This window comes from Cetorhinus maximus, chromosome 2 (assembly GCF_964194155.1).
Source record: "Cetorhinus maximus chromosome 2, sCetMax3.hap1.1, whole genome shotgun sequence".
Lineage (NCBI taxonomy): Eukaryota > Metazoa > Chordata > Chondrichthyes > Lamniformes > Cetorhinidae > Cetorhinus > Cetorhinus maximus.
Window position 1 is genome coordinate 181,327,271 of NC_135880.1, and position 72,089 is coordinate 181,399,359.

Consider the following 72,089-nt stretch of genomic DNA (forward strand, 5'->3'; position numbering starts at 1 on the left):
TTGGGGAGAACTTCCTGCTCTCTCTTGAAATAGAGTTGTGTGATATTTTACTTCCATCTGATAGGGCAGGCGGGGCTTTGTTTTAATGTTTCATCTAAAAGGCAGCATATCTGACAGGGCAGCACTCCCACAGTACTGCCCTTCTGACAGTACAGCACTCCCTAGTCACTGCCCCTTCAGCAGTGCAGTACATCCTCAGCAATGTCTCTCGAACAGTGCACTATTACCTCTGTATTACCCTTCTGACAATGTGCCACTAAGTAAATACTTCCTCTCCAACGATGCAGTGTACCCTCTGTACTGCCCCTCAACAGTGCTGCACTCATCACTTCTCCATGGGTAGTACTGCACCCACTTTGTACTGCCCTTTTGACAATGCAGTTCTCCCTCTGTAATGCCTCTCCTATAGTACAGTGCTCCCTCAGTACTGTGCATCTGGCAGTGCAACACTCTATCAGTACTGCACCCTCTGACAGTGTAGTATTCCCTCAATATTGATCCTCCGACTGTGTAGCACTCCTTTACTACTGCCTCCTCTTATAGTGCAGAACATGCTGAGTGCTGCCCCATCAACAGCACAACACTCCCTCTGTACAGCCTTTTTGACAGTACAGCGCTCCCTTAGTACTTCCCCTCCCAGAGTGTGGCACTCCTATGGTCCTGATCCTTTGATTGTGTAGCACTCTCTCAGTACTGTCCCTCTGCCAGTTCAGTGGTCCCCATGTACTACCATTCTGAAACAACAACACTCCATCTGTACGACCCTTTTGACTGTGCAGCGCTCCCCCAGTACTGCAGCCTTTGACAGTGCAGTGCTCTTTCAGTATTGCCCCTCAAACAGGGCAGCATTCCTTCAGTACTGCTCCTCTGTTGGTGCATCCCTCCCTCTGTTCTGCCCTTCCAACAGCACAGCACTCCTAGCACTGCCCTTCCAACTGTGCAGGACTCTGCCCCCTCTGAAAGTATAGTGCTCTCTCAGTATTATTCCTCTAATGGCACAGCACTCCCTCAGTACTGACCCTCCGACAGTGCAGCACTCCCTCAATGCTGACCCTCCGACAGTGCAGCACTCCCTCAGCACTGGCCACCCAACAGCACAGCACTCCCTCAGTACCGATCCTCTGACAGTGCAACACTCCCTCAGTAATTACCCTCCAACACTGCAGCACTCACTCAGTACTGGCCCTCTGACAGTGCAGCATTCCCTCAGTACTGATGCTCCAACAGTGCAGTGCACTCTTAGTACTGACCTTCTGACGGCGCAGCATTCCCTCAGTACTGACCCTCCAACATTGCAGCACTCCCTCAGTTCTGACCCTCTGACAGAGCGACCCTCCTTCAGTACTGATCCTCTGACAGTGCAGCACTCCCAGTCATGACTTCTCTGACAGTGCAGCACTCCCTCAGTACTGACCCCCTGACAGTGCAGCACTCCCTCAGTACTGACTCTCTGACAGTGCAGTGCTCCCTCAGTTCTGAGTTCTCTGACAGTGCAGTACTCCCCCTCTCTGTACTCCACTGGGGTCATCAACCTGGATTTAAATCTCTGGAATAAGACTTGAACCCACAAACCTTCGAGCCCCGAGGTAAGATTGCTACCCACTCAGCTGTAGTTGACACATGTAATTTCTATTTCTATGTTAAAAATATTCAGAATGAAATAGCAAAAGGCAAAATCTAGTGCAGCATTTTTATTACACAGACGTACTTCAAATAGAAGTGGTCTGTTTATATTGGCTGCTGGTGTCTTGGAACGAACGCTGTTTACATTGCTGAGTGGATGTTAGCGCACCACTCCCAACACCAGTGACTTGAAAAACTAGCAACTGGATGGAGCTGGCAATAGTGTTACTGGAGGCACTGTGCAGTGCGGGGAGTCTCTCCAGGTCATACTTCATTGCCACTCAAAGCACCAGTGCCAAAGCAACGATATCACCAGGCTCCTGCCAAAGTCGATTGAAATGTGGTACTATAAATGCAATGTGAGTATCCTGGGAGTAGATCCCTCTCACCTTTGAACCATTGTTGTGCTGTCAAGGCTGACTCCAGAAACGTGAACACAAAATCCAGGCTGACATCCCTCATGCAGCACTGAGGGGGTAGTGCACTGTCATTGGGCCCTGATGAAGGGAGCACTGAATTGCCGGAGAGTTAGTACTGAGGGAGTGCCGCACTGTCGGAGGGTCAGTACTGAGGGAGTGCCGCACTGTCGGAGGGTCAGTACTGAGGAAGTGCTGCACTGTCGGAGGGTCAGTACTGAGGAAATGTTGCACTGTCGGAGGGTCAGTAGTGAGGGAGTGCTGTACTTTCAGAGGGGCAGTACTGTGGGAGCACTTCACTGTTGGAGGGAGGGCTGCATTGTTTCAGGTGCCTTTTTTTGGATGAGACATTAAACCAAGCACAGGTCTACCCTCTAATATGGATTTAGAGGTCTAATGGCACTTGTGTGAAGAAGAGAGCAGGGAATTCTTCCCGCGGTCCTGGTCAATATTAACACATAAATCAGATTACTTGATCAGATTACCTGGTCATTGTAGCATTGCTTTGTGTGGGATCTTGCTGTGCAAAAATTGGTTGCTGTGTTTACAATATTATAACAGAGACTACGCTACAGAAATATTTCATTGGGGCATCCTATAGCCGTGAAAGGAGCTATAGCGGGAGGCAGTGGTGCAGTGGTAATGTCACTGTACTAGCAATCCAGAGATCCAGGGTAATGGGTAATGGTGAAATTTGAATTCAATAAAAAATTTAGAATTAAAAGTCTAATGATGAAACAATTGTTGTAAAAAATCCACCTAGTTCACCGATTCTTTACAAATCACAGCATTGTGATTGACTCTTCACTGTCCCCTGCTAAGCCACTCAGTTGTATCAAATGGCGAGAAAGTCAATAAGGAATGAAACCGGATGAACTACTCGGCATCGACCTGGCACCAGCAATGACAATGGCAATGGCAACATCAGCCCTGTCAACCCTGCAAAGCCCTCCTTGCTAACATCTGGGAGCTTGTGCCAAAATTGAGAGAGCTGTCTCACTGACTAATCAAGCCAACAGCCTGACATAGTCATCCTCACAGAATTATATCTTACAGATAATGTCCCAGACACCACCATCACCATCCCTGGGTATGTCCTATCCCACCAGCAGGACAGACCCAGCAGAGGTGGCGACACAGTGGTATACAGTCGGGAGGGAGTTGCCCTGGGAGTCCTCAACATCGACTCCGGACCCCATGAAGTCTCAGGGTATCAGGTCAAACATGGGCAAGGAAACCTCCTGCTGATTAACATGTACTGCCCTCCCTCAGTTGATGAATCAGTGCTTCTCCATGTTGAACACCACTTGGAGGAAGCACTGAGGGTGGCAAGGGCACAAAATGTATTCTAGGTGGGGGACTTCAATGTCCACAACCAAAAGTAGCTCAGTATAGACTGAACTGGCCGAGTCCTAATGGACATAGCTGCTAGATTGGGTCTGCAGCAGGTGGTGAGGGAATCAACAAGAGGGAAAAATATACTTGACCTCATCCTCACTAATCTGCCTGCCGCAGATTCATCTGTCCATGACAGTAGCAGTAGAAGTGACCATCACACAGTCCTTGTGGAGATGAAATCCTGTCTTCACATTGAGGATATCCTCCATCGTGTAGCACCATGCTAACTGGGATAGATTTCAAACAGATCTAGCAACTTAAGAAGGGGCAATCATGAGGCGCTGTGGGCCATCAGCAGCAGCAGAATTGTACTCAAACACAATCTGTAACCTCATGGCCTGGCATATCCCCCACTCTACCATTACCACCAAGCCAGGGGATCAACCCTGGTTCAATGAAGAGTATAGGGAGGGCATGCCTAAAAATGAGGTGTCAACCTGGTGTAGTCATAACACAGAACTACTTGTGTGCCAAACAGCATAAACAGCAAGCGTTAGACAGAGGTAAGCAATTCCACAACCAACAGACCAGATCTAAGCTCTGCAGTCCTGCCACATTCTGTCGTGAATAGTGGTGGACAATTAAATAACTCACTGGAGGAGGAAGCTCCATAAATATCCCCATCCTCAATGATGGAGGAGCCCAGCACATCAGTGCAAAAGATAAGGCTGCAGCATTTGCAACAATCTTCAGACAGAACTGCCGAGTGGATGATCCATCTCGGCCTCCTCTGGAGATCCCAGCATCACAGATGTCAGTTTTCAGCCAATTCAATTCACTCCACATGATATCAAGAATCGGCTGAAGGCACTGGATACAGCAAAGGCTATGGGCCCTGACAATATTCTGCCAATAGTACTGAAGACTTGTGCTCCAGAACTTGCCACGCCCCTAGCCAAGCTGTTCCATTACAGCAACAACACTGGCATCTACCCGGCTTTGTGAAAAATTACCCAGGTATATCCTGGGCACAAAAAGCAGGGCAAATCCATCTCTGTCAATAACTGCACCATCAGTCTATTCTCGATCATCAGTGATGGAAGGGGTCATCAACAGTGCTATCAAGCGTCACTTACTCAGCAATAACCTGCTCACTGATGCCCAGTTTGGGTTCCGCCAGGGCCACTCAGCTCCTGACCTCATTACAGTCTTGGTTCAAACATGGACAAAAGAGCTGAACTCCAGAGGTGAGGTGAGAGTGACTGCCCTTGACATCAAGGCAGCATTAGACTGAGCATGGCATCAAGGAACTCTAGCAAAACTGGAGTCAATGGGAATCAGGGGGAAAACTTTCCATTGGTTGGAGTCATACCTAGCACAAATGAAGATGGTTGTGGTTGTTGGAGGTCAGTCAACTCAGTTCCAGGACATCACTGCAGGAGTTCCTCTGGGTAATGTCCAAGGCTCAACAATCTTCAGCTGCTTCATCAATGAGCTTCTTTCCATCATAAAGTCAGAAGTGGGGACGTTCGCTGATGATTGCACAATGTTCAGCACAATTAGCGGCTCCTCAGATACTGAGGCAGTCTATGTTCAAATGCAGCAAGACCTGGACAATATCCAGGCTTGGGCTGACAAGTGTCAAGTGACATTTGTGCCACACAAGTGTCAGGCAATGACCATGTCCAACAAGAGAGAATCTAACCATCACCTTTTGACATTCAATGACATTACCATTGTTGAATCCCCACTATCAACATCCTGGAAGTTACCATTAACCAGAAACTGAACTGGACTAGTCATATAAAGCCACCATCTGCAAGGAGCAAGTCAGAAGTGCGATGGGATACTCTCCACTTGCCTGGGTGAGTGCAGCTCCCACAACTCTCAAAAAGCTCAACACCATCCAGGACAAAGCAGCCCACTTGATTGGCACCCCATCCACAAACATTCACTCCCTCCACCACCGACGCACAGTGGCAGCAGCAGTGTGTACCATCTACAAGATACACTGCAAGAACTCACCAAGGCTCCTTAGGCAGCACCTTCCAAAACCATGACCTCTACCATTTAGAAGGACAAGGGCAGCAGACACATGGGAACACCACCACCTGGAAGTTCCCCTCCAAGCCACTCACCATCTTGACTTGGAAATATATTACCGTTCCTTCACTGTCGCTGGGTCAAAATCCTGGAACTCCCTCCTTAACAGCACTGTGGGTGTACCTACACCACATGAACTGCAGCGGTTCAAGGAGACAGCTCACCACCACCTTCTCAAGGGCAACTAGGGATGGGCAATAAATGCTAGTCCAGCCAGTGAAGCGCACATCCCATGAATGAATAAAAAAAATGTTCTCTCCTCACCCCTTGCTGTGCGTATAAGTAGTGTGCTCCTGATTTCATTTCAATTATAACTCCCTGCCTCATACCCTGCCTAGATCCCTCTGCAGACTCTTTGTGTCATCCTCACCACTTGCCCTCCCATTTCCCCTCCCATCTGTAAACTTGGCGACAGTACATTCACTTCCCTCATCCAAATCATTAATACATATTGTAAATAATTGTGGCCCCAGCAATGATGATGGTCTTCGATGTGCTCTGTAACCCAACCCAGTAACTGTTCCAAAATTCCATATACCATTAGGATTGGGTGAAGTAAGGAATGCGAGTGCGGAGGCTATACACTGGCATGGGCCGTTTGGGACAAATGGTCTGTTTCTGTGCTGTCAATTCCATCATTCTGTGGAATTAAATAGCAGCAAAACATGCCCTGCCCATCCCCAGTTCTTCATAAATATATCAATGGTGCTTTTTCCTTCGCTCAATTGGTTACATCAATTTACACACAGCATTAGTCCCAAAGCTATGCTTTAGTGCTGCAACAGGACGAGGAATAGTAATGTGGACAGGGTCATCCACATCAGCTAATTTAGAAATGGAATCAGGTTGGTTTTTAATCTTTCAGGAAATGAATTGATTCAGATTCTGTACTAAACTGAGTCACACTGAAACTCTAATGTAGGGAGCATGTGGTAGATAGAATTCCATTACATGGAAATTGTTTGAATGCCTAATGTATATGAGCGTGATTTTTTTTTTCTTTGGGTGGACACTGACACATCTGCTTTTGTCCTAAACCTTTATTCTCCCCACGGCAGCAGATACTGTAAAAATACAGTGTGCTGGAATTGTTTAGTGTGGTAATACTGACTGCTGATCATGGAATGTTACCACTAGTGAGCCGTATTAAACATACAGTAGCCATTACATGCATTCATTTTCCAAGTGTACAGAGCCCTGCCATACCCCAGTGTTAATGACGATAAGCAACATGTTGAGGGGTGGGGGTAAACAGAGTTTTTTGTGGTCTTGGTGTTCTTCACTATTTTACAGTCGATGAAAAAGGCAGCGAGTGTCCTCCAGAGTTGTCATCGCAGGAAACGGAATTTTGTTTGCTCTGGAGAATCTGCCATTTATTGGTCACAGAAAGCAACGAATCGACACATGCTCTGTGTTCTGGCACTACTTTAGCAGTTGATCCACAGTTCACACACGCCAGGGTCTGCTTTGTTTTTCCAGTGCTTTCTTGTGTTGTGAAGAGGCTGCAATTGATTAGAGGCTGGAGCTGCAGTTGGGATTCGCAGTGAGTGCCCAGTGCTCATCAGCAAAGTACACATCTGTCACCATGGCTTTTGTTTATTTAAGCTGGAACAGATAACACTGCTCAAACTACATCTGAACAACAGCCCCATATGAAATATCTGATTTCTCTTCCCCTTATTTATTTTAAGGATGAAACTCCCGACTTTTAAGGTATTTTAACCATTTCTTCCCTTTCCCAATATTACTTACTTCCTATTGGAAGCATTGCCTCAGACTGGACTGCAATTCCACGGATTCTGAATACCCTCTAGTATCTTCAGCATCCCTCCCCTCCCCAGGGGGCCATCACTTGTGTTTGAGGCTGACAGTAAGGCTTGATTTTCCTCTATTTTACCACCTAATGTCAGTCTCTCCTGGGACAATGAATTTGAGGAATTGGTAGCGATGTTCTCTCACTGTCCCCCTGCCCATCCCAGCCACTTCTGCCTCCCTTCAGATTGGGACATTGACATCCAAATGGGGTGAGGTTTCAAAGTAACATGAACATACGAGCGTACGAATTAGGAGCAGGAGTAGGCCACTTGGCCCCTCGAGCTGTTCTACCGTTCAATAAGATTGTGGCTGATATGATTGCCTACCCGCGATAATTATTCACCCCCTTGTTTATCAAGAATCTATCTACTTCTGCCTTAAAAATATTCAAAGACCCCGTTTCCACTGCCTTTTGAGGAGGAGAGTTCCAAAGACTCACTACCTTCAGAGAAAAAAATTCTCCTCATCTCTGACTTAAACAGGCAACCCCTCATTTTTAAACAGTGACTCCTAGTTCTAGGTTCTCCCACAAGAGGAAACATTCTCTCTACCCTGTCAATGACCCCTCAGGATCTTAAAGGTTTCAATCAAGTTGCCTCTTACTCTTCTAAACTCCAGTGGATACAAGCCTAGTCTGTCCAACCTTTCCTCATAAGACAACCCACCCATTCCTGTTATCAATCTAGTAAACCTTCTCTGAACTGCTTCCGATGCATTACATCCCTCCTTAAATAAAGAGACCAATACTGTACTCAATTCTCCAGATGTGATCTCACCAGTGCCCTGTACAACTCAAGCATAGCCTCCCTACTTTTACATTCAATTGCCCTCGCAATAATTGATAACATTCTATTAGCTTTCCTAATTACTTGCTGTACCTCCACATTAGCCTTTTGTGATTCATGCACTAGAACACCCAGATCACTCTAAATCTCAGAGCTCTGCAATCACTCACCATTTAGATAATATGCCTTTTTATTCTTCCTGCCAAAATGGAAAATTTCATATTTGCCCACATTATACTCCATTTGCCAGATATTTGCCCACTCATTTGCCTATCTATATTACTTTGTAACCTCCTTATTTCCTCTTCACAATTTACTTTCCTACCTATCTTTGTGTCATTCAGCAAATTTAGCAACCATTCCTTCAGTCCCTTCGTCCAAGTCATTTATATAAATTGCAAAAAATTTGAGGCCCCAGCACTGATCCCTGTGGCACACCATTCGTTATATCTTTCCAACCTGGAAAAGACCCATATATGCCTACTCTCTGCTCCCTGTTAGCCAACTAATCTTCTATCCATGCCAATATGTTACCCCCAACACCATGAGCTTTAATTTTCTGCAATAACCTTTGATGTGGCACCTTATCAAATGACTTCTGGACATCTAAGTACAGTACATCCCCTTTACATGTCACTGCGCATGTCATTGTCAAAGAACTCCAATAAATTGGTTAAACCTGATTTCCCTTTCACAAAACCATGTTGACTCTGCCTGATTGCCTTGAATATTTCTAAGTGCCCTACTACAACATCTTTAATAACAGCTTCTAACATTTTCCCTATGACAGATGTTAAGTTATCTGTCCTGTAGTTTCCTGCTTTCTGTCTCCCTCCCTTTTTGAATAAAGGAATTACATTTGTATTTTCCAATGTAATGGAACCTTCCCTGATTCTAGTGAATTTTAGAAAATTAAAACCAACGCATCAACTATCCCACTAGCCACTTCTTTTAAGACCCTAGGATGAAGTCCGTCTGAGTATTCTGAAATATCCCTTAAATGTCTGCCAGTCATCTCCATTGACCTATCCCTTAACCTCATTTGCCAGTTAACTTTAGCTAGTTCTGCTTTCATGCCCTCATAAGTGCCCTTATTTAAGTTTAAAACACTAGTCTTGGATCCACTCTTCCCTCCCTGAAACTGAATGTAAAATTCAATCATATTATGATTACTGCTAGCTCGGGGCACCTTCACTATGAGATCATTAATTAGTTCTGCCTCATTGTACAATACCATGTTTAGTATAGCCCATCCTCTGGTAGGCTCCAGAATGTGCTGTTCGAAGAAACTATCCTTAAAACATTCTATGGGCAGGATTTTACTGTCGGTGAGTGGGGGCAGAGCCCACTCGCCAATGCATAAAATGACACACGGTGATGTCAGGAGGAACTCCCGACATCATCCCGCCTCATTTAAATTTTCAGGAAGGTGGGGGCGCAGCAAAATCAGCTACGCGCCTGCCGACCAGTCAATGGCCAATTGAGGCCATTGACAGATCAATTAAAGTAATTAGTGGACCTGCCCGTCCAGCCTTAAGGTTGGTGGGCAGGCCAGGAGCCCCTGCGGGAAGTAGAAAAAACATGAAACCTCATCCACAGGCGGGATGAGGTTTCATGTAGGGTTTTAAACAATTTAATAAAGTTTTTTTAGAAATTATGAACATGTCCCCTCATTGTCACATGAGGGGACATGTAAGGGAATTTTTTTTCTCTATTTTTAATATTGTTGAAAGTAGAGCCGATCTCCCTGAGGCTGCACTTAGCCTCAGGGAGATGAGTGCGCTCTTTCGTGCACATGCGCAAAAGAGCGCACTCTCGATTTTGGGATTCCCCTCCGCCCACACAGGGAGCCCTGCGGACATCACGCTGGGCGGGCCTTGATTGGCCTGCCCACGTTAAATGGTGATGCACCTCCGACCGGGGGCGCAGATCGGAAGCATGCCCGCACACGCCCGCCCATCAACATCCACCTCAATGGGGGGAAAATTCTGCCCTATGAATTCTTCATCTAGGCTACATTTTCCCATCTGATTTATCCAGCCTATATGTGGATTAAAATCCCCCATGATTATCGCCATTCCTTTCTGACAAGCTCCTATTATTTCTTCCTTTATACTCTGCCCTACCACATGGTTCCAATTAGGAGGCCTGTACGCCACTCCCACAAGTGACTTCTTGCCTTTATCATTTCTCATCTCTACCCAAACCGCTTCTACATCCTGGTTTCCTGAGCTTATCCCTCTCTATTTTGCTAATACCATCATCGATTAACAGAGCCACCCCTCTGCCTTTTCCTAGTTTCCTGTCCTTCCTAAATATCGTATACCTTTCAATATTCAGGTCTCAATTTATGTCTTCCTGCAACCATATATCTGTCATGGCAATCAGATCGTACTTATTTATTTCTATTTGTGCTCTCAGTTCATCTGTTTTGTTATGAATGTTAACTGCATTGAGGGCATTTAGTTTTGTCTTTTCATTATTTTTGTAACCTCTAGCCTTACCTGTTGATGTACTCTCCATCCCTTCCTGTCACAGCCTGTTTATCATTTCCCATATTAATACCTTCTCTCTTGCCTTGCTTCTATGATGTGCCAAATCTTCCCAAATTTGATCCCTTACACACGCTGTTTAGTTTAAAACCCACCCTACTTCCCTAGAACACCGGTCTCAGTACAGATCAGGTATAGACCATCCCAATGGCACAGTCCCCACTTTCCCCAATACTGGTGCCAGTGGCCCATGAACTGGAACCAACTTCTCCCTTGCCAGTCTTTCAGCCACACATTAATTTCTCTAATCTTACTTGCCCTATGCCAATTTGCAGGTGGCTCAGGTAATAATCCAGAGATTATTACCTTGGAGTTTCTGCTTCTTAATTTGATGCCGAGCTCCTCATAATGACTATGCAGTGCCTCTTTCCTAGTTCTACCTATGTCATTGGCACCTACGTGGACCATGATGACTGGATCCTCCCCCTCCCACTGCAAGTTCCTCTCCAACCCTGAGTAGATGTCATGAACCCTGGCACTGGGCAGACAACACAGCCTTCTGCACTCTCGCTCTTTGCTGCAGAGATCTGTGTCAATCCTCCTCATTATACTGTCCCCTACTACCACTACATTCCTTTTTGCTCCCCCATTTGAATGGTTCCTCTACCAAGGCGCATTGGCCAGTCAGCTCATCCATCCTCCAGCCCCCACTCCCATCTAAACTTGCTGAAAGAACATCAAACCCGTTGGACAAAAGCTCCTGCAATCCTGCCCTCTAGGTCCCCTTATCAGCCTAACTTGCAGTCACACTCTCCTGTCCCTGACCATTGACCAAATCAGAAGACTCTGTCCTAAGACATGCGAATGCCTCCTGATACAACGTATCCAGGCAACATTCCTCCTCCTCCCCAATGACTCTGAGCTGAAATTTCTCGAGCCACAAACACTTGCTGTAGATGCGTTTGCCCTGGATTGGCTAAATGCCCCATGCTCTGTGAGAGAGCTTCCCTTTAATCAGTCGGCGGGAGCCCTATCAGAATAACCTGGAGAGGATTTTATCCTCTGATGTCACCTCCTGCTGAGCTCCACCTGTCATTTTCCTAAAGCATAGAGGAAATTGAAGTTACGAAAACACATGCTACCATCGTACTGCCACCGCTATCTGCTTTTTGGAATGCAATACAGTAGTTACTAAGGTGGCTAAGAACTGATGGAGCTACAAGACTATGGTCCCTGTTCTGGGAACGATGATCTCGCACTCAACTCATGAGGTTACAAGTGTGATCATCTATTGTACTTGGCAAGCCTAAAGACTGATTATTATCTGACACCATAAGCTTATCCTGTCCCTTTGTATAAATAAATAACAGAGTCTACCAACTCACATAATTGCTGCTTCCCCATAATTCAACCAGAGTGCTACAATATATTTACAGCCGTCACTTCCTTCCAATTTCATGACCATGAGTCTATCCTTCCAGCTTTCTTTATCATCTGCTTTCATTTCTAGTATTTACCATATTGACACCATTATGCACAGGAAATGCATCTCAAACTTATGTCTTACTCTGGGACAAAACAATAGGAATTCAGGTATAGGTTACGCCCTCACTTTAGGTCAGGTTGTGGCTTATGCACAAGTTTATTTTTCCTTAGAAAGGATGCAGCCTAGATGCTAGTCAGCACAGCATTGCCTTTTTGTCCTCACCTGTTTTAATATGGGCTTCATGCTTTACCAGAACCAACACCCTATACCTCTGATTCTCACTTCTTACGATCCAGTTAGCGACCAGTAGCACTTTGCTTAACATTGATAAAGTTTGAAATCCCAGTTACTCACTAGGAGAATAAAGCCATAAGATTCCACAGTTTAAACAAACAAAATAAACTTTACTATACAAAGTCAGAAAAGTATAACAATTTACAATATCTATCTAATAGTCTAACATTCAAAATTAGCATGAGGTAAATATGAATTAACAGGCAAATTGTGGTTAAGTACACCACACTACATTTGAAATGGCAGATGCGACCAAGACAGACTCCATGGATTTCTCAGCAACCCACCCAGATGTCAGTAGCCACTGTGAGTCACAAAATCTCATTTAACTCCGTCTCTCCCATGAGGGAGTTACTCGTCATTTTCTAAGGTATAGGCTGGAATTTCCTGGCCCCTTTAGAATCTGGCGTCATGGTGGGTGCGTGGTGTTGGTGGGTGGTGGGGGGTGGGGGGGGGGGGGGGGGGGGCACAATATGGCAAGAAGACCATAAATCAATTTCATGCATCATGAAACCAGTTTGCAATCGTCCGCTCCACCCATCAATGGCGGGCTGCATTTCCCACCGCCATACATCAGGAATCTAATTTCAATACTTTGGCATCTCATTACTAGCCCTTCTTGCTGGAATCATCTCCCCATGCTGGATCATCTGGGCACGTTGTGTGATTGCACGCCAATGTGCTTCAGAATTGTATATAAGCGATGTGCACCAGGTGAACTGCACTTCACTCGGGACTTCGAGGTTTGTTTGCCTACCTTGCTTCGGGCAGCACTCGCAGTCATCAGCGCCAGGCTTCACAGACAGCAACACATCACTTTTAGCGGGGCTCACGGGCAGGTCTCTACCTACCAGACCAGCCATAACGCGGGGATGGCTTTTCAAAGGCTGCAGGGCTAGGGCTTGCTTGGGGAAGGGGGAGAAGTGGCCTCAGGTAAGGGAAGAGGCTGCAGGGCGAGGGCTGTACTGGGGAAGGAGGGTATCCCAGGGTGTGTGTGGGGACACATGCTGATCTGTGCAAGTGGCCTCAAGAGGGTGAGGGCTGAGGAGGCAGCATCCAGAGGAGATGAGGTCAGATGGAGATGTGAGGGTGTGTGTGAGCGAGTGAGTGGTGATGTCCCTTGAGCTGCCAGTGAGTGAGATGCCAGTGAATGTGTGATGGGCTTGTGAGTGTGTGAGTTTAGAGTGATGAGATGGTTGACTTACCCTAGTGGCACAGGTGAGATCATACATCCCTTTTCTGCACTGGATGCCTGACCTCTTGTGTGCAGCATTGGCACTGACCAACTCTGCCACCGCCTCCCAAGCCGGAGTGGTGAGACTGATGGGATGGGCCTCCTGTGGCCAGAGCAGGGGTAGAGGACATCACAGAGGCCTCCATGGCATCCAGAATGCATCCTAAGGATGTGTCACTGAATCAGGGGGCTGTACTCTTCTTGGCTTTTGGGGCCATCTCTTCACCTGAGCAGTCCTGGGCTGTAGGCATTGAGAAGTGTGCGTGGGGCTGCAGTTTAAATATGGCGCTCAGTGTGAGGAAGCTGTGAGGTACGGCGTGGCAGACAAATCGGAGGCCGCCCACCAGTGAGACAGCATGTTTCCTGTGGCTGCATAATTAATGAGGTGGGGATGAGACAATATGGCGCGAAAAGCCGCCATTGTGGCCAGTGGGTAAAACATCCTCTTTCCTGCTTGCTAATGCACTTGGTGCAAATCTTGGATGATTCAGCCCATCGTCTATGGATTCCCTCAAAATCCACTCCAACTCAGATTGCCTCAATGACTGCTCACCTCCCTGTGGTTCAATTTCTTCTCCTGAGAATGCATTCCATGGGATTCACAAAGCTGCATTTCTGCCTCTAATTACTCTCACACTTGCAACTCTTTCACAGGTTGCTAGCTTTGCTCAGCTGTCACTGCCCCTGGGTTGCTCTGAAATCCAGCACCAAGCTATAAATGGCTCCCAGGGTTTCTCAGAGCCCTAACTGCCTGGAGCCTGCTAACAGCTCCCAGGGCTTCTTGTGAGCTGTAAACCACATGAGGTCCAAACTGCTACCAACGCCCTCTCTCAGAAAACACACAGATAAACTGAAACCAGAGAACCTTCTTAAGCTCCACCCATCTCTATGACAACGTACCTTCTCAGGATTCATTGAATGCTTTTAAACTCATTTAGCTCTAACTCCCAAAACAAAACATCTATCTGGACTGCACTTCTTTGTAAGCAGTATTGATATCATACCTCCAGTTCTCCAGCTAAGTAAGCCCACCTGCTGTTTTAGGAGCTTACCTTTCTAGCTGTTACCCACTTAAGTCAACATGGCTCCAACCGTTTTAAGTGTAATGAACTCCAAGCTGATTTAATTACATTTATCCCATTTTCTACAGTTAATTTTTAATCTTCCCAGAACTAAAAATTACCTCTAAAATATTAATGTCAACCATAAACTAGATATTTGTAACGAGTCATCTATTGAGAATCTAATAAAGGCTTACTAGACTTGGTACTGCTGGAGACCCCAGGAACATCTGTTTATTAAAGAAGATATCTTCACAGTGAAGATGGTAAGCATACTTTGAGGCTGCTGCAGACTGCACTGGACACACACACACATCTGGAGTCACTGGCCCACATGTCACAAAAAAATACATGAAAAGACCTTCTCTAACCCTCTGAGATCTCTGCACTCCTTCAATTCTGACCTCTGACCATGCTCAATTTTAATTGTCTCACCATTGGCAGCCATTCCTTCAGCTGCCCAGACCCTAAGCTCTGTAATTCCCTCCCTAAACCTCTCCGCCTTCTTTACCTCCTTTAAGGTGCTCCTTAAATCCTACCTCTTTGATCAAGCTTTAGGTCACCTGCCCTATTTCTTCTTCGGTGGCTTGGTGTCAAATTTTGTTTCATAACACTCAGAATAAGTGCTTTGGCATGTTGTACTTTGGTAAAGGTGCTATATGAATGCAAGTTTTTGTTATTGTTCTTTTCTTCTGCAGGCAGCAATGTTAGAGAGGGTTCAAGCTGATACAACCATCCTTTCAAAAATTGACTGGTGTGTGCATACTTTCAACGTCTTTTGTGGTTTATAAAACTTAAAACTTATGAAAATATATTTCCTGTCTTCTAATATTATGCAGGAATTCAACTCTTATAGTAACAGGAAAAACATACAGGGCAAAAGAAGGGGAAATTGAAATATCCAACACAAAGATTTTGTTACGATTCAATAAAATGCCACAATGTATATCAGTGTTATACGTGCTCTCTGCTTTGTGTGTAGGTGTGTTAAGTGGAACACGGGATCCTTTTCATTAAAGCAGATCATGAGATGGAATATGAGCTATCATAACATACTGTGAGGCAGAGCAAGAGTCTGCAGGGGGATAGACAGTGCATATCAGTCAGTGGTAAGTGGGGGAGGCAGTGAGACAATTCCAATGGATTGTCTTGTCTTTGACCAGCTGCTGTTTTCCAATAATTGTGATTCGCTAGCTGCAGAATTTGTCCTTAGGTTCACACAGGAGTTTTCTGGGAACATGTCCCAGCAACCGTTAGACTTCTTCATAACAGTTGCTTTATCCCTTGGGCATGAGAGCTATAGCTATTCTCTCATTGAACATGACTTTATCCTAACATTACAACAACATAAAATCAGCAAATTGCATTTGTGTAGCGACTTTAACATTAAATGGCAAATGCCCCAATGCCACATGGATGTAATGGGGGTATGGGGGAATGGTTACTGACCTAAAGAATGAGATATGGGGAAGGGTGATCAGATGGTTTTAAGGAGGGGGTTAAGGGTGAAGAGGACAAGTGATTTTAGGGAGCAAATTGCAGAATGTGGGGTCTAGGTGGCTGGGAGCATGGATCCAATGGTGAGGCAAAGAGAGGGGAAGATTTTTTAAATTTATTCGTTCATGGGGTGTGAGCATTGCTGGCAATGCCAACATTTATTGCCCAAAACTAATTGTCCTTGGAAAAGTGGTGATGACCTGCCTTCTTGAACCGCTGCTGTCCACGTGGTGTAAGTACACCCACAGTACTGTTAGGGAAGGTGTTCTGACCCAGCAACAGTGAAGGAGCGGTGATAGGTTTCCAAGTCAGGATGGTGTGTGGCCTGGAGGGGTAGTTGCAGTTGGTGGTGTTCCCATGCATCTGTTACCCTTGTGCTTCTGGGCCATAGAAGTCACAGGATTGGAAGGTGTTGTTGAAGGGGCTTTGGTGAGATGCTGCAGTTCATCTTGTAGATGGTACACACTGCTGCCACTGTGCATTGGTGGACAGAGTGAATGTTTAAGGTAGTGGATGGGCTGCCAATCAAGTGGGCTACTTTGTCCTGGATGGTGTTGAGCTTTTTGAATGTTGTTGGAGCTGCACTCATTGAGGTAAGTGGAGAGTATTCCATCACACTCCTGACTTGTGCTTTGTAGATGGTGGACAGATGTTGGTGCACAAGAAAAAGAAAAGGAAAGCTTGGGAGTGTCAGTTGTAGGGTTGTAGAAGGTTCGAGAGATAGAGAGTGGCAAGGTCATAAAAGGATTTACGTTGAGGATGAGAATTTTATGTTTGAGATGTTGGTGTTTGGGGCCAATGTAGTTCAGCCACAATCGGGAAATACAATATAGACAACAAAGGTTTGAGTAGAGGACTACAGAGTGGCTGCAGGTTGGGAGGACAGCCAGAAGAACATTGGAATAGTTGAGTTTGGAGGGAACAAAGGCATGGATGAAGGTTTCAGCAGGAGATTGGAGGTAGCAGTAGAGGTGAACAATATTATGGAGGTGAGACTGGGCAGTCTTTCTGATAGAGAGAGATGTAGGTTCAGACACTCAGCTCCTGGATAAACAAGAAGCCAAGATTGTTAAGAGTCTGGTTCACCCTGAGAGGGTCTGGGGAGGGGGGAGGAGTCAATGGTAATGATTTGTGGCTGGGACCACAGTGACTTTGGCCTTACTGATACTTAGCTGGAGAAAATTGTGCCACATATGAAGCTGGATGTTAGACCAGGAATCTGACAGCATGGAGGCAGTGGAAGGGTCGAGAGAGATGTGAGAGATGTAGATCTGGGTGTTGTCATTATGCATAAGGAAGCTGACTGAATATCTGTGGATAATGCTGCCAAGAATCAGTGTATGTGAAGAAGGCAAAAGAAATTCGAGGATAGATCGTTGAGGGAGCTTCTGACATGATGGTACAGAGGTGGGATGAGAAGCCAATGATAGAAATACTGTGGCTATGATCAGACAGGTAAGAATGAACAGTGAAAGAGTAATCTCACTGAGCTGGACAATGAAGAAGAATCACTGGAGGATGGTGATGTGGGAAACATGTCAAAGACTGCGGGAACATTGTGGAAGATGAGAAAGGAATAATTCTCCAAGGTCATAGTTACAGAATGTCATTCATGAAATGGGTTATAAATATTATCAAGCTGTGGGAGAGCCAGAAACCTGATGGGGGAGGCTTCAAACCCAGAGTGGTGTGGTGATGGATACAGATCTGAGAAGCACCAACATGTTTGAGAATTTTGGAAATGAAGGAGAGTTTGCAAGAACAGAGGGATAAAGGGTTGGATGATGATGGCATCTTAAAAGGGACAAAACCAGTGCCTGAGGAGAGGAAACTGTTGCAATGTCAGCTAGCAGAGGAACATAAGAAATAGGAGCAGAAGTAGGCCATTCAGCCTGTTATAGAGTTGATCTTCAGACACTTTTTCTTAGTGGAAACATTTAACTTTATTTACAAAGCAACAGCAGCAACTACACGTGTGCATCAAACTCCATAACTGAAGAAGGAACTCTCCTGTAGAGGTTCCCCGCACTGTTAACACATTAGTTTATGCAAATCATGTGATCTTACAACACAGGATTATTCTTAAAGCTATAGTTCAACATTTCCCAAAACTATAATTACGACATTCCTCCCCCTTTAACTTTTCTGTACATTTTGTATTTACAAGGATATTTATCTCATGACATTACAATATTTACAAAGGTCATGAAATTACAAGTTCAGTCTTTCAGATGGTTTCCTGCTCCGTGTGGAACGTCGCAGCTCCACAACTTCAGCTTCATTTGTAGGAAACACATTCTCTGGAACCGCATTAACATCAGGTACCTTATTAGGCACATGCAGTTCAGTATCTTCCACTCCGACTGAGATATTGGGCAAGTCTGTCCTTGGTTGAGCAACTTCAGTGGTTTGACCACTTCAGTGGTCTTCAACCATTGGTTCAGCAATGGTTACAGGTGGAACATCATTTTGTTGGGGTAGTTCCCTTTTTCTTAAACGATCCACATGCTTATGGGTGATCTGGCCCTCCGCTTCCACGTGGTATGGCAATGGTCCCGTCATAGAACTCACTTTACCAGGTAACCACTTCGGTCCTTCACTAAAATCCTTTACATATACTGCTTCTCCAAGAGCAAATTGTCTGTCACAACTATGCAAATCATGAGTCGCTTTTTGGTTCCTTTGACTTTTCTCCACCTTCTCTCCTAAATTGGGAAGTATTAGGCTTAGTCTTGTGCGGAGATGGTACCTTGGTAAAAAGATAGTGGCATTTTCAGAACTCTTGGGTAAGCAAATGCTGCGAATTGGTACATGTATTACTGGATAGACTTGTGTTTGACCAGCGTCTGTGTATGGTAATTCCGGTAGTTGCAAGTGAACAAATGGCACAGTCATAGGTTGCCTCTGATCCAGAGCTCTAGAATGATTCACAAAATCAGGATGTTGAGCAATGCTGAATTCCATACAGTATGATTTTTCTTTTAAAAAGTCAGTGCCTTATCAGTAATTCTGCATCTTCTTTCTGAGTGTCTTCTTTCTACCACAGCATTTAGTCTCATCCTTCTTTTTGACTTCACTGTCAGCCAGACTTCTCTCAGGCGACATCTCTACTTGTCTTAGTTCGGTAGTTTAGCTACCCATGACTTCATTATCTACTCACATCTTGGAAAGTTCTTCGACTTTTGCTTTCAAAGCCTCTTTACCTTCATTCAGCTGATTCTTCAGCCCTTCTGTCTCCTTCTTGTATCTGTTGGCTTCCACCTGGAGACTTGAACATTGCTCCATCTTCTCTGCCAACTAGTTCTTCAGTTCGTTCAGAGTGACGTTAAATTCTTCCCATTTCTCTTCGTAATTTCCCAGAGGTACAAACTTTGACCTGAGGGATCCTTGTCGTGTGTGAAGGTCTTTCAACAGGTTTTCCTTTTCTTTTTGAAGTTTGCTCACTGCATCTTGAATTCTGTCATTCAGCAGAGTCTCCTTGAGTTTCTTCTGCTGTTCTTCCATGTCGTTGTTTAAGACACTCTTCATTTCTTCAGGTTGCTGAATGTTTACACACTCCTTTTTCATCCTGTTGCAGTCCTTGGACTCTCCAGGCTCTTGCCTTGACCTTGTCTTATTCCTTTCCCAAGACAGGATCTCTTCCAGCTTCTTATTGAAATCTCAATGGCCAATCAAGGTTAATTTCTCTCAACCAATTTCGACCTAGAAGGCTTGGTCTTCTACCTTCTAATACCATCACTGGTAGTTGTCCTGATTGGTTTTGATAATGAACAGTTAATCTGGTGATACCTTTTACTTGGATTTCTTTGCCTGTGTATGTTTTCAACTTGGCAGATGTTTGCTCCAAATGTAATTGTTGATCACCTTTATTTAAATATCTGAAAGTATGTTCCCCTACTCCAGTGGTAGAAGCACCCGTGCCTACTTCCATTTTTAATGCTTTACTATTCATTTGCATTGTAACAAATATTGGCTCTGTTTTCCCAACTTTCATGTTGAATAATGAATAAATGTTAAAATTGGTTGTTTCTGGCTCTTCTACACTATAGACTTCATTGGATTTTGTTTGTTGTTTGGAGGCCTGTTTAAATCTCGCTTTGCAATGTTTCATTGTGTCCACTTCTGTGACAAAAATAGCCATAACATTCTACTTTTTAAAATTGCCAATCGCTAGAAGACTGATTGTTTTCACGCCGATGAAAGTTATTTTTCGATTTAGTTGCTAAGCTGTTTCCTCTCATTTTTCGGTTAGTGAGGGCTGTTTCCCGCTTCGTGGCGGAGTCCCGACTTTGCGTGCCACTTTCAGCTGACTGTTCCTGCCTGACTAGGAGAATGGTGCCATTTTGCACTCCTTGAAGTGCTTGTGAATCCCTTACAGCACTTTCCATTGCCAGCACTATTTCTAACACTTCCTTAAAATCAAGATTCACTTCAGCCAGCAATCTTCGCTGAATAGTGTCTTCCTGCATGCCACATACTAAGCGATCTCTGAGCATGTCATTCAGGGTTTTACCGAAATCACAATATTCTGTTAGTTGTTTTAATTTTGCCACAATTGTCTCCCCCGGGGTTCTATTACATGAATTGAACCTCAACCTTTGCATTGTGACTGTGGGCTTGGGTTTAAAATGTCCCTTAAGGAGGTCTACAAATTCACTGAAAGTCTTTGAACCTGGGGCACTGGGGGCTGTTAAGCTTTGAATTAAACTGTAGGTCTTGCTCCCACAAATACTCAGGAGAATCGCTCCCCTCTTTTCCTCCCCTGAGATTTTGTTTGCCTGAAAGAAGAACGCAAGATGTTCTATATATTGGGACCAATTGTCTGTGGCTGGCTCAAAGGAATCAATTCTGCAAAACTGTGGCATTCTGGATGAGTATATCTTCTTTTATTTTTAACGAACTTAGATACTCACAATCGCTGGGCAAGTTACAGCACTGAATCTGATTTATCCTCATCGCCGGTTTGTTATAGAGTTGCTCTTCAGACAACTTTTCTTAGTGGAAACATTTAACTTTATTTACAAGCAGCAGGAATTACACGCATGCATCAAACTCCATAACTAAAGAAAGAAGTCTCCTGTAGAGGTTCCTTGCGCTGTTAACACATTGGTTTACACAAGTGATTTGATCTTACAACACAAAATTATTCTTAAAGCTACTGTTCAACATTTCCCAAAACTATATTTACTACACAGCCCCTTGAGCCTGCTCTACCATTCAGTAATGCCATGGTTGATCTTCCAACTCAACTCCACTTTTCTCCATTATCTCCATATCTACTGATGGTGTTAGTGTCCCAAAAATCTATCGATCGCAGTCTTGAAAATACTCAACAACGGAGCATCAACAGCTCTCTGGGGTAGGGAATTGCAAAGATGCATGACCCTCTGACTGACGAAATGCCTCATTCTCTGAGTTCTAAATGGCCAACTTCTTATTCTGAGACTTTGATCCTCTAGACTCTCCAGTCAGGAGAAACCAAGAGTGGTCGGTCAGCAGTTGAGATTTGGGGGGTTATCAGGCAGGTGACATTGTCAAGGTGAGCTAGGAGAGGGCACAAACAGAGATGGGAGAGAAACTAAAGAAAGAAACAAGGAGCTTTAAGTCGAGGGTTGAAAGATCTGAGGTAATATTCGGGGGAGGGGGGGGAGGGAAAGGAGGAATAGAAGCTGAAAGGGTGATTTCCAAGCTCCTCACACTCATGCTTGTATTGCTCCCCCTCCTTCTCCCCAAACCTGGCATTTTGACAGAAAAATCACAAACACCAAAATAAAAGACACTCCAAACATCCACGCTTCATCTTTGAGCAGACTAACTCCATCAGCTCCTCTTAATGTTTGTTTTGTCTTATCGCTGATGAAAATAATAAATTAGGACCCAAGATAACAGTCATGCTGGTCTATAATAACAGTGAATTGCCTTGTGAAAGCATCAAATCACTGTTTGGCGTCCCTTTTTGAATATGAATTTACATTAACCTCATAAGCATGCACATAGGGGAGATGAAAGCCTGGTTCCCCTCCCACTTGCCAGTCTGTGATCCCTGCGATACTTTCAGTTTGAGATTCAGAAAGAAAAACTGACATCTAATTGCTTTTGTGTGGGAGTACGGGACTGTGGTGTGGAGCAGCGGTGGAGGATAATGTACAATAAAAAGATAAGTGTCATGAAGTAGTGCAGCTATTACTAGGACATGTTCCCAGAAAATTCCTGTGTGTACAAATTCTGCAGCTATCGAATCACAATTATTGGAAAACAGCAGCTGGTCAAGTTCCAGTATCTTGACTGGAATTGTCTCACTGCCTCTCCCACTTACCACTGACTGACATGCACTGTCTATATCCCCCTGCTGGCTCTTGCTCTGCCTCACTGCATGTTATGTTTGTTCATGTCCTATCTCATAATCTACTCTAATAACTAAGAGCCTGTGTTTCACTATTACGCATGAAGCAGGGATGTGTAACATTGATATGCATTGTGGCATTTTAGTGAATTCTAACTAAATTTTTGTTTTGGAGATTTCAACTTTCTCTTCTTCTAAGCTCTATTTTTTGTGTTCTGCATGAGTTGAATTCGTGTAAAGCATTAAAAGACAAGCGATCTATTTTCATAAGTTCCAATGGGTTCCTGCACAGGCCCATCTGGAATGAGCCGTGCATCTGATTCTTTTTATCAGGCACTGAAAGAGGAATTCTTACTTTTATACAGTACCTATCACAATCTCAGGAGGTCTCAAAGTGCCTGACAGTCAATGAAGCGATTTTGAAATATTGTCACTGTGAGACGACATGTACACAGCAAGACCCCACAAACGGAAATGAAATAAATGATTAGATCATCTGCTTTAGGTGATATCTAAATAATGGCCAGGGCACTAGGGAGAACTCCCCCACTCTCAATCGAAACAGTGAGTGTGTGATCTTTCAGATCCACTTACGAGGGCAGACGGGCCCTCAACTTACCATCTCACCTGAGAGACAGTGCCTCCAGAGGTGAAGCTCTCCCTCAGTGCTGCAGTGGGACTGTCAGCCTCAATCATACCTGAAATTCGCTGGAGTGGGAACTTGAACTCACGACCGTGGTGAGCCACAGGAAAGAGTGCTAAGCACTGAGCCACAGTTAACGCAAGATCCACAGCAGCAAATATCAAAACTAATATCTCAGAGTTCGCAGCAGTTGGGCAATTAAGGGCTAAGGTTTAGTTCCGAGCTCGATTGAATTTTAAAACTGCGTGAGGCGACCTGCGTGGGATATGACGCATGCTCACATTTCTGTCCTTGGCCTGCTGCAGTGTTCCAGTGACGCCCAACGCAAGCTTGAGGAACAGCACCTCATCTTCTGATTAGACATTTTACAGCCTTCTGGACTCAACATTGAGTTTAATAATTTCAGACCATGAACTCTGTCCCCCATCTTGATTATCTTTTTTCTGTCATGTGCTGGTTTGAACCTTGATTTTTATGTTTTTGCTTTCTGATTGACAGAGCTGTTCATTATTTTGGCATTTACAGTCACTCTGGACAAATGCTTGGCCTCTTTACTACTACCACATCCTTTATCTTTTGTTTCATGATATCCTTGTCATTTAATGTCTCCTGCTCTCCACCCGAACTTCCCTTTTGTTCTTCCCCAACCTCCCTCCTTTCAATAGCATAAAACCCATCACATTGCTACCACTCTTCAGTCCTGAAGAAGAGTCATATTGGACTGGAAACATAACTCTGATTCTCTCTCCACAGATGCTGACAGACCTGCTGAGTTCTTCTAGCATTTTCTGTTTTTATTTCAGATTTCCAGCATCCGCAGTATTTTACTTTTATCACACGATGCAGGGTCTTGGAGTTGGAGACTTGGAAGAAGAAGCGAACGATGAAAGATGATAAGACACATTTTGAACAGTTGTGCCTATGACGGCCTTGGCAGAGTAGAAATGCCTGTGGGTTGCCTGGGAGATGAAATGGAGACACACGATGAGACATTGAGGTGCAGTTAATTTTTAATTTTTATTTTTGTGTAATTTGGTGTACTCTTTACAGTTAAGATTATATTTATCTTTTGAGGAAGCCCTTTAATTTACTGCATGCACTAAACTTTGGTTGGATTTTCTGTGCTAAAACGAGTTTGCTGCTATTTCCAAAGCAAACAAACACATATATATGTGAAGCTGTCTGCAATAAAAATCCTGCTCAAATAAGCATGTAATTCTCTACTCTTCCCATAAACACTTTGTTTTCATACTTCTTAAGTTCAAAGCCAAAATCTTGCAGAGGACAGACAATAAACCAGATCACAACTAGTGCAAACCTGCCAATATGTTAATTTAGAGGTAGTGGGTTATTAATCTAGTCCATGAAAGACTACATCAATCATTAAAACATTTCTCAGATGCTGAGTACATATTCAGTGCTGAACTAGAGCACCTTTCTTTACTATCATGGAGCCATAGGATAGACAGATATAGTACAGAAGGCAGCCGTTCGCTGTCTGCCCAATGGCACAGCAATCCAATGAATCTAATTCTTTGACAATAAAAGCAAAATACTGCAGATGCTGGAAATCTGAAATAAAAACTGAAAATGCTGGAAAACCCAGTAGGACTGGCAGCATCTGTGGAGAGAGAAAAAGAATTAAAGGGCAGGATTTTACCGTCGGCGAGCGGGGGCGGGGCCCGCTCGCCAACGCGTAAAATAACATGTGGTGACATCGAGCGGAACTCCCGACATCACCGCGCCCCATTTAAATTTTCAGGAAGGCGGGGGCGCAGCAAAATCAGTAATTAGTGGACCTGCCTGTCCAACCTTAAGGTTGGCGGGCAGACCGGGAGCCCCGGCGGCAAATAGAGAAAACATGAAACCTCATCCACCGGCGGGATGAGGTTTCATGTAGGGTTTAAAAAATTTTAATAAAATTTTCTTGGAAATTATGAACATGTCCCAACTCATGTGACAATGTCACATGAGGGGACGTGTAAGCGAATTTTTTTTTTTCTATTTTTAATATTTTTAAAAGTAGATGCGATCTCCCTGAGGCTGCACTTAGCCTCAGGGAGATGAGTGCGCTCTTTCATGCGCATGCGCGAAAGAGCGCACTCTTGATTTTGGGATTCTCCGCCCCCCTGCCTGCACAGGGAGAGCATAGCGCTTCCCGCCGGACGTCACACTGGGTGGGCCTTAATTGGCCCGCCCACATAAAATGGCGCTGTGCCTTCGATTGGGGGTGCTGATCGGAAGTGCGCCCGCATGCGCCCACCCATCAACTTCCCCACCAACGGGGGGAAAATTCTGCCTAAAGTTTCAAGTCCGTACGACTCGTCTTCAGCTCTTTTCAGGTCTTTAAAGTTATGAAGGAATTCAAAGGAGTAATCAGGGAAGATGCTTTTACTTGTGAGAGGACTTACAAAACTAGGGGCCATAAATATAAGATAGCCACTAATAAATCCGATCAAGAATTCAAGGGAAATTTCTTTACCCAGGGAGTGGTGAGAATGTGGAACTCGCTCCCATGTGGGGTAGCTGAGGTGAACAGAATAGATGCATTTAAGGGGAAGTTAGATAAACACATGACGGTGAAAGGAATTTAAGGACAATCCTGTTGGGTTGGATGAATAGGGAAGGAGAAGGTGCATGCAGAGCCTAAACATCGGCATGGACCAGTTAGATTGGTGGTCTATTTCTATGCTGTAAATTCCATGCAATTCTAGGGCTGCTCCCTCAGGGCAAAGTACTGGAATTGTCCCACATGAGATCCAAAATTATACATTTTATTTAAGTATATTGTGATGTGTGTGATTCACATTGTTCAGCACCTGTGCACTTGTTCAAGCATTGACTGCAGGACCAACTGAGTTAGTTGGTGAGTTTAGATTTGTTGTCTTTATTCATTGGTGGCAGTGCGGTTGCTAAGGGAATGTTTAATGTTTGGTGTTCAATTCTCTGTAGCCTCTGGTAAAAGTAAAACAGCTGCACTCAGTTTAAGAGTTCAGTGCTTTTTGGGATGTGACTATAAAAGTCATGCTGTGAAAATTGTTCATGATAGATGATTATGTCAGTGAATCTCTGGATACAAATAGATAATTTACTCCAATTCTGTTACTTTTTTTCTCATTCCTTTAACATATAATTGGATATTCAAAGAAAGAATACAGACTTATTTATTTAGAAATGTGCCACATCCCTCCGTTTCTTTGGTAAATATGTCAATAGTTAAAGCATCATGTTGGTTCTCTCCATACTGTTTAACCTGTGTTGAAAGTGCAGCAATTTGTTTTGATGCCTGGGTCAGGAGCACTTCCTATACAACTGGCAAGTCAACTGATTGAGAGCCTCATGTGCAGTTCTTAACGTCTCAATGTCCTGATTAAAAAAAAGGATACTTTAGTTAGTTCTTAGTGTTCAGTCAGGATAAAAATAAAAAAGAGACTTGCTTTTCTATAATGCCTTTCCCCACCCCAGGACATTACAGCCAAATAAGTACTTTCAAAGTGTAGCCATTGTTGCAATGTCAGAAACGTGACAACCAATTTACAAAAGACAGGATCCCACAAAGAGCAATGTGATAAAGTCCAGCTAATCTGTTTAATGATATTGGTTCCAGGACCTTGCCGTATGCAAATTGGCTCTTGTGTTTCCTGCATTGTAACAGGACATGAGGGAGAACTCCCTTGCTTACTCAAAGAGAGGCGTGGGATCTTTAGCGTCTACAAGGACCTCACATTGCATCTGAATAACAGCACCTCTGGCAGTGCAGCACTCCCCTCAGCACCGGAGTGTCAGCATGGGTTTTAATACCGTCTAGAAGAGGGGGTTGAACCCCCAGCCTTCTGATGTCGCGTTACTGAGGCACAGCTGGGAGTTTGATTTTCTTTATTTTTTTCATGGGATGTCGGCATCACTGACAAGGTCAAAATTTGTTGCCCATCCCTAATTGTCCTTGAACTGAGTGGCTTGCTAGGCCATTTCAGAGGGCATTTAAGAGTCAACCACATTGCTGTGGGTCTGGAGTCACATGTAGGCCAGACCAGGTAAGGATGGCAGATTTCCTTCCCTAAAGGGCATTGGTGAACCAGATGGGTTTTTACAACAATCAATGATAGTTTTTACTGTCACCAGAAAGCAGATAGGCACTGGGTGTCTGAATGCATTGTTCTTCTAGCAGGTCCCTCCCATTTTATCTGCTACTGAATGAGGGACAGACTCTTTCTCAATGTTTGCCCTGCCCAATGGTCCTACCCTAATTCCAGCAACTTTGTGTTCATGTGCTCCAGGGAAAACAGTCCCAGAACATCAAAAGTGACCACGCCAATGATATGACCAGTCCAATTGTTCTTCCATCAAATTAAATTCTTAATTTCTGGTAAGGTACTGGTGTACAGAGTTGTAAATGATATCCAAACACCCTAATTGCGCTGTGCTTGTGAGGCAAGTTTACCATGATATCAGCTCCCTTAGAGAGGACCAGCTTGTTCCTGTCAGCTCAATCAGGCCAGGGAGCAAGAGTTTTGGAAATCTGTAATGTAGTGCGTGCCACTGAAAGGAATAAACTCCAGTTAAAAGTGGAATGTACTGAATGTTTTAGATTTATTACTGGAACTTTGGCTTCTAACTCCTTCTTGGTTGCAGCTAAACGAGTCACGTTTCAGATTTTAACAAAGCCCACCACCACCCCCTCTCCCCCAACAACCCCCGTTAAAGACGCAGAACTTATTTTCTGTCACTGTTACTTATTTTGTTTGAACAGAGAAAGAGTGGAGTTCCAGGGATTGTTTTTTCCAGTAAGTATGGCTGAGCCTGCATATTTCGACTGAATGCCAGCATTGCTCACTGTACTGCCACGTGGCATTGAGGGGCAATGTGTGGCATCTGCCACTTCTAAAAATGGACTCTGGACATTTCAATTTCTCAACCTTCTCCCCCCACCCCCTCTTCTTTAATTCACTGCCTTCATTTCCACACCCACTCTCTCTAAGTGAACAAAAGGAAAATCGGTCAATGTGAATATCTGTTATTGTCTGTTTTACACCGAAGTAAAGCTTAAACTTTGAAAACTCAACATTCCCTTTCATATAACATCATCAGCGTTACACCACAGTGTCAGCTAGGATTGTGGGTTATCTGCCAGGGTGCAGTTTGAAAACATGACTTTGTGAATCCAAAGTGAAAGTGTCACCAACTTGCTGAACTGAGGGCCTGCTGAAAGTTTGGTACTTCCCCAGAAGGAAGGTAAGGAAGTCAGAGGGTGAGTCAACTTTTGGGACACTCTGGTGTTCAGCTATTAGAGGTTTAGGAGTGTGATGTTCGGAGACAGTGAGGAATGGTTTCTGCGTGTTGGGGAAAGGGCAACAAAGGAAAATGTTTTTTTTAAGGTATGAAAGAAAAATATGAAAGGGCAGGTGAAGAAGAAATCAATGTCAGGCATAGTTCAGTGGTTAGCACTCTTGCTTCTGCGCTAGCAGGTGGTGGGTTCAAGTTCAACTGTGGAGACTTGAGAGTGTAATCAAGGCTGACACCTCCAGTGCAGTACAGAGTGCTGCACTGTCAGATGTGCCATTTTACAGATGAGACTTTAAGCCAAGTTGAATGCAAGGGATCCCATGGTATTATTTAAATAAGAGCAGGGGAGCTGTCCCTGGTGCCTTGGCCAAAATTTATCCTTCAACCAACATCACTAAAAGAGATTATCTGGTCATTATTGCATTACTGTGCACAAATTGCCTGGATCAGTGCAGCTCCCACAACACTCAAAAGCTTGACACCATCCAAGACAAAGCAGCTGCTTGATTGGCACCCAATCCACAAACATTCAGTCCCTCCACCACCGACGCACAGTGGCGGCAGTGTGCAATGCACTGCAGAAACTCACCAAGACTCCTTAATCAGCACTTTCCAAGCCCACGACCACGACCACCTAGAAGGACAAGGGCAGCAGACACATGGGAATACCACCACCTGCAAGTTCCCCTCCAAGCCATTCACCACCCTGACTTGGAAATATATCGCCATTCCTTCACTGTCACTGGGTCAAAATCCTAGAACTCCCTCCCTAACAGCATGGTGAGTGTACCTACACCACGGGGACTGCAGCAGTTCAAGAAGGCAGCTTAGCATCATCTTACCTAGGGTCATTAGGATGAGCAACAACTGCTGGCCTAGCCAGCGACACCCACATCCCATGAATGAATATTTAAAAAATTGATTTTTAAAATTCTTTCACAGAATGTGGGCTTCGCTGGCTGGGCCAGCAGTTGTTGCTCATTCTAATTGCCCTTGAGAAGGTGGTGGTGAGCAGCCTCCTTGAACTGCTGAAGTCCCTGTGGTGTAGGTACACCCACCATGCTGTTAGGGAGGGAGTTCCAGGATTTTGACCCAGTGACAGTGAAGGAACGGCGATATATTTCCAAGTCAGGGTGGTTTGTGTGGGGCTTGGAGGGGAAATTGTGGGCGGCGGCTGTGTTTCCATAGATGCGCTGCCCTTATCTTTACAGGTAGTTAAGTGTTTGGAAGGTGCTGCTGAAGGACGTTTGGTGAGTTATTGGAGTGCATTTTGTGTATCCGGTGCACACTGCAGCCAACTGTGTATCAGGGGTGGAGGGAGTGAATGTTTACAGATGCATTTCCTGCATTACAACATTTCAAGAGTACTTTATTGTGAAGCACTTTGGGATGTCCTGAGTTTGAGAAAAGTGCTAGGGAAACGCAAGTCTTCCTTTTTTCCTTCTGGCTAATCTTTGTGCTATAATGTGGGTTCAGAACAAGTTCAAAATTGGGAAACCAATAGGCAACTAAAGTTAGGAATTTGCTAATCATGAAGGCTGTGTGCTCCCAGTGTGCGGAGATCCTGTGTGACTGCATTATGCAGTAAATCACTGCCTTTGGAAAGATGCAATAGAAAAGAAAGAAAAGCATTCAAAAAGCTGTTAACTTAAGAAATAACCTTCCAGCAGTACGCATTGCAGGCAGCCATGTTAGACTGTCTTAAAAAGCAGAGCTAGATCAACTTCTGAGCCAAGAAGGAGCGAAGGGGCTTAGAACAAGAGCAGCAATGAAAGAGTGTGACGGCTAAACAGAGGTTGAAAGGGTTTTGTATGACAGGAGTTCAAATGCTACAGGAAGTGGAAAAACAAGTTAGAAATGTTACCTAACATCAATCAAATGGATTAGATTATAACAGACTGAGCCAGAAAAGGCAATCAGGATTTGACTTTTCTCCCCTCTCTTAAAACCTGACAATCATTAGACCATTGACTGTATGCACAGTTTAACAGATGCTTTGTTTCACCAAGTTGCTATGATTTACCTTCCGATAAGAAGATATTATCCACTATTTTCTGCAGACTTAGGCAGTTTTTCACAAATCTGCCTCACATTGCTGCAGCGCCCATTTCATCCTTAACAGCAGAAAATGTATTTAGGAGCTGATGAATATTAAATCATAAATCAGTGGTAATAATGGTTTTCAAAATCCAATACATACTTAAAATGACTCCCCCAGCGAAATGACTAACAGACGCTCTTAAAAGCCTGACAAATTATGGTCCTTTATTAAAAATACAATACGCATGGCATCTGCACTATATATCTCCAATTTTATTGTAAAATTGCTCTCTGTGGGCTGTTCTACTGATGGGTTTAAGCAATACTTTTCTCATTCTCTGTCCAATTCATGACAAACATCCAGTGCAATGACTTAATTGATATAAAAGGGGAGAAGAGAATTTTGGTATTAAAATGTGCGGCACCGATTCAGTCACTGGGTTACAAAAGGTTTGCAAAATTTAATTGGTAAATTGTTCTTAAAGCTAGTTGTTCTTTAAGTAAAGTAATCGTGCAAACATCCTAATAGCAAAAGCACAGAAGATATGTAACATTTCAAAATGCTGAATGGACAGAATAGATAAATATTCCCTGTGGGTGAAATCCCAACGCTTATTCCAGGATTGAGTCCACCCTTCACCCCAGCCTAAGTTCATGGAAACAGCAGGAGGGGCCTCAAGGAGTGGGCCTTTTGGAGTCAGGGGGGCCACATTAGTGCACCCCACCTCTGGGGTTGTCGTGATCTGGAAGGCACTGTCTGAAGGACGCTGGAAGCAGTTTCAATAGTAACTTTCAAAAGGGAATTGGATAAATCCTTGAAAAGGAAAAATTTGCTGGGCTATGAGGAAAAATCAGGAGTGTGGGACTAATTGGATAGCTCTTTTCAAAGAGATGGCATTGGCACAATGGGCTGAATGGCCTCCTTCTGTGTGCTGTAAGATTTTACGATACATTATTCAAATGTAACTATAACTATTCAGGGCCATTTTTATTATAAGGGTGTTCGGTTGTGTTTATTTATTGTAAAGTTTTGGGAAATTCAGCTATTTGACAGTCAAGATTCATCCACTCGTGTAATGGGGAGTCTGCTCCTTTTCTAACTCGCGGCAGTACTGGGGGTCTGTGTCAGGCAAACAATGGCAGGAGTGTTCGAGGTGGGAGGTCATACGGTCAAACCTCCTGGAATACGTCCAACCAGAATTGGCAACCACCTGTTCCCGCCTTTCCCTGCCCCTGAAAATCTAATAACAGAGAGAACTGTGCCTCTGATCCAACAGAACAACAGTGCAGTGCACCAGTGAGATCTCAGTTCATCGCATCAGCTACAGTTTAATTAGGTTCACCTACAAACATGGCTAAAGTTTCAAAGAATATCTTCTCAACTTTGCAAACTTATAAACAGCAGTAGTGCGCTGTTGCATGTGGAATAATGAATGGGTAGGTTGCATTATCAGTGAGGCTGCCCCTCATCCCTTCATTTCTTGTGAAAAGGCACCTGCCTCTCCAGTAAAACTCTTACATGGCATAAGTTTGCCAGCCAAAGTGTCTGCGATGAGAGAGAGGTTGAGAGCAGTAACGGAGGATATTAACACAAATGGCAAGCTCTACAGTCTATTTTACAGGCATAATAGGTAGGTTAACTTGGTAAAAATACTAAAATTGCTGGGAACATGTTACGAGCTGTAACACACCCGCAGAGACAGCTTTACTCTCAAAATGTAAATATCGACATGTCTTACACCAAGGTTCTCATTTATACACAAAAACTGTTCTATGATAAAGTTGTAATATATCATTTAAAATGTTGAATGTTTTCAAAAGAGCATGGCTTATGTAGACGGCACAGAAAAGGACAACACTCATTTCAAATTACCCCATGGTAATTCTGGACTACCTCCAGGACTATGAATTTTATCTTACCTGTCTTTATCTATCCAGCTTCTCTCCCTACACGCACATCTTCACCTCTGGGGAACCCCCAGAGATCTATCCTTGACCCCTATCTCATTTACATGCTCCGCCTCAGCAACCCCACTGGGCCGTAAGCTCCGAGCTCCCCAGCGTCAGGTTTGGGCGGCGGGAGTTACCCCAAAGCTGTGCTGGGAAATCCCTCTCTTTCCAGGTAAGGGTTTGTATGGCAATTGCCCCGGAGTGCAAACTTCCTCTGGGCAATTGCCCTGTGCTGTGAGCCATCATCTAAAAATGCGATTTAAATCACAAACTTCAAATGGTTCCAACAGGGTTACACTAAGGACAGCAATTTCCGGTTGGCGAGCGGGGGCAGGGCCCGCTCGCTGATGTGTAAAGTGACTCGGGGATATGTCGGGCGTGCGTCCCGACATCACCCCGCGTTATTTAGATTCTCAGTTCAGCGGGCGCGCAGCCAACTCAGCTGCGCGTGCGCCGATCTGCCAGTGGCCATTTAAGGCCTTTAAAAAAGTAATTTACCTAATGAATGGGCCTGCCTGTCCAACCATACGGTTGGGGGGGGGTGGGGGGGGGCAGGCGAAGAGCTCAGGCGGTCTTCCGAAAAAGCGTGAAACCTCATCCACGGGCGGGAGGTGGTGGCTTCATGAGGGATTTCAAATGTTCGGAAAATGTTTAAATAAAAGTAATGGGCATATCCCAGCTCATGTGACAGGGGACATGTCAGGGAAATTTTTTTTTGCCTTTAATAATGTTTTCACACTTGAGCTGAGCTCCCTGAGGCACAGTGCTGCCTCAGGGGGATCTGTGTGCTTTTTCGCACACATGCGTGAGAGAGCGCAATCCTGGCTCAGGGAATCCCACCCCCTCCCCCGCCCACGCAGCGCTTACCGCCAGACGTCACGCTGGACAGGCCTTAACTGGCCTGCCCACATAAAATGGCGGCGCGCACCTGATTGGGGGCACTGATTGGGAACCCGCCCGCCAATCCCCCAGCTCCTGGCCTCCGACCCCCCTCCTCCCCCCACCGAGGTCCGCCCCCCCCCCATGCTCTACCCCCTTGAGGTCTGACACCCCCACTCCCCCCAAGGTCCAAGCCCCCTTCGCCCCCACCCACACCAAGGTTTGACACCCCCTACCCCCCCCAACCCCCTGACCTCCAACCCCTCACCCACTCCCCAAATCCCATCCAGTTATCTTAGACACTTACCTTCCCCCTGTTCTGTCAATTTCAACAAGACCTCTAACTTACCTGGTTTACGGCAGCTATTGCCGTATAAAAGGGGGCTTGTCCTCCTTCAGCTTGACAACGGCCCACCAGTTTTCACAGGTACACTGACGACACCCAGATTTACCTCACCACCACTTCTGGTAACTCCTCCACTGTTGCTAAATTATCAGGCTGCTTATCCAACGCCCAGTACTGGATGAGCAGAATGTTTTTGCAACTAAAAAGCAGGAAGACTGAAGCCATTGTCTTTGGATGCACAATAGAAACTCCATTCCCTCGCCAGCGACTCCATCCCTCTCTCTCCATGGAAACTGTTTGGGACTAAACCAGACTGTTCGGAAGTTCAGAAGTAAAATGGGACTGGATGACAATTTTGCACATATAAGAGTTCATATGGATGGTCTTTGCTGCATTTTACATCAATGCCAGAACAACTGAGTTTATTTAAAGAGCCATTCAGTTGGTCAGAAAGTAGATCTTTTTCTTGGCCAGCAGGCAGCATGTGAGGCACAGCCCAGGATTAATGTGAAATTGCTTTAAGTATTCAGAGAAACATTGTGCATCTTTGGGGGAATCTGTTGAGTAAAATGGTTAACATTCAACTTCTCTGCCATCCTTACACAAAACAGAGGAGCCTTGATAAATTTGCAGGAACAGACAGCAGACGGTCCAGAATCTGCTTTTCATTAAAAAAATCAGTTTAAAATTGGGAAAAAATCCATATTTTTATAAAGAACAGTCTTGTTTGCTTGCATTGACTGTTATTGAAATTTCTTCAGTCTCTTCTCCCCCTGCACATCCCTTTGATAATTGTGTCATCTTTCTACCCCTTGTTAATACTGTCAGATCAGCACAAAAGATACGGTTAAAATGCTGCTTATCATTTTTTCAACAAGAGCTCACTGTTATATTGTTATATTATTTGTAAAGAGTTAGGAACTAATTGTAATGAGAATGTATATCCAGGGTGCCACTTTTGCTGCTGCACTGCAGCCCAGTGCCAATGTATCAGCCACATGGAGAGCTGAAGGAGACACATTCGATGAAGCTCCAGCATTTTGAGTCTAAAAGTGCAATTATTTTGAATTTCTGGAAACCGGAAGACATAACAGTCACACTGGGCTTTCTTCACCTTTTAATCTAATTTTCACAGCACAAACCTATATTTAGGTCCACTGAAGCAATGCCTCGATTCATTCATATTGGCGTGTATGCTCCTTTATCTCAGCAAGCTGTAACTGTACAGGCCTCTGAGATGCCTGTGGACACATCCATTTCAATGATGAGAACGCATTGAGGTGCAGCCAGTCCAGCACAACTTGGGTTAACAAAGGAATCCATTACACACCCAGAATTCTAGGTCAAACTAAGTACTCTAGCACAAAAGGAGTTGGCTAGAGAACTGATTTGGATCAGATTTAGACAGAATGTTCAGGGAATTGTCCAAACTGTATTATTACATGAAATGAATCATGATTGAAGCTTACATGAATGTAACATGTTCAAGGATTTCAGATGACATCTTAAATTGTAAGAGGACTTTTGTTTTGCAAGATCTACAGTTTAGTCCATGGCCCATTCCTTGCAGCATTCAATGCAGTAAATCGTTCCATTTTCCTCCAGTTCCTGTCTGCCATGATCAACCTCCATAGGATTAACCTCACGTTTTCAACATTCACTCCCTCTCCTGCCACAGCATCATAATCCCCAGAATACCCCAAATGTTGCATCTGCTTCCTCCTTTTCCCCTTTGATATGCTGACACTTGGTGCCCTTACCTACATACACTGGGATGGTTCCTTACCTCCTCCAACTCCCCAACTACCCCAGTCTGTCACACTATGTCTATTGCTATCAGGTCAGCTTTGAGAAATAATTGTCTTCAATTGAATACTGGATATGACCATCTCATTCAGCTTCTGCCAAGAAAAACCTTTGTCTCCGATTTTTAGCATCTTTCCTGGCTATTCACTGAGGTGGGATGGGATGGTGAGAAACTTTATGGCCTTGGTTGACCCAGGGCCGAGCTTCAAACTCCAAACTTCACCAATCAGCAAGACAGCTTCCTCCAGCCCCACGACATCACCCATCTCCGTCTTCCCCTTATTGCTACTACCACTGAAACCCTTAATCCACCCTTAGTTGCCTAGATCAGTGGTTTCTCAAAGTCTGGTCTGCGAGTGTCGTCCAAATGGACCACAGGCTGGTCCAATATACAAGTCACTGATGCGCAACCCCACGGCCGAGTCCAAACTAGAGAACAGGCCAGAGCTCTTATCCCCACCACTCACTTGACATCACACAACCCAACCAACTCCTATGTGTGTGATATGTCATCAGAAGTGTGAACCACAAAAATGTAGTTTTCTAAGCAGGAGCTGAGTTTGTTTGATTATTAAAGATGTGAGATAAACATTAGTTTCTCAGAAGACTATTGTGATGACTTTATAACATATATTGGAATGTTTCAAATAAACGTGTTCTCTTTTTATGTTTATGTATTCTGGCTTCCCCAGCCAGGGGAAACAACCTCTCAGTGACTATCCTGTCAAACACATTTCCGATCTTGAAAGTTTCAATGAGTTTTCTTATTCTTTCATGGGAAGTGGGCGTCATGGGCAAGGCACAAAAATAAGGACATTTGTTTACCAGCTCTAATTGCCCTTGAACTGAGTGCCTTTTAGGCCATTTCAGAGGGCATTTAAGAGTCAGCCACATTGCTATGGGCCTGGAGTCACAGATAGGCCAGACCGACTAAGGATGGCAGATTTCCTGCCCTAAAGTACTTTAGTGAACCAGATGGGTTTTTAACAACAATCAGCGACAGTTTCATGGCTTTCAATTCTATATTTTAAAAAATTTATTAATTGAATTTAAATTCCACCAGCTGCCATACAGGACAACCCTCTCACTCCAGCAACCAATAAAGTGAACCTTTGCTTTACCGAGGCAGGTATATGCTTCCATAGATATAGAAACCAAAATTGCACATGGGTGTGTTCTCACTAAAGCCTGATACAATTGTATACCATTGTAGCTAGACTTACTTGTTGGGCTCTAATCCCCTTGTGATAAAGGCCAACATACCATTTACCTTCTTGATTGTTTGCTGTATCTACATGCTAACTTTCTGTTTTCTTTGTTCAAGTACACCCAAGTGTCTCTGGACATCGACATTTAGAAACTCCACACCTTTTAAAAAACATCCTACTTTTCTATGCCCCATTTATCCCTACCCTCTGCTTCCTGTGTCTGTTATCCAACTCTCCATCCATGTTAATATATTAGCCCCAACACAATCAACCCTGACCTTTTTTTTGGAAAAATATACTCTATACATAAAATACCTGAAAGAACATTACGAAACATTTCAAAATGGCCATCACAAAAAGTGCAATCATATTCAACTTTTCCACATAAATCATGAAGTGCTTCAATACAATCAATGAACATTCCAGACATTTCAACATAGTCATTACAGACAGTCAGACATTGCAATGGTATTTAAGTTATTGACATAGATTATATTGCACTCTGAAGTGCTTCAATACAATTATGATACATGTAATATTCACTGCATACATCCAATGTGAGTTATACAGCCCGAGGGGTCAATACAATCCCCAGTCCCTTGGTGCACTATGGCAGAAAGGTCTTAGACAGTGACCTTTCCCCATTGGGTCTTTGCGGCGGCTGCCCCAAGCTTTAGTCCATCCCTCAGCACATAGTCCTGAGGGCCTTGGAATGTGCCAGTCTGCAACACTCGGTCCGGGACAACTCTTTGCGCTGGAAGACCAACAAGTTTCGGGCAGACCAAAGAGCGTCTTTCACCGAGTTGATGATCCTCCAGCTGCAGTTGATGTTTGTCTCGGTGTGTCCCCCTGGGAACAGCCCGTAGAGCACAGAGTCCTGTGTCACGGAACTGCTCGGGATGAACCGCGACAAAAACCACTGCATCTCTCTCCAGACCTTCTTTGCAAAGGCACAATCTACAAGGAGGTGAACAACGGTCTCATCCCCACCACAGCCATCTCAAGGGCAACGTACAGAGGGGTTGAGACTCTTGGCATGTAGGAAGCAACTGATGGGGAGGACCTTTCTCACCACCAGCCAAGCTACATCTTGGTGTTTGTTGGAAAGTTCTGGTGATGAGGCATTGTGCCAAATGACTTTGACAGTCTGCTCGGGGAACCATCCCACAGGGTCCACCCTCTCCTTTTCCCGCAGGGCCTCTAGGGTGTTATGTGCTGACCACTGCCTGATGGACTTGTGGTCAAAGGTGTTTTTCTGCATAAATTTTTCCACCAGGGACAGGTGGTACGGCACGGTCCAACTACTTGGAGCGTTCCACGGCAGCGTGGCCAGACCCATCCTTCGCAACACCGGGGACAGGTAGAACCTCAGCACGTAGTGACACTTGGTGTTTGTGTACTGAGGGTCTACGCACAGCTTGATGCAGCCACACACAGAGGTGGCCATCAGGATGAGGGCAATGTTGGGCACGTTTTTTCCCCCTTTATCTAGAGGTTTGTACATCGCATCCCTATGAACGTGATCTATTTTCGACCTCCAGATAAAGTGAAAGATGGCTCGGGTGATCGCCATCGCGCAGGAGTCTGGAATGGGCCAGACCTGCACCACGTACAGCAACACCGAGAGTGCCTCACACCTGATGACCAGGTTCTTACCCGCAATGGAGAGGGAGCGTCGCCCCCACATGCCCAGTTTCCTTTTCACCATAGACACTCGCTCCTTCCAGTTTCTAATGCATGTCCTGGTCTCTCCGAACCATATCCCCAGCACCTTCAGGCAGTCTGACCTGACGGTGAAGGGGTCAAAGGATCGTTCAGCCCAGTTCTCAAAGAACATGGCCTCGCTCTTCCCACGATTTACTTTGGCTCCTGAGGACAGTTCGAACTGGTTGCAGATGTTGATCAGTCTGCGCACCGACAGTGGATCGGAGCAGAAGACGGTGACATCGTCCATGTACAGGGAGGCTTTGACCTGAGTGCCTCCACTGCCTGGGATCATCACTCCTCTTAGGCCCGGATCCTTCCTGATGGACTCAGCGAAGTGTTCTATGCAACACACAAACAGGACAGGGGAGAGAGGGCCTGACTCTGCCTGACTCTAGATTCAATTGGAAAGCTTTCTGATTCCCACTGATTGATTGACATTGCGCTACTGACGTTTGCTTAGAGCAGTTGGATCCAGTTGCGGATTCCTTCTCCAACCCCATTTTGGAGAGCACATCCCCCATGTAGGTGTGCAATATTCTGTCAAAGGCCTTCTCCTGATCCAGGCTAATGAGGCAGGTGTCCACACCCCTGTCCTGCACATAGGCAATCGTATCCCTGAGCAGCGCGAGGCTGTCAGAGATCTTCTTGCCGGGCACAGCGCAGGTCTGGTCAGGGTGGATCACCAATTCCAGAGCGGACCTGACCCGCTTGGTGATGACCTTGGACAGAATCTTATAGTCCACGTTCAACAGTGAAATGGGTCACCAATTTCTAATTTCCTCCCTTTCCCCCTTCCACTTGTAGATGAGGGTGATGATGCTTTTCCTCATAGATTCTGACATGCTGCCGGCCAGGAGCATACTCTCGTACACTATTAGCAGGTCTGGACCGATCCAGTCCCACGGAGCCAAATACAACTCAGCCGGCAAACCGTCGCTTCCGAGAGTTTTACTCTTCTCGAAGGAATCAAGGGCCTTAGTCAGTTCATCAGGAGTTAGCGGTTTGTCCAGGCTCTCCCATGTACTGTCGTCTAAGACCTCCGTGATAGAGGACAGGAAGGACTGGGAGGCCGTGCTGTCTGTGGGCTTCACGTCATACAATCCGGCATAAACGGATTTGCTGATCCTCAAAATGTCGGACTGCGATGACTTTACTGAGCCGTCTTCTTCCTTCAGGCTGTTGATCACAGAGCTCTCTCTGTGTACCTTTTGGAAGAAGAAACGTGAGCACGTCTCATCCTGCTCCACGGAGCGGACTCTGGAATGGAAGATGATCTTGGAGGTCTCCGAGGCAAAGGGCGAGGTTTGCTGGCTCTCCACCTCTTGGAGATTTCCTCCTTGAAATCGACCCCCATTGACTGCAGCAGGAGCAGATTCTGCATGTTTTTCTGGAGTCGGGACATTTCCCTCTGTTCCTTTCTAGCTTTCTGGGTGAAAAACCTCTTGATGTTTTCCTTGATCGCTTCCCACCAGTGTGTCAGGGTCTCAAAGAGGGGTTTCATAGTTCTCCAACCTTTGTAATCCCTCTTAAGTGCCTCAATGTTCTCTGGGGTCAGCAGTTGCACGTTCAACTTCCATGACACCTGTCAACCCTCTGGTCTTCCTGCAAGTGACAGTCAGCCAGTAGGAGGCAGTGGTCAGAGAAGAACACCGGCTTGACTGTGAACGCACGGGACACAAACAGGAAGTCTATCCTGGAACGGATGGACCCTTCTGGCCGCGACCAGGTGTATCTACGCTGCGCTCCGTCTGCAGGGTTGTTGAAGACGTCGTGCAGCTTGGCATCCTTAACTGTTTCCATCAGGAGTCTGGATGTAGCGTCCAATCTGCTGTCGGCCCTGCCGGATCGTCAAGCCACATCGATGATGCAGTTGCAGTCACTGCCCAGAATGACCGGCCTGGAAGTCACCAGCAGCAGTGGGAGCTGCTGAAGGACTGCCAGCCACTCGCTATTTTGAGCCGGGGTACACACGTTAATTAACCGGAGTGGAGCATTCTTGTAAAATACGTCTGCTACGAGGAGGTGCCTGCCCACCACCTCCTTAACCTCGGAGATGGTGAGGTTGCCTCCCCGCAGCAGAATACCCAGGCCGGAGGAACGTGTGTCATTTCCTCCTGACCAGATCGATGGCCCATGGGACCACCATCACGCCCAATGCCTGTAGGAGCTGAGGTGCGGTATCGCACACTTGAAGAAACAGCAGGTCCGCTTTGATCTTGGCAAGGTAATCCAAGGTCGCAACACATCACGTAGTAGATTTAACGCTACGCACGTTAATGGATGCAATCTTTATCCCCATTTTTAAAGCATTTTGTCACTTACCAAACCTGTTGTCTTTGAGAGTTCAATACCTTTGGTCTGCTCCTGCATACCCATAGGGTTTGCCTTATGTATTAACATTTTGTGTGGCACCTTATCAAATTGATATCAGGCAGAATGAGATCTGGGCACGCTCTGACCTGCACACATTAGGCATGGAATGGGGAGGAATACCAAGGTCAGTATTCCACACCTATTGGGACATAGGGCAGGATTTTCCCCTCGTCAGGCGGGCCCGAGAGCAGCTGTGCAATGGTCCGCTGCGCGCAATCAGGTTCTGACCGCGATTTCACGCTGGCTGACCAGCGAATGACCAACCAGCGTGAAATGTGCATCGATAACCTCAGTGCTACCGGGGTGGGGGCGGGAGGAACGCGAGCACTGAAGTGTGCGCATGCGCAGGGGCCTGTGCTCAGCGAGAGCTCCCTGAAGGCACAGAGCTGCCTCAGAGAGCTGAAGGCTCTTAACCTGAAAAATAAAGATTTGAAAAATAAGGAAAACACATGTTCCCACATGTAAGTCTGTCACATGAACAGGGGCATGTGAAAAATGAGTTATGAAAATTTTAATTGGTGCTTTAGGCGCTGTTCAAAATCTCATTCCGCCAGTGGATGAGGTTCCGTTAAAAATGCTAAGGCTGCCTGGCCTTTTCGCCTGCCAACCAGACCAGGCAGTGAAAAATTCAATTTAATTCATTGATTAAGGGCCTTAATAGGCCTCTCGGTTGTCGGCGGGCGCACTGCGTGTGCTCGATGACCGAAAGATTTCGAAAATGCGCGATGACGTCGGGACACTCACCCGACCTCATCGTGCACTATTTCACTCCTGTTCGGGTCGGGCACGCGCCCGCCCACAGGGCGAAAAGTTCTGCCCAGGCAAGAATAAATGTGTTCACAGAAATTGTAACTGTGAGGATTGTTCGCATATGGGATCCTGGGCTTCATAAATAGAGACATTGGACGGAATTTTTCAGCTCCCCACGCCAGAGGGATTGGAGATTTCAATGGCTCTCATCAGCCCTGCCACAGGGGAGCTGGTAAATCCTGGCCATTGAGTACAAAAGCAGCACAGTCATACTGAACCTTTATAAAGCTCCAGTTAGGCCCCAACTAGAGAATTGTGTCAGATTCCGGTGAAGGTCCTTGAGACTGTGCAGAGGAGATTTACAAAATGGTTCCAGTGGTGAGGAATTTTAGTTACAAGGTTAGGTTGGAAAGGCTGGGGTTGTTCTCCTTGGAGCTAAGGAGATTGAGGGAAGATTTGATAGAGGTGTACAAGATTATAACAGGTTTAGATAAGATAGACGAGGAAAAGCTGTTCCCATTAGCTGATAGGTACAAGGAGTAGGGGGGGACACAGGTTTAAAGTTTTGGGCAAGAGATACAGGAGGAATGTGAGGAGGAATGTTTTTGCGCAGCAAGTGGAAATGACCTGGACTCACTGCCCACAAGGATGGTGGGTCAATGAGCTCAAAAGGAAATTGGATGGGCACTTTAAGGAAATAAACTTGCTGGGTTACAGGGGTAGAGTGGGGGAGTGGGACTGACCAGAATACTCTGTGTGGAGCCAGCATGGACTTGATGGGCTGAATGGCCTCCCTCTCAACAGTAAATGACTCTGCCTCTATGTAGCTGCTCTAGAGGGACAGGTAGCTGCAAATCTGCCATTATCCCAGTACACATTACCATTCCATTTCAATGCCTATTAACATTAGTACAGTAACATTACGTATGCTACGCACATGGTTCCCCTTCTCTCAAACAGTAATGGTCTAATCTCTTCAGGCTCATGTTGCCAAAAACAGAATATTTCCAACTTACTTTAGGGTGAATCTGTCTGGATTTCCATAACACGACTAAACACTCATGCCAACATCTTCCTGACATTTTTATGCAACGTAAGTGATATTTGAAATGGAATTTAATACCTATTAGAATAATATTTAGTTAAAAATTTATCCCACAAATATTTTGTTACATATAGAAAGTGTGATTTATGCAACTGCATGTACACATTATGATAAATTTAGATTTAGTCACAGGAAGTTTGGGAATTTTGAAGGATTTTGATGGAATAAATAAAAAGAAACTGTTTCCAGTGGCAGGAGGGTTGGTAACCTGAGGGACACAGATTTAAGACAATTGGCCAAAGAGCCAGAGGAGAGATGAAGAAACATTTTTTCACGCAGCGAGTTATTGTGATCTAGGATCCGCAGTCTGAAAGGACAATGGAAGCAGATTCAATGACTTTCAAAAGCGAATTGGAGAAATACTTGAAAAGGAAAAATTTGCAGAGGTTACAGGGAAGAGCAGGGGGAGTGGGGCTAATTTGATAGTTCTTTCAAAGAGATCGCTCAGGCTTGATGGGCCAAATAGCCCCCTTCTGTGCTGTATCATTCACTGGTAAGGACATAGGGCAGGAAGGTAAAGTTGAGGTAGTAGATCAGCCATTACCTCATTGAGTGATGGAGCAGGCTCGAGGGGCCAAATGGCCTACTCCTACTCCAATGTCTTATAGAACCATAGAAATGTTATGGTGCAGAAAGAGGCCATTCAGCCCATCGTGTCTGTGCCAGCCAAAAAAAAAGAGGAGAAAAGAAGCTAGCCGCTCATCTTAATCCTACTTTCCAGCACCTGGTCTGTAGCCTTGCAGGTTACAGCACTTCAGATACAGATCCAGGTAACTTTTAAAGAGTTGAGCATTTCAGCCTCAACCACCAACTTAGGCAGTGAATTCCAGACTCCCACCACCCTCTGGGTGAAAAGGTTTTTCCTCATGTCCCCTCTAATCTTTCTTAAATCTATGCCCCCGGGTAATTGACCCCTCAGCTAGGGGAAGCAGGCCTTTCCTGTCTACCCTATCTAGGCCCCTCATAATTTTGTACACCTCAAATAGGTCACCCCTCAGCCTCCTCTGCTCTAAGGAAAACAACCCCAGCCCATCCAATCTCTCCTCATAGCTGCAATTTTCAAGCCCTGGCAATATTCTTGAAAATTCTGTAATGCCCTTAGAACTCTATATTGGAATTGGGATGCTCACTGCCTCTGCTTTCCCAGTCACTTCAAAGGGTGCTTTGAACATGTAAACAATGTGCACCTGATCTTCTGACGTGCATTCTCAGCAGGTGAGATGCCCTGTTCGATCTGTAAAGTCAGAAAATAACTCCTGATATTGTAGAGGTGATTTAAGTCTTTAAGTGCTATGGGCCAGTTTGCTTGTGTCTGTCACGAGTTCCCGAAACTGCCAGTGAATTCACCTCTCATCCGCAGCCCTGCCTGATTAGCGGCACCTAAAATATGGACCAGAGATGAACCTAGTAACATCTATGATCTTGTCACCTCAATGTCCCCAGTCTGGTCTCTCCATCAGTTGAAAACTAGCCTTTAGGCTCGATTTATTATTATTATTATTACCAAGTATCACCGGAGTATAATTTTAATTTTTAATAATTGGATTAAGAACACACTGTCTGAAGGTCAAGTGTTGAATGAACAGCACATGAGCCAAAATGGCATTGGTGACTGGGTATTAAAGTACTCCAAGAAACTTCAACAAGAAATGGAGGAGTAATGAATTCTTGGAAACAGAAAAAGACCAGGCAGCCCACACAAATCTATCCTTTTACCCTTTCTGGCATGAGTGAAAGAAGGTAGCTGCTAATTTTTAAAAAAAATATTCTTTCATGGGATGTAGGCATCACTGGCAAGGACAGCATTTATTGCCCATCCCTAATTGCCCTTGAACTAAGTGGCTTGCTAGGCCATTTCAGAGGGCAGTTAAGAGTCAACCACATTGCTGTGAGTCTGGAGTCACATGTAGGCCAGATTTCCCCTTCCCTAAAGGACATTAGCGAACAGGATGAGTTTTTATGACAATTGATGATAGTTGTCACAGTCAACATTACTGAGACTGGCCTCAGATTCCAGATCTTTGTTTTATTAATTGAATTTAAATTCCACCAGCTGCCATGGTGGGATTTGAACCCCTGTCCCCTGTCTCTGGATTACTAGCTCAGTGACATTGCCATTACACCACCATCTCACCTGCTAATAAATTAGTGCAGCTGACAATTAAGCCCAGTGTACTCTAGACATTGACTGTACATTGGGCAGGGCAGATAGGTTTCTGGGGATAGACCATTATTTGTCGGTCCTATCTCCAACTACGATGAATGGTGAAGGGCTCCTCACAAGCCCCATCCTTCCCTTTGAATAACACAGTGGTCAGAACAGAGTGGAAACCCAGTAGAATTGGATTCTGTCCCAAATTCCTCTACCCCCATCCCAGATTGCTTCACGTCCATATTCAAAACCGATTGGAAATGCTGGGCTACAGATGTGGTTTGGCAGAACTGGACAGCACAATACCTGATCCTCCATCCATTCACTTCATAGGTGCTGGGTTCAAACCCAGCCTGTGTTAGTGCAATGATGGTCTCCCCTCATGTTGAATCTCCATTGAGTTGTTTCTGGTAGAAATGCCAGCATCACAAAGCTGGCTACTGTTTAAATTGATGAACTTTAGTTGAGTAAATCCCAAGAGGCTGATGTCAAAGTGGAAAAATTCACTGATGATCAGAATTTGAAGGTGAGATATGTTTGCTGCAGTAACGTCCAGGAAGGATATATTTTTTCCACTCTGGTTTGATGAGATCTGAGATGTCTGACAAGTTCAATGCGCAATCTGCAGACTCTATCACATGCAGGACTGGTGGTAGTTGAAGGTGAAGGGTTGGATAGATGGGTTGTTTGGATGTTTGTGCACCCCTTCCTGTTAATGGTATGTTAATTATATCATTAAGGACAAGGATACACAGACGAAGGGCATTGATTGATTAATACATTGAGCACATATAAATGGAGACTTTTCCCTTTAAGGGGTTTTTTATTTGTTTTATTTGTTGATTTGATTTACCAAAAGAGCATAGAGACTGCTGGGACACTAGGGGTGTTAGTAATTAGGAGGCAGATATGTGTTATGCTACATTCTGTAAATAAACCTATTAACAAGGAAAGGATTGATGTCTAGTTTCATACTTCACCACCAGGTTTAGGATTGAGTTAGCACCTCTGTCGCCTTGACTTTGCCTCTGCAAGTTCCTGACAAAGTCTCTCGATGTGTTTGGTTCCTTCCCAAATGAACCTTCTCCATTTTGGTCAGTCACAAGGCAGGGGCTCCCATGGGCCAGTGGGGATTTTTTGGCCTCTTTAGATATATTTATCTGTGTGTGAATGGTCTGTTTATACTGTAGGATTAAATAATTTTGCATTGGAATTCATTAAAAAATTGCAGTGATTTTAAAGGATCATTTTGGTTTTAAAACTAAGTATTAAGTAATTTGTGAACCACATAAAGGACTCTCATAGGAATCACTGAGTTTCCTAATTGTAGGAAAGATGTATTCTCTTACCCCAAGTGTCCCACTGTGATGTCATGAACTACAAGAGGCCACAACTATGAAATAGTCTATTGTCTTAAAACAAGCAACTATTGAGCTCCCAGAAATCTGTACACATTGAGCAATGATGGTTCTTCATCATGACACCCTTGGCAGACCAAGACTAGCTTTGTCACTACAAGAAATTGTGGTCAATGGCTTTGAGATGAATTTCCATGCAAGTTTTTTTCACATGATGCTGAGCCTTAGCAACAGGAATGAATGGCAAATGGGTGGGGCAGGGGAGGGGAGATCTATGTACAGAAACGAATACAACTGCACACTCCCTTCTATAGTTGTCTGCTGAAAAAGCTAAGATTTTACCGTCAGGTTGCTTCCATTGTAAAGATCTTCATCGAATCAGAGGATCTACATATATTAGTCAAATCACTTAATTCAGCCCATTTTGTAATGTGTGGCCATCTAGACTGCATTACTTTGAAAACCAAATCACCACATAAAGGTTTTGCATTTCCCATTGGTTAATAGCAGAGATAATTTCAGCAAAGTCACTGTCTCTTTGTTTAGAGATTCTTTTGAGAAGGACAGGAAACTGAAGCAAAAAATGTTAAGCTGTTTCTTGATTCATCTTCTAGAGAGTTCGAATCATTGAGCTGTCTGGTTCAGATTGAGACAGTGGCCAGGGAAGGGGATGGAGGTTGTGGTGGAGGCTGGAGGTCTTCCGAAGAAATTATGGCTAAACCGGGAATGGATGTCGGGCAAACAGTCTGATGGCGCAGAGTGTTCCTTTTGTGCCTCAATGGCCAGAATTGAACACAATATTCAAGGTGCAGTTGACATCCACAGAATACCAGCCTCAGCCTCAGTGGGGTTGATTTAGCTGTAAAGTTCAGCATTCTGTGTTAACTGCTGCTATACAATGACTGGACATTGCAGTCAAACAACTGAACATTGCCAGAATAGTGACCTCACTTCAAGCCTAACTCCCAGTGAACCATCTGACTTTTCTGTCTTACTGTTTCCATTACAGCCATCACATCATAGTTCTGGGATGTCTGCAGCAGTCCCTCTGGGATTCTGGGGTATGACCCTCCCTAGCACCTGCTGATGAATATAGTTGGGATCAGTATTGGCCATGAAGAAAGTATTACTCTTTCACACAAATTGAAAATGAACAATAAATAGACAGAAGCAAATCAGGTTAACACAAGAAGCAGAGGGACAGACATTTTTTTAAACGTTTGCGTTCCAAATGAAAAGCACTAGGTCTTATTTTTGTTGCGAAGAGCGGCTGGGACATGCTGTTTGATACGATCCATCAGTCTTTGGGACATACGGCCTACATATCTAGCATCATACTGACACTGAAATTCATATACCACATTACTTATTTGTGTGATAGGCAAAACATCTTTTTGGCTTGACTGCAGCATCCTGTTAGTGGTGAATACCACTCATGTTGCTACTGTATAGTAGCAGCGTGACACAGCTAGCCTCACCCGTCGCTCAAATTTTTGAGATATTCTTGCCCTTCCAGGGTAGTCTAAGGTAGACTGAGCACTTTTCAGGGCCAAAAGTGACGGCTTTAGGCCCGTTCATGAGTTTGCGTGATATACAGCACGAAATGATCTGATCAGGGTAGCCATTATCCTGTGGGATGGCTTTGATGTGTCCTATTTCAGCAACAAAATTTGAGCAGCAGGTGAAGCTAGCTGTTTCACGCTGCTACTATACAGTAACAACACGAGTGGTATTCGTCACTAACAAGATGCTGCTATCAAGCCAAAAAGACGTTCTGCCTGTCACACAAATGAGTCATGTGATATAAGAATTTCAGTGCCAGTGTGATGCTAGGTGTATAGGCCGTAAGTCCCAAAGACTGGACGATCGTATCAAACAGCATGTCCCAGCCACTGTTCACAACGGGCAGAGTACAGACCATAACCAACTAGCCCGTGCTTGCAAAACTCAAAACATAGCGTCCGACATTAGATGTGATTCTGTGATTGGACAGCATTTGCTAAGAATTACGCTGAGAACCAATTTAAGATTGTCAGTTGGGTTTGCAGTATGGCACATTTGTGTGTATTGGAAGCTACAAATATTAATACACAGGTCCCTGTGCTTTACGGACAGAAAGAACATGTACACACATTGTGCTTGTTTCAGCTAAACAAAATAAGTGACAGCCATTGGCTGGTTCATTCCTCAGGGTAATGCCTTGACCATCAGAGTCAAGCTGCCTGGCTGGTTTAAATTTTAAACAATGCTTGGCAGTTTACTGTCAGTTGCCATCAACTGGTGCATTCTCCATGGCAACACCTCTACCAATCAGAGTCAACTTGCCAACCAATCAGCACTCTCTTCTCATACAGTATAAATTTGTTGTTTTCCCTTACATTGGTATTCTTGCAAATTGTCCTGATGAGTGCAAAACAAAAAGCTTCAACACATTGGTTATAAGCTGCTGTGTCCCACTTTACTTCATCTTCCAAAAGTTCTGGACTTGTTCTACTCTGGTTGAGAGGTTGACACAGCTGCTCTGATGGCACAGCTGTATGGAGGAGGGAATCAGGTTGACCTGTGCCCAAGGACTCCTCAGTGAGAGGCTCACATTCCATCACCTTCGTTTTCTCCCCTGTGTAAAACAATCTAATTTTGTCAGCTGTGGCTCAGTGAACTGCACTCTTAGCTCAGAGTCAGTGGGTTGGAGGTCCAAGTCCCACTCCAGAGGCAGAATTTTCTGCCTGCTGGGCGGGTGGGCCCGACCCAATCTCCAGCAGGCGGGGAGCCGATCCACGCCGGAGAAACGGGCCCCACCGCCATTTTCCATGGGCGGGCCAACTAAGGCCCGCCCAATGTGATGTCCGGCGGGAATCGCTTTGCGCTCCCTGTGCGGGCGGAGGAGATTTCCCAAAAGCGAGACTGCGCTCTTTCGAGCATGCGACCGGCAGAGCGCGCATCTCCCTGAGGCTAAGTGCTGCCTCAGGGAGATCGCTTCCACATTGAAAAAGATTAAAAATAGAGAAAAAAAAATTCCCTAACATGTCCCCCTCATGTGACAATATCACATGAGATGGGGCATGTTCACAGTTTACACTATAACTTTATGAAACTTTTTAAAGCCCTACATGAAACTTCATCCTGCCGCTGGATGAGGTTTCATGTTTTATCTATTTGCCGCCGGGGCTCCTGGCCGACCCACCAACCTTAAGGTTGGACGGGTAGGTCCTTTAATTGTTTAAATGATCCTATCAATGGCCTCAATTGGCCATTGACAGGTCGGTGGGCCCGCAGCTGATTTTGCTGCGCTCCCACCTTCCCGAAAATTTAAATGGGGCGGGATGACATCGGGGTTCCGCCTGACATCATCCCGTGTCATTTTACACGTCAGTGAGCGGGCCCCGCCCCCTGCTCGCCGACGGCAAAATTCTGTCTCAGAACTTGTGCAAAATATATCCAGGCTGATACTCCCAATGCTGAACTGAGAGAGCGCTGCAGTGTTAGACCATCAGCACTGAGGGAGCATTGCACTGTCAAAGGCTCAGTACTGAGGGAGCATTGAACCATCAGAGGGTCAGTACTGAGGGAATGCTGTGCTGTCAGAGGGTCAGGATTGAGGAACGCTGCACTGTCGGAGAGTCAGTACTGAGAGAGTGCTGCACTGTCAGAGGGTCAGGACTGAGGGAGTGCTGCACTGTCAGAGGATCTGTAATGAGGGTGTGCTGCGCTGTCTGAGGTATTGTCTTTCAGATGAGACATTAAACCGTGACAAGCTCTGCCCTTTAAGGTGAACATAAAAGATTCTATTGCTATTTTACAGAGCAGCGGGTTCTCCCAGGTTTACTGGGTAATATTTATCCCTCAATTAACATAACAAAAAGTAGATTATCTGGTCATTATGACATTGCTGATTGTGGGATCTCACTGTGTGCAAATTAGTTGCTGCTTTACAACAGTGACCACACTTCAAAAGTACTTCAATGATTGTAAAGGACTTTGGGACCTCCTCTGGCTGTGAAAGGTGCAATATAAATACAAGTGTTTCTTTTTCTCTTTTGAGACTAGGGCTCCCCCTTCCAAATAAAGCTAAATTCCCTCAATCAAATACTTGTTCTAGAACATCGGTTAGTGCCTTCATTACAAGAGTGAAGAGTGAAGGCTGAGTTGCAAAACTGTTATGCTTAGAAGGGAATGGGTGCATTGGTGTCAGGGTGCCCAAGGAAGATAGGGAGAGTGACCAGTGTGTTGCCTTACCTGTCCTGGTGAGGTTATTGAACTTTTTCTGGCGCTGACCAACAATCCTGAGGCCAGGGTCTGGGCTCAGTGCCAGTGCCACCTCTGCCCATTTGCCATGAATTACCTATAGCAGGTTACCAGCCAGAGGTACCTAGCATTCAGGCTGTCTTGTGTCCCATTTCATTGAAGAGAGTCCTGAGGGCAGATTTAATGACCTTGTGACATTCCCTCCTCTGCCTTGGCGTCATGCCCTTTTCCCATTTTTGGCTGCCTCTTCCAGGATGTCCTGAGTTAAATATTCTTGCAAAATGGCACAAAACTAAGACATCGGGCTAAATTTTCACTCTGCTGCCTGATACGAAATCCACACAATTCTAACTTCCTTTGAGACCAGTGGAAATTAAAATTGCACAGTTCCTAAAGGGAAATTAGTCTCTAGGTTTCACCCCTGGTCAGCAAGTTGAAAATCTACCTCTTCCTAGTTAAGCTAACCGACAGTCGGCTCACTGCGCTAAACTCTGTTCCTTACATGCCGGCTGCTGTGATTCTAAGCCAGAACTAGCTTATTAAGGGGTGCCCTCTAACCCCTATGTATCCTTTTTTCAATGCTCCTGCTTTATCTGGGTTTCACACTGATCTCTATTCCAATAGGCATGTGACTGAGCAGCCCTCGCCCGTTCTGCCATCAATATTTCCCCTGATCATCACATTTTCCACTGCTGTAACTCACTATGTGGAGTTCCTAGGTGAGTGTCAATAGGCCAGTGAGATATACAACGCAGAGGTACCTCTGATGAAAGGATTAACGTACACTATTGTATGTCACCACACCTTTACTGGGAGGCTTCACTGACAACGGTTTGCCCTTCCCTAATGTTAAACTATATACTGTTTCCTATGTATCTGTAATCTGTGTCAATACTGGAGATGGAAAAATAGGCGGGCAGTTGGAGGCGGGATGCTGTGTGATAAAATCTCCAGGAATATGTCCAACCAGAGTTGGCAACCCTACAAACCCGAACATGTTTATAACATTTAACCCTCGGTGTCTGAAAATGTCAAAACTTACACTGCTTACAACAACTCTTGAGTATCAGCCTACATTTAAGAAACTTACTTGATCAGGCCTGACTCCAGTAGCCTCAATGAGTCCACTTGACGTAGGTGAGGTACATCATCGTCAATATTGAGCTTATTTCGGTCAGACTGAGGCCAATCATAACAGATGATGCAACTTTGTCTAATTTCTGATCCTGTTCTTGCCCAATAACCACAAGTGTAAATATTGTAGCAGGAGTCATTCACTCTTACTGGCTGATTTGCCCAACTCCAATTTACTCCTCCCCCACTTTTTGCATCTCTAACCATTTTTACAGTTCGCAGTGCACAATTGCAGCAAAGATAATCTGTTATGCGTCATTGATCTGAAATTTAATAATAATGCCTGCAGTGGACATAATTTCCCATTAAAAGTATCGATAGCACAGAAAGATTTACTGAGCCACAGAAGCTACAACCCTAGATCTTTCTTTGCAACTGAGTTAATGGCAGCTGGGGTAGAGGCAGGGTTGTTGTAAGTAGCCCTGAGCTAGGAGCAGCTTCTTGCTCCTGAAAACCCTGCATAGTTCCTGTCAGGTAGGATGCACATAGAGATATCAGGATATCAAGCTCAGCTGTGACACTCATGGCTGCACTCTGCCTCCCCACACCATAAGAGCAATTGTCCAGAAACACAAATGGGTACAACAGCAACCTGCATTTATATAGCGCCTTTAACACAATATCCCAAGGTGCTTCACAGGAATGATTATCAAACCAAATTTGATGTCAAGCTGCAGGAGATATTCGGACAGGTGAAGCTTGGTCAGGGGGCTAGGTGTTAAGGAGCATCTCAAAGGAGGAGAATGAGGTAGAGATGCAGAGAGGGTTAGGGAGGGAATTCCAAAGCTGAGGGTCCAGCCAGCTAAAGGCACTGCCAACAGTGATGGAGTGATTAAAATTGGCAATCCGCAAGAGGCCAGAACTGGAGGGATGAAGATATTTCAGATCGTTGTGGGGCTGGAGGAGATTACAGAGATAGGGAGGATGAGTCCTTGGAGCGATTTGAAAGCAAGGATGAGAATTTTAAAGTCAAGGCATTGCTGGACTGGCAGCCAGTGTAGTTCAGCGAGCACCAGGGTGATGGGTGAACAGGACTTAGGGTGAGTTAAGACACAGGGAGCTGAGTTTTGGGAGGAGACCATTGGAATAGTTGGGTCTGGAGTTATCAACAACATGAATGAGGGATCCAGGAGCAGATGGATTGTTGGGGGAGCACTGAGATGGGTGATACCACTGAGGTAGGAGTAGGCAATTTAATAGAGACGATATTATTCTGTATGATTTGGAAAAGGAGAAATTAAAGCACAGCAATTTAACTGTTAGCAACTCAAATTCACTCCTATAGCCGGTTTTATCCTCCTTCAGTACTGTACTGAACAATTAGGAGAATCAACTAGTGTGTAACAATAACTCAGGTGAAAGGGTTCTTGGCTTTACACTAATGCTTTTGCAGGTCAGCCCCACCTTGAAACTCTGGTTAGTGTCTAATATCAACACACCGACCCCTGTGATCAGGCACAATCCTTCAGATTAACCATTGAATTTTATTTTGCTCACTCTGGTGTATGAATGATATGATGGTCATTCTGGGTCAATCAGCAATTTAGGTTATGATGGAAGTTTAATAAAGTTGGACTTATTCCTGTGGAAAAGAGAAAACATTGAGGTAACAAAGAGGAGGGTTTAAAGATTAGGAAGGTAATTGGAATAAAATGGATCAAAGCAAATTGTTGACTTCACTGGAGGATATAAGAAGACACAAATGAAAAATAAGAAAGTTGTGGGATAATAAAGGGAGGCAAGTTAAATGTTTTCCCCCCTAAAGGATAATACATGAATACATTGTTATGATCTGTGCTCTCTGCTTCAAGCCTCAGCACATAAAGGAACATGTGGCCCATCTTATTCCATCGGTTGGTTTTAACACAGCGCAAACATGCTCCTCCACTCCGTCCCCACGAATATTGGGGCCTCTATCTTTGTGGTTAATCGAAATGGTTCACAAGGGAGTTATCCAGAGAGAGATGGGATTGAGTGAATTGGTGCATTCATAACAGCAAATAACAGAAATTCTCCCAATAATCTGCTTCTTCTGGGAATCAGGTTAAATAAATTCAAACAAAACAAATATCTTGAAATCTAACTATCAATTAACTACATTATTCATGATAAGGTCATGCTCCCTAAACTGTCATGGACAGTGGTTTTATTGGGGATGCATAGAATGCCAAGTTCTCACTCCATTAACATGAATAAACACTGACAAAGGAATTTAGGAAACCGAAAGTTGTGTTTATCTCATCCTTTCACTTTTACAGGCTTCATGTTGTTCCTCCCCACGCTTTGCAGCTTTTGGCACTGCTCAAATATGCAGCTTTCACTTGGCACACAGTTTGTAATGCTGCCAATATACCAATTTGTACATACATGTGATGACTGTCTGGGGTGCAGAAAGGAAAGTGGATTAGACAACTAGATCAGTCATGATCTTATTGGTTGGTGGAGCAAGTTAGAAGGGCTGAATGGCCTACTCCTGCTCCTATCGCTGTTGTTGTCCTCAGCTTCTCAAATTTTCAATGACAGACCTAATCACAAATATAAAACCATGATGAGTTACTCACACAAATACTTCACTACACAACCAAGCACGTCTTGTTAAAAGCTTACGCTTCAAGTGCCAAACAAAATTTTCTGCTCTCTGGATACGGAAAATGTATTTTCCTGAGAAAAGAGGCATGCCGTTGAAGCTTTTCACCTTGCACTCATCAGGACAGCTCACAAGAATAGCAACAGAAAAGGGAACAACAATTTATACTCCATGAGAAGAGAGCGGTGATTGGTTGGCAGTGGACTCTGATTGGTAGAGGTGCTGCCATGGCGACTGCAGCAGGGAATAGTTAACTGCCAAGCTTTTGTTCAAATTCAAACCAAGCAGGTCAACTCTGATTTGGCATGGCATTTTCATGGGGAATGAACCAGGGAATGGCTGTCCCCCAAGCTTTTGTTTAATTGACAAAGGTGCAATGTGTGGACATGCTCTTTCTGTCTGCAAAGAACAGGGCCCTGTGTGTGAATATATGTGGCTTCAAGCATGTGTAAGTGAGCAATACTGTGAGCCAGACTGATAATCTTAAACTAGTTTTCAGTGTAATTCTTAGCACAATCAGGATTGTTTAGCAAGTGTTGTCCAATTGCAGAATCACATCTAATATTGGACACCATGTTTTGAGTTTTGCAAGCATGGGCTGGCTGGGTACAGTCAGTGCTTTGTTGCAAACAGCCGAAGTCACATGCTGATTGATCCTCCTGTATTGCGATGTATGGCCTACATACCTGGCATAACATGCATGTATGATGCATGAGCATGTCTGCCCGTTGTGCTTTTTTCAATTAAACAAAAGCTTGGGGGACAGCCATTCCCTGATTCATTCCCCAAGGCAATGCCTTGGCCAATCAGAGTTGACCTGCCTGGCTTGAATTTGAACTAAAGCTTGGCAGTTAACCGTTCCCTGCTGCATTCTCCATGGCAGTACCAATCAGAGTCCACTTGCCAACCAATCAGCGTGCTCTTTTCATGGAATATAAATTGTTGTTCCCTTTACAGTTAGTATTCTTGCAAACTATCCTGATGAGTGCAGGATGAAAAGCTTCAATGGCATGTCTTATTTTTCAGCAATACTCAAGTTCTGAACTACCAAAATGCATTTTCTTCCACATAACCCCTTAACTTAAGACTGTGGGAACATTTTCACCAGATGGACTGCTGTGGTTCAAGAAGGCGGCTCATTACCACCTTCTTAAGTGAAATTAAGGATGGGTAATAAATGCTGGCCTAGCCAGCAGTGCCCTCATCACAAGGATGATTGAAAAAAAGACACCCACAAAAATCATTTCAGCGATAAATGCTATGAAGTGAGGTCAGAGAAATGCATATAATCACAAGGACTTCCCTAAATTCACAGCATTCCCGAAATAACTGTTGTCTAATTTTTTTACTTAGAAATGCTATGATTGCAGGGTTCTGCATTAGCCATACCTTTATTAAAAGGCCCTTTGTTAACCTCTCTTTACAAAGCTGCTAGATTTTGACTCCCATCTTTTTCAGTTGGTACTGCCTGCGATAATGATGGGAATTTATTTTTTCACCAAGTTGAGTCAAAAGTTACATCCCCAATTTTAACTCGCTGCTGGGAGTCACGTGAGGAGGAGGCTGTGGGGTTGGGGGTGGGGTTGTGGTATAATAGGCCCAATACAGAGTGAGGTGTGGGTAATATGAACCCCAGAGCATCATCTGCATGGCTCCCGACGGAGTCCCGGTTGGAAGGATTAGCTGATCAGTGAGCGGGAACATGACTGCGAGCAGACAGGGGGCCCGAAGGAGGTGGCGGAGAACAAACACTCAATAGGGTTGTGATAATAAAAACAGAAGGTGGTGGAAATACCCAATGGGCCAGGCAGCATCTGTGGAGAGAGAAACAGAGTTAGCGTTTCAGGCTGATGACCTTTAATGAGAACTGGGAAAAGTTAGCCATGTAATAAGTTTTAAATAAGTGAAAGGGAGGAGGGTGGGAAAAAGATCAAAAGAGAAGGAATATGCTAGCTTGGAAAGCAAGAGAAGTGAAATGATGAAGGGATAATGGCGCAGGACAGAAGGGAGTGTTAATGGGAAAGGTAAAGAAACAAAAAATATGCCTAGAGGATGTGTGAATGGCAGAATGATGAACAGTTGCCATCCAAAAGCAAAAGTAACAGAAAAACAAGAGTAAAACCAAAATCAAAACTGAAACCTGCAAGAACATGTAAACATATGAACAAAGAGCGGAAGTAGGCCATTCGGCCCATTGAGGGCACTCCGCCATTCAATAAGATCATGGCTGATCTGTTTGTGTTTCGATTTCCACATTCCCATCTACCCCCAATAACCTTTGATTCCTTTGCCTAACAAGAATCTATCTACCTCTACCTTAAATATATTCAATGACCCCACCCCCACCACCTTCTGAGGCAGAGAATTCCAAAGTTGCACAACCCCCTGAGAGAAAAAATTCTCCTCATCTCTGTCCTAAAAGGGCGATCCCTAATTTTAAAACAGTGCCCACTAGTTCTGGACTCACCCACAAGAGGAAACATCATTTCTGCGTCCACCCTGTCAAGACCGTTCAGGATCTCATATACTTCAACCAAGAAGCAGCCCCTGCAAGTCTCAGGTTTGTTGGAAAGGAAGGGCGTGAATCACATCACAGTTGGGTGAGAGAAGGCTCAAGGCGTTCTTCTAAGGCCAGCAGGGGCTATTCTTGACCCACAGGGAAACACCTAAAAAATAAATACGATTGACTTATGTGTCAGGATCTGTTCCAGCACATTCCCTCTTGCCTCACCCTCACCTCAGGTTACAACTGATGTCATTAGAGTTCAATTTGCTTACTTAAAGAAGCCATGCCCTCTGCTCTTTTCCAACAGGTACCCCTCCCGCCTGTGCTTAAGAGTGGCTTAAAATTGCATCCCATGGGAAGCTATAAAATGCTGTGGCCATTTTAATTGCCTGTCCAGTTAATGACCATAGGATAGGGTTAAAATCAGCCCTCAAAATTCCGATCACTTGTTTAATTTCTCTTCAACACATTTCTGGAGTGAAGAACACAATCTATCATTTTGAAGAATCTATATGAGAAAACGAATGATTCACAAGTACGTCATTGGGATTTTTATTGGAATATTTGTATAATACTTAGTGACACTGTTGTTCTACATGTTGGATTGTATGCTACCCAATGTTTCTTCATGTAGTTTGAGGTTCAATCAAACAAAGAGAGAACACAGAGATAACATCTGAAGAATATTTTCTAAAATTCCAACTGGTAATATAAAGATACAAGCTGAGAATTAACTGGCAGTAGACAAGCCAGCCTCATAGAACGGATTGTTAGCGGCATCTCTCTGCTGCTATAGCTTCCTCACAAATACCATCTTGGCGGCAGTGGCCATCTACAAATGTTTATTTGTGCAGGGGCCAGGGGTCACTGTAGGTAAACAATAACAAAACAGTTGTTATGGTGCGGATATAGAGCTTTGCCTTTTGACATTAGTCTAAAGCTCCCCTTAAATGCCTGTCCAACTTTCCATTTCCATCAAATTCAAGGGGAGTCCTTATCACATGTTGTACATCATCGGTAAGAGTCAAAGTTATTCTCATAGTCTGATGGGTGAGAGTTGGTGCTGAGCCTTTCCCCCCCCCACCTTGCACACTCTTCAAGCTGTTAAGTAACATTACTGGACACTTAGGCCAGGATTTTACTGTCCTTCCCGCCTGGCGGGATGTTACGGTCCGGCTGAACTGAATGGAGATTTAAAAGGTTGGCCGCATCCGCCGGGAGGGAGACGCGGAAAATCCTGGCCCTGGGCAAAATTTTTAGTTTGATGGGCGGGCGCCCACCTGACCCGCTCGAGCGTAAAATGACTTTGCGTTGATGTTGGGCGAGCAGCCTGATGTCAACGTGCAGTCGCGCGATATTTCTTTCAGCAGCGCACCCGCCATCAATTAAAAGGCCTGTTCAGGCCATTAAAAAGATAATTGAACAAAATTTTTTTGCTGCCCATCCGACCTTACGGTGGGCGGGGCCGGCGAAAAGGCCAAGTGGCCTTTGCACTTTTTAGGAAACCTCTTCCACGGGCGGGATGAGGTTTCCGAAAGCCAACGAAAGACAGGGTCACTTGAGGGGACGTGTTTTACTACATTTTTCATTTCCTTATTAATTTTTTTTAACACTCTTCATCTCTCCGAGGCAGCTCTGTGCCTCAGGGAGATTACCGAGTGTGCACTCGCACGCATGCGTGAAGTTCACGCTCGCCCCACTCACACTCTCCCCCGCCCCCCCACCCCCCCACCCCAGCCACTGCCACTCGCATTTTACACTGGGCGGGCCTTCATTGACCCGCCAGCATGAAAGCAACTTCCGGCCTCAATCGCAGACGGCAGCCGGCTTCCCGCCTGCCCCCACTGAGCCCGGCCGGCAAGGACAAAATTCTCCCCTATGTGTGTGTGTGAGTGTGAGTGCATGTGTGAGTGTGTGAGTGTGCGTGTGTGTGTGTGTGTGTCTGTGTGTGTGAGTGTGTGTGTGTGTGTGCGTGTGTGTGTGAGCGTGTGTGTGTGTGCGTGTGTGTGTATGTGTGTGTGTCTGTGTGTGTGTGCGCGTATGTGTGTGTGTGTGTGTGTGTGTCTGTGTGTGTGTGTGTGAGTGGGTGTGTGGGTGTGTGTGTGTGTGCGTGTGTGTGTGTGTGTGCGTGTGTGTGTGTGTGTCTGTGTGTGTGAGTGTGTGTGTGTGTGTGTGTGTGAGTGTGTGTGTGTGTGCGTGTGTGTGTGTGTGTCTGTGTGTGAGTGTGTGTGTGTATGCGTGTGTGTGTGTGTGTGTGTGCGTGTGTGTGTGTGCATGTGTGTGTGAGTGTGTGTGTGTGAGTGTGTGTGTGTGCGTGTGTGTGTGTATGTGTGTGTGTTTGTGTGTGAGCATGAGTGTGTGAGTATTTGTGTGTGCGAGAGTGCATCTATGTGTGTGAGTGCAAGCGTGTGAGTGTTTGTGAGTGTCTGCATGATTGTGTGTGTGTGAGTATATATGAATATCAATGTGAATGTGTGTGAATGCAGGTGGTTGAGTATGAGTGTTTGTATGAGTGTTTGTATGAGTGTGTGTATACGTGTGTGAAAGTGTGTATGTGTATGTGTGTGACTGCATCTGCGAGTGTGTGACTGACAGTGTGAGCATCTGTGTGTGAGAGAGTATGCATATGAGTGTGTGCGTGAGTGCATTTGTGAGTGTGTCTGTGAGAGAGTGTATGTATCTGTACATGTGTGAACGTGTGAATGTGTGAGTATGTGTCTGTAAGTGTGTGTATGCATTTGTGTATGACACAATGTGTCTGCAAGTGTGTGAATGTGAGTGTTTGTGTGTGCCTGTGTGTGTTTGTTTGTGAGGGAGTGTGTCTGTGAGTGTGTGAATGTGTTTGAGGGTGTCTGTAAGTGTGTGTGTGTTTGTTTGTGAGAGAGCGTGTCTGTAAGTGTGTGAATGTGTGTGTGTGTCTGTAAGTTTGTGCACGTGTGTGTTTGTTTGTGAGAGTGTGTGTCTGTAAGTATGTGAATGTGTGAGTGTGTGTGTTTGTGTGAGTGCATGCGTGTGTGTATGTGTGTGTGTGTGTGTGAGTGTGTGTGTGAGCATGAGTGTGTGTGTGAGATTGCATCTATGTATGTGTGAGTGCAAGCGTGTGAGTGTTTGTGAGTGTCTGCATGATTGTGTGTGTGTGAGTATATATGAATATCTGTGTGAATGTGTGTGAATGCAGGTGGTTGAGTGTGACTGTTTGTATGAGTGTTTGTATGAGTGTGTGTATAAGTGTGTGAAAGTGTGTATGTGGGTGTGTGTGACTGCATCTGTGAGTGTGTGACTGTCACAATGTGAGCTTCTGTGTGTGAGAAAGTATGCATATGAGTGTGTGCATGAGTGCATTTGTGAGTGTGTCTGTGAGAGAGTGTATGTATCTGTACATGTGTGAACGTGTGAATGTGTGAGTATGTGTCTGTAAGTGTGTGTATGCATTTGTGTGTGACACAATGTGTCTGCAAGTGTGTGAATGTGAGTGTTTGTGTGTGCCTGTAAGTGTGTGTGTGCGTTTGTTTGTGAGGGAGTGTGTCTGTGAGTGTGTGAATGTGTTTGAGTGTCTGTAAGTGTGTGTGTGTTTGTTTGTGAGAGAGCGTGTCTGTAAGTGTGTGAATGTGAGTGTGTGTCTGTAAGTTTGTGCACGTGTGTGTGTCTGTGTGTGAGGGAGTGTTTGTAAGTGTGTGAATGTGTGTCTGTAAGTGTATGTGTGTGGTGAGTGTGTGTGGTGAGTGTGTGTGTTTGTTTGTGAGAGAGTGTGTCTGTAACTATGTGAATGTGTGAGTGTGTGTGTTTGTGTGTGAGCATGAGTGTGTGAGTATTTGTGTGTGTGAGAGTGCATCTATGTGTGTGTGAGTGCAAGCATGTGAGTGTTTGTGAGTATCTGCATGATTGTGTATGTGTGAGCGTGAGTATATATGAATATCAATGTGAATGTATGTGAATGCAGGTGGTTGAGTATGAGTGTTTGTATGAGTGTGCGTATGTGTGTGTGTGGTGAGTGTGTGTGTTTGTTTGTGAGAGAATATGTCTGTAAGTGTGTGAATGTGTGAGTGTGTGTTTATGTATGAGAGAGTGTGTAAGTGTTTGAATGTGTGTGCATGTTTGTGAGTGTGCGTATGTGTGTGTGTGGTGAGTGTGTGTTTGTTTGTGTGAGAGTGTGTCTGTAAGTGTGTGAATGTGTGAGTGTGTGTTTATGTATGAGAGAGTGTGTCTGTAAGTGTTTGAATGTGTGTGCATGTTTGTGAGTGTGTGTATGTGTTTGTGTGCAAGAGAGTGTGTCTGTAAGTGTGTGTGTGTGTGTGTGTAGGTATGTGAGTGTGACCCAATGTGTTTCAACATTCTTGCTATATTGGTGAAATATTGATTTTTTTTCCCCTTAAAAATCTTATGAAATGTTGATGCTGTAAATGGTTTAATTTTTTACTTTAGTAATGTTGCTGTTGACAGCTGCTTGATGTGCGCATTATGACATTGTGAATGTAATTACTGTATAAACATGATAGAGGAAAAAATAAGACATGAAAGAAGCTGGGGCTGCCTGTTGCCAAGCAACAGGAATGTAATATGAAATGGGTAATACATAAATATAGATTTCCTCATAAACTCCACATCTGTCCAATATTTAGTCTACACATGGTTTCATTTTCAGTATATTTTACATTTTGTGACCACACTGTGGAGCTGATTATTAGATGTAAAATAATTATGTTTTGCACAAAAGTCGCTTGTTATTAAAGTGCAGAGAGTTTGGTTGCTGCAATATTTCTGATATAGAATGAAGACAGAAGGTGTGCATCGGGGAAAAGCAGCACCGTTGTATGGCATTGCTGTACATGATTTGCACCAGAGACAGGGACAGTTTCTGCAACAGGGCTGCACTTTTTATATGACTGGGATATCTATCTTGTTATCTCCATTGCTAACCTATTACACCCTCTATCAAATATTGACCACATACCTTGACAATGAGCATGTCAAGCCAGATTTTAATTGATCTATCTGCCATGGATGGGTCAGGAGGGTAGTTAAAATGGTGGTCAGGGTGCATCTATCACGCTCCTGACTGATTCTTGCTGACTGCCATTTTAACCAGGGTTGGGGGTGGAGGTTGCACTTTAGGCAGGCAGGATTCTACTGAATTTTCTGAGGTCACGGGCTAGCGATGTCATTGAAATCCAGAGGGTGCTGAACCCAGCAACTAACCTTGATGGGAGGTAACAGACCAACAAGAAGAGGCCACAGCAACTATTTGCTTTCACATTTTCTGTGAGGATCTCCTTTGGGCCCACGAGGAGCGAGGCCTTCCTCCCCACACAGCACCAGTCTATCCTCCCCTTTGTTGAACTACTCCTGGCACTGCCAAAGACCATTCCCTTCGGCCCCCAGTACCTAATTCCCAATTCTTTCCCACCAACTCCAATCTCTATCTACTGGCTTTGGGTGAGAGACACATTTAAACAAGGGCCTTGGGCTAAACTCTCCATGAAGGTGATTCCTCATCAAATTCCATCCCAGGGTGAGAGATCGTCATTTATTCCTGCCATGATTGTATCAGGCCTACAGCCTATTGACATCATTTCCCTCATCTTAAATAAAAAAACAATTGGCTACAAATGCAATATGTTTCCCATATGAATGTGTTGTCTTTCATGGCTATGGTAAACTTGGATGACAATCAGCAGAATTTGATAAAAGGATTCTGATTCATTATCTTTAATTTGTCTCTGACTGTTACATAGCTGTGGTCATGTACATACATTGGCGACGTCTAAATAGTTTCTTTTGGAGGGACTTGAAAGCAGGAGAATAGTGATGAGAGATGATTGAAGTAATGCGTGCAAGGAAGAGAGAGTAAGGATATGAAGCCCTCTGTGATTACAGAGTAAGACACAGAAGGCAGAATTTTCCATATTGTGGTAGCGGAGGGGGGGGGTGGTGGTTATGCGGGACATTTCCCGCTGGTCAGAATGGAGGGAAATCGCACCTGATTCCGCACTTGGAAGCTCATTAATTATGCACAATGCGATTCTCTCCAAATCACATGGTGGTCTGGAACTGATTTGTCTGTCCCACTGTTACCTAATGGGGTTGAAGGTCCAGACGCCATTTTGAAATGCTACTCGAGTGCACACATTTTACCCCCTCCAGCTCACCACTCTTCAGGAGATCCACAGAGATAGCTGCCAACCAGAAGAAGGCTGCACCCTGCAATGGCCATGACGCCCTCCAGGCCTTGATCAGAGGAGTAAGGCAGCATGGGGACATCCTTTACCCCAGGGATGGCTTGAAGAAGCACAGCAAACTCACCTCTCTGGCCCGGGAGGCCTTGGCAGAGCAGGTCAGCTCTGGCTGGCCATCGTACCTGGAAGCAATCCAGGGCAGGAAGAGGATGAATGATCTCATCCGCTCCACCAGGGTAAGTCAACCTTCAGCTCACCCCAATATCAAACTCTCATCATGGCATCTTGCACTCAAACAACTAATCTCTTCAGGAATCTCACACAACCATAAGTGGGGGGGACACACATCACCACTGATTGTCTCACATCTCATATATCATGCTTCCCACATTCCATCCTCTGCCTCTTCTGGGGAGGGCTCAGCATACACAGGCGGCATTCATGTTTCCCAAACTCTGCTCCATCCTTTCTCATCACATTCCTTTCTTATATCTTCACTCAGCCAAAGCTGGCCCACAACTGAAGAGGAAGATCCCAGGCTAGGGGGCAACATCATACCCCTCACCAAATTAGAGGAGGATGCCACTGAGCTGGCTGGGGAGGACAGGGGTCGGTCCTGTGGGGAAGGGGAGATTGACTTATCCCAGCAACCTAGTATGGATGACACCTGCATGAGTTCATCGCTTCCTGACATTCAGTGAGCGACATGCTTATCAACTAAAACTATTGTCTCTCTGTTATAGGCACCAGCAGATTGAGGCACATGCCCCAGCCCATAGACCACCTCGGAGGAGGAACCTGAAGAAGCAACCAAGGAAGAAGCGTCACTGCACTCGCCCGCAGCCTCCACCGCCACAGAGGCACATACCTCGGTGGGTCATAGCTCTAGGTTAGGCTCGAGGTCAGTTGATGGAAGACACTTCACAGACATATTGCTGCAGCAGTCGGAGGCAGGGAAGCCCAGGTCTCTGGCACTCGGAAGGCTGCTGGAGATCAGGCACTCGCTGAGTCCGAGTCAGATGAAGAGCCTCTGAGAGTGGCAGCTAACACAATGCTGGAGATGCAACAACAGGCGGTGGAACATCAGACAGAGATGAGACAGTCACTCAGCAGACTAGAGCAAAGGATGGAGGAGTCCGTCCGCATTCTCTATGATGTTGTGGCCCTGATATACGAGCGACTCGAGGTCTCCATGGGAAGGTTGGTGACCACCATGGAGACCTTGGTGCTGCAGGTTTTGCTGGGTTTGCGTTCGGCCCTGCTCCATGGCCACACACCCTGGTGGACACCATCAAGATGTAGGCGACATGCGGACAGGGCACCTTGGCCGCACTCCGGGTGCACCTTCTCCTCAATAAGAGGGAGTCAGGGTGGGGCCCTCGGGAAACCACAGGGATGATAAGCATCAGCTGGACACCCCAGGGGCCTCCACTCAGGACACCAAGCCGCTCTGAATCCCCTCCGCCTGTGACCCCATCCACTCCAGCTGCTCGGGCCAAGGAGGGAACATCTGCCCCTGAGCAGGAGACCCTTATCAGGCCTGGGCCCTCCAGGCCTCGGGTCACCAGAGGTCACCCACCAAGGTCATCACAAATGTCAGGATGTAGCAGTCAGCAAGCTGCCTCCAGCTCAGTTGTGGATGTCGGGGCTGCTCCCAGGTGTAGTGGTACACTCTGGGTCATGAGTGTGAATCACTGTATAAATGTTGCACTTTTGCTAATACATTAGATGTTTATGTGAATGGCTTGGGCAACTGAAGGTGTTGTGATTATTTACATATGAATTCTCTTATTGCAAGGTTTATCCATGCTCCCACTCAGTGATAGTCTCTCTTTGTGAGATTCACATTCATTTGATGTCAACCTCACTGAAGATAGTTTCCGCACCCTTGTGTGATATCAGAGAGATGTGTTAAAAGCTGTATTGGAAGTTTAATACATTTGTAACCCTTTCCCCTCACGACACACCCTTGTGTGAGGATGACTCAGCAGCCTTGAGGACTAGCAGCAGTTGTGTCTCCTCAGTGGCTGTACCGAAGGACAAGACCTGGACGGGAGGAAGATATCCCCAACCATGTCCTCATCTCACTGGCAGCTGTAGTTTCTCATTAATGTGGCGTTGACAGCATCAGGTTAGTGGACACAGCGTTCCTGCTGTCGTGGCGACTCTCACTTCCCAGACCGGGCACGTACAGGGTGCGCCACTCACCTTCTTAGAGATCATGGCCTGGTCAATCATGAGGCTGGAAGGTACAAGTCTGAATGCTTAACTTGCTCTCGTTGTGACTAGCTGGACATCCCTTTCAATGCAATGGAATGTCTGTAAGGGACAGGAGAAATGTGACCGTCTCCCATTGCCTTCACTTTACTCCTCCTGGAATGTGAAACCGATTAAAGTGGCATGGGCACGTGTTCCACATCGCGCTTCCTCGATAGCATCGTCCAGTGGAAGCTGACCCTCAGCACCTCATCACCAGGTTCCTGGCCTTCCCATTCTTCATCATCTAAGGAGCTCTCATTCTCCTCCATTTCTCCCTCAGGCCAGGTAGAGCTCCCTCCTGTAATCCTCCAGCCTTCCCCAGTAATACTGGAACCCCTGAGCCCATCACTGTTGGCATCCCCATGCCCCATCTGGACCTTATGCCTGACCGTCTAGAGGCTGTATGCATGGTCGCTTTCAGAGGACCCCCCACCCACAACAGCTTCACATACTCCCCCACCCCTTTAATACGTTTTCCCCAAATACAGGCTGCAGATGCCTCCCATAACCATCACCATCCCATCTGCAGACCAGACAGTGCCAGACACACCAATGGACATGGACTGTGAAAACGCCCTGCACGCCAAGCTGTGCATTATCCAAACTGAGCCCACAGCCCTTGCCCCTCCCTGGAGCGGGAGGACAACATGCTTGCCATGTATAGCCCTGTAGCATGGCCCACTGTACCCTAGAACTATCTCTACTCTCTCACTCTGACCTGTTGGCCCCAGACCGAGGACTGTCTCCCTTCCCGCCCGCCCCGCCTTCATGAGTCTCAGTGTGACTCGTCCCTCTTGTGCGACGCTAACACATACTCGACCTTTCCTGTTCCAGAGTCTGCGTGCGTCCCCTCCCATCCATACACCTGGTATCCCATCCACCCCCTTGTGTGTTAGCATTTCACTTTGGGCTCCAGCTTCCCATTCTTCTGTCTCCCATCTCCCTGCCATCATTCCCCCTCCCCCCTTGCAATGCCTTCCTGCCCCTTTGCCCCTTCGTTGTGCCTGTTATCCTTCCCTCCCACCTCACCCGAGGACACAAGTCCTGCCTGAGAGCTGCTGCACTGGGGCTTCCCTCAGGACTATGGAGGCACCCACTGGGAGCAGACCAACCCTCCACCCCCAGCAAAACATCACAACGAGACCGGGGCAGCTCTGTGGCAGGTAGGATATGAATGTTGCACTCACCTTGAAATCGTGAGCCAAGTGAGGCCTGACTGCTGTCCACCATTCCCTTTCAAACGTGTTTCAGACCGGCATGGTTTCCCACTGGGGTGACTCAAGATTGGAAGGCGGTATGTAACTCCAGCGAGGATTCCACCCAACGTGTGAAAGTAAGAAGAAAAGTGGGGACAGGGAGAGGGAAAAAAGACAATTAGATTGACGCACGCTGTTGAGGCTATGAGAAATTCATGCACATGTGTAAAACAAAATTGAAAAGGGACAGCATGAGAGGATGTGAGAAAGGTTTGTGCAGTAAGTGTAAAAGAAGCAGAAGGAATGAGGGTTAGAAAGAATGAAATAGGAAGAAGCAGAATAAGACTTCATAAAGAGATCAGAGAGACATGCAGACACAACGCAAACATGATGGACACAGACTGACAGAGATGGGCCTCTCTAACTAGCTGTTGGTCACACATTTTATGTTTGTTATCCCATGTATTTTGAATCAGGTTTTGCCAAGTCAAATATTCAATGCTGCTCTTAGTACCTCACCATGGAATTAAAAGCAGATTCAGTCACTCAAACAAACAAACTCCACACACCCAGATACCTCTCACAGGACATTCACACTTTGAATCCTGAGTCAAATTTGCAATCTTCCAAGTGACCACACCTTTGCTTTCAAATAGCTGTTAAAAAAACGTTTATTTCTATCAGTTAAACAAAAACAGCTTTTGATTTTTAAGGGTCACTCTCCCCGTGAAGAATGGCCTTTTTGTGCCATTACGGTGAGGTTGTGGGGGGCTGTCGGGCAGAGAAGGCAGATACTCTGGGGCTGATTGGGGGATGGCTGATGAACCACTTGTTATACACCCTGGTCCCTGTTTACGTTCAGCTGATTTCTGGAAAGCGGGATGGGACAGTGTGTGTTACAGACAGAGCAGAGGTCCCCACTCCACTCGGTGTATTACTATCCAATTCTACCTTGAATAAAAAGAGAAGTGCCAGAGTCACACCAGAACACTTCCCCCATCATTACTGCTGTGTCATTGCACATTTAATAGGCGAAGAAGCAGACGGGGAGATGAGGAGAGCTTTCATATGCACTGCGTTATGTGATCTGGAACGCGCTGCCTGAAAGGGTGGTACAAGCAGATTCAATAATAATTTTCAAAGGAAATTGGATAAATACTTGAAAAGGAAAATATTTGCATGGTTATGGAAAAAGAGCAGGAGGGGATTGAGGAGACTGATTGGGTAGTTCTTTCAAAGAGCCCCTATGGACACAATGGGCTGAATGGCCTTCTTCTTTGTGCTGTACCATTCTATAAATCTTTTCTTACGTAGGGTATACAGCACAGAAACAGGCCATTCGGCCCATCCAGTCCATGCTGGAGTTTATGCTCCACTCGAGCCTCCTCCCACCTTTCCTCATCTAAATCTACCAACGTAACCCTCTATTCCCGATTCACTCACAAACTTGGTTTCCCCTTAAAGGTATTTAAACTATTCACTTCAACCACTCCCTGTGGTAGTGAGTTCCACATTCTCTTTGGGTGAAGAAGTTTTTTCTGAATTGTCTATTGGACTCCCTAGTGACTGTCCTATATTGATGGCCTCTAGTTATGCTCTTCATCACCACATAGTTACACACTACATTGTTACATGCTCCTCAGGCCCATGAGGCTCTCCTGTAGCTAGGCAACACAGATGGACCTCTGTGTGGACAGCAAGGCTGTTATTGAAGTCCATGATTTTAGTGGTCTTGAATTGTGGCCTGGATTTCCACCGGGTCAGGATGACTTGGGAGTCCCTGGGCCAGGCTTTCAAAGACACCTCAGAGGTGTCATGAACCATAGTCTGCATGAGGGAACCCTTTGAAAGGTAAGTTCAAACGGTCCACCTCATGCCTGCCCCTCTACCCACCCTAACTTCTTTATGCATTCTTGACTGACAGCCCACACATCCATTAGACTGTTGGAACAGCTGAGCCCCAGGGAAAACTTTGTCAGCTCTGGCTCTCTGATCTATTCTGTCAATTCCACAATGTTTCCTTTAATAAGAATGACAGGGTTCAAGTGCTTGCTGTTTCTGTTATCAATGCTTTAAAGGGTATGGGCGATTGAAACTTTATTGGCCTGCAGTAAAAGGAGTTTTTTTTAAGAAAGTGGAAAGTGATAAATGAATGACTTTATAAAGACTTTTTACAGAGCCTATTGTCCCTATAGTGTTCAATACTTCTATACAGTATATAATGGGTGAAGGGGCATGGAGGTGCCATAGTCTGGGAGGGGCCATGGAGGGGTAGGTGGAGAGGCATAGATTGTCATGGGGTGGCATGAGGTGGCATGGATGGGGCATGGAGAATATATGGGGGGGTCAGGGGGGTGGGGTGAGAGCTAAAGGGCCTTATTATTTTCATTATAATTGGAACAAAGTCCCACAACAGCAAGGCAGGTCTTTTAAACAGCCGGTCCTCAGCACCCAGCAACCCCTGTGGCTGCCTCTGAACTCTTCTCCGGTGGATAGCCAGCACCCGCCCCTTGGCAATGAAGATCGTGCCTCCGGAGCCACTTTCTCCTGAGGCTTGCCCTGACTCCCGCTTCCCACCTCGAAGATGGAAATGCCAGGCCATATCTCCTGCTAATACGCAGAGGAAGAGAGCCATTGGGTAAAAACAACATTCCACATGTTCCCAACAGCAAGAGGGGATTGGCTAACATGGAGAAACATTGGAAAGGACAAAAAAAGCAGGAAAGGGAGGGGGAATGTTAGCAGAATGCCCTTTGCCCTTTTGAAAATGGCAATGCTTTCTGTAATACTGTCATGTCCTGTGGCTAACTGCGTGTTCCATTCATTAGACCATTTCATCTTTCTTTGGTACATAATAAGATATGTTTCATTGATCTTATTTAACTCTAAATGTTTCATGTGCTTGTATAATCTTCACATGTTAATTATTATAATCAGATGAATGCACATCATCAAGAACATTATGTATCCTTTCTCCCTTCCCCCACAGTGGCTGCTGAGACCATTCGATCCCCATTAAAAATTAGGGAAAGTCACGCCAATAATTCTAAGTGATTAAAGCATTCGTTCATAGAACTCCTTAAATAGGAAGTCATGTTTGAAGTTTGTACTGTTTTAATTTGACACAGGAATGCTTCTGTAGTGCGAGTGTTAAAGCACGTATTGCGTTTCACCGGTGGACAAGGAACTAGTTTTCTTCAGATTTAAACTGAATCACCGTAATTGTTTTGGAGTTTAAAAAAAGGCTACGAGAAATGATGGCTGAGTTTAATTTAATTCAGTGTTGAAACTGGCCTTTTCTTGAAGTAGCCTCACAAACAGATTCAGTCCAAATGTATTTTCCATCACAGTTACTAGTCATTGAACACACAGGATTAGGAAGGGCCTTGGACATGTACAGTGTTGGCATTATTGTTCCGGTGGCTGGGCAAATTCTTATCTACCTGCTATTCATGCCAAGCACACACATGTATACGCACGCGCGCACACACACACACAAACACACACACACACAAACACACACACAAAGACACACACACACACACACACAAAGGCACACACACACACACACACACAAAGACACACACACACACACACACGAACACACACACACAAATTGCCCATATCCTTATTCACAACCAAGTCCCGTTTATCCATCAACCCCTGTACTCACTGACTTATATTGGCTCCTGGTCCGGCAATGCCTCAATTTTAAAATTCTCAAACTTATGTTCAAATCCCTCCATGGCCTCACCCCTCCCTATCCCTGTAACCTCCTCCATCCCTCCGAGATCTCTGCACTCCTCCAATTCTGGCCTCTTGAGTATTCCCCATTTCCAATGCTCCACAATTGGCGGACGTGTGTTCAGCTGCCTGGGCCTTAAGCTCTGGAATTCCCTCCCTCTGCTTCTCTACCTCTTACTCCTTGTTTAAGATATTTCTTAAAACCTACCTTTATAACCAAGCTTTAGGTCATTTGACCAAATAAACCCATGACTGGTTCTGTGCCAAATTTCTGTTAGATAATGCTCCCCTGTATTGCCTTGGAATGCTTTACTATGTTAAAGGTGATATATAAATGTAAGTTATTCTTGTGCATAGCACCTGCATCATCAACCGCTATGTGTTGTGCAGATTTGGATATTTGCTGAATTGGAACCTTTTGGAAGGGATGGGAGAAGCAGTTCTAAGGGGCATATTTCTCTTTGAGTTTCATTGAAGATCACTCTGAAGGAACAGCAGGACTGGGTGAGCACTCTCACACACACACTCACATACACACACACTCACATATACACACACACGCACACACACACTCACACTCACAAACACACACACACACTCACAAACACACACACTCACACACACACACTCACATACACACACTCTCACTCACATACACACACTCACAAACACACACACACACTCACAAACACACACACACACACATACACACACACACATGCACACACTCAGTCACACACATACACACACACTCACATACACACATGCACACACTCAGTCACACACATACACACACACTCACATACACACACACACACACTCGCAAACGCATACACACTCACATACACACAGATACACACACAGATACACAAGCACACACACACACATACAGACACACACACACAATTTGTTTTTTGCTCTCCTTCATCCTCCTCCACAATACACACAACCCAGTTTATACAGTTTCAGTAACATCACAGGCCGATGACATATCAAGATCATGAGCATGTGAGCTCTGAAGAAGTCATACAGACTCGAAACATTAACTCTGTCTCTCTCTCTATAGATGCTGCCAGACCTGCTGAGTTTTTCCAGCATCCGCTGTATTTTGCTTTTATCCCAAGTAAGTGTCCTGCTTAAACGTTAGTGAAATATTATTACTGGCCCAGTGGGCTGAACAGAACCTGGGACACTATCAATGAATCCTGCAACTAGTCCATTGCTAATGAAGCTCAGTGGGTATGATAGTGAAGGTTTGTAGACAATCCAAACTCATTTTAAATTGTCTATTCAGTGTATCTTGCTGCTTCCCACTTAATAAAAATTGAGCCAGGGACAGAAAGGTCATTTTGTTAAAATCTCTTCCTCTTTCAAGAATAGCAGCTCAGTGAATTCAGAAACAAAGTTTATCTATGCTTGAGTTTGTGCCACATTTTGTGATGTAAACCAGGCCAATGGCCAAACAATCACCCACTCTGAAAGAACAAACGACTTCACCGTTCAGCTTGTGAAAGCAGGCAGAATGTGCACACCTCTGAAAACACGGTAAGGACAGGGTGACAGCTGTAACTCTGTCGTCAACACCTAACGCCACCAATCAGCAAAGTTCAGTGGTTGGTCCAGCAGGTTGCCAGTTCCATATGAGGGACATGCAGCAAAACAAGTGGGGAACAATTTCCTCAGTCTCTCCCTAGGGCATTGCACAAGGAGACATTTAAAGACCAACTTTAATCACCCCCACCACCTGGGAAGAATATTCCATGGGGAGGAGGGGGGGATGGTAAGATGGCAGGGGAGTGGGGGGGCGTGGGTAAGATGACAGTAGAGGGGTAAATGGCAGGTGGGGGCATAGTGTGCTGCATTAGGAGCTGATATGCATTTTACACACCTGGCTCCAGCTTTAGAAAGGTTGCCCGGCCAGAAGAGCCAGCAGCCAAATTTAAACTGCCGTGTCACATCCTGCTGACATTACACTCACACCATTGTATCCAGACCATTAACTACATCTCACCCTGACTCCAGCTAAAACCAGCAGCAGCAAGGATTGCAGCCCAGGAACGTTGTTTTATTTAAAGAATTGTAAAGGTTCCTTCGGACCAGGAGGAGAAGGGGGGGCCTACCCATAACCCTACACGGATATTATGGAATCTTCCTCCTG